The sequence below is a fragment of the Tachypleus tridentatus genome, chromosome 4 (assembly GCF_004210375.1).
Source record: "Tachypleus tridentatus isolate NWPU-2018 chromosome 4, ASM421037v1, whole genome shotgun sequence".
NCBI classification, from domain to species: Eukaryota; Metazoa; Arthropoda; class Merostomata; order Xiphosura; family Limulidae; genus Tachypleus; species Tachypleus tridentatus.
This window is the reverse complement of record NC_134828.1, coordinates 70,713,806-70,785,894: the sequence shown is the minus strand read 5'-3', so window position 1 is coordinate 70,785,894 and position 72,089 is coordinate 70,713,806. Positions and strand designations below refer to the sequence as shown.

The window sequence follows — 72,089 nt, the reverse complement described above, 5'->3', positions numbered from 1 at the left end:
TTTCTAAAGTAGGAACGCGTAAACATTGAACCTCTGCATTAATAATTTAAAGAAATACGAACGTTCATCTTTATATAATGCCGGAGGTGACGTATTTTAAATAAACACACATTTCTATTCACACCTTTCGCTAAGAACGTAAATACTCCTGATAGTATTTGTTTTGTGAAGTATTCATTGCGGTGAACGCCAGTGATTTTGAAACTTTTTTCACAAAGAATCAGCATACAAACTATTTGTGGAATTAAAGAAAGTAAAGTCACTTTATTAAGAAATGGATTACGATAGTGAATTTGTAATCACGTCAAACGGTATATCGCTAAAAATTAAAATAGGCTGCCCGAACATTATAATTCGCGTTATGCGACAGTAGATCTTGAGCACTGTGGACGTCTCTAACAAATTTATGACAAGTTACGTGTTAAACATTGTTCTTTTAAGTACATATTATCAGAGGATTTTTCGTTAAATCTTTATGAAACTGATAATGGAAATATGATATAAACAAATTAACGACTTTCCTGGGAAACCATATCTCGTGCTCACACTCTCTATAATATTCATCTGAAATACAAAAAGATGTCGGGGTGCAAATCTGCGGTATTTGCATCCTGTAGGTTCGAAAAATATTTAGTTGCAATTATGGAACAGGAATAACAGAGGATATTTTCGATTATATGAAATATTTTTGAAATTAATTCCAGATCTAAATAGGCATTTATCATCCTCAGCTTCCTTACGGACACTGAAAGTGTATTACTGCATGTGTTGACTGCCTTCATATATTTCTTGAAGTTTGGGTGCAAATCTGCGGTATATGCATCCTTTAGATTGCAATTAATTTTTCAAATTAATTCCAGATACAAATTGGCTTTTATCATCCTCAACTTCCTTACTTAACTAGCACGAGAAAATCTATGGATACATTCTTGTCTACCGTCATTGTTGTAGTAATACATTTCTCTCCGCAAATCGTTAGTTGTTACCCTATGGATAACCTTGAGATATGAAAGAGAATGAGGTTTATCTTCATAAATACTGGGTAATGTTTTTGGTACCTTTGTAATCCACCATTGCATTTCCTTTTAGAATGTTTGCATATGAAATAACTCTTAGGATTCAGTATGAGGCTCTATCTGCCTTCTTCTGATTCTTCTACGCGTGAATACTCTTTCTGAGAGTACGTTTTGTGAATGTTTGATTCTTGCGAATAGTTTAAGATATTTGCAATGCCAAATTGGTCTCTTCAACATTGTGTGATGTGGTTTTAATAAAAGAGAAACGTACATATTAATATATATGAACTGTGAACACCTCATTTGTTGTTAATTGATGTTGTTTTTTTTATATCGCTCTCTCTCACATATAATTTATAATATTGCCTTCTTTAAAGAAGAAGAATCGTCAGAGTACGGCTTTAAAGATTTTGTGTTAGGAGAAAACCTAAACCATTGTTTAGCATAGCCGAGCGCGGTCATACAATTGTACTCAAAGTGTCATCTTGTCATCAGTGTTGTGTCAGAAAGGGTAGGAACCGTAATTATAAAGAAATGATTTCTCATATAAAACTGTTGCTTGGAGACAGTGGAACGTACCAAGGTGTTTTTTGAATACAATAACCAAATACCACTGTAAGACCCAGTATCAATAATATACATTGAGGACATTTCAAAGTGGCAGCTATTTGATACAAACCACGTGAAGCAAGTTGTTTGTTTCTTCGGAATCCATTCGTGGTCTCTTATCTACAGAGGATGGCAGGACTTACGCTTTATTTTAGTTGTTTTACATTTAAATATATTATTCTTAATTCGTTACTTAACTTTCGTACTTTAACTGATAGATATAATATTACTGATTTTCGTAACTCTGTATATATATAAATTTGCTTTAGATATTTATAGCGTTCGTATTTGTGTTCCCTTTTATTTAATTTCCGTCTGAGAATATTCCATAACAGATTAATGCGTATGTTTTGTTAAACATGCTTAAAATGTTTTATTGTAGAAGAATTACTTTAAACATTCTTGTAAACAAGATTTCTTTTGTAAAGAACCCCTTATTCTCATTGCCTGAGTGGGAGATCCGAAGGCTTATAATGCTAATGTGGTCTTAGGCATCGGTCCTAAAATTTGTGAGTTCGAATCTACCAGTTATTTTATTGTTAAACTATTAAAATATTAGTTGGAGATCTTTATGGAATGACGATATATTTTAAAGATTGGTAAAGTACCGGGAGCTCACTGTATATTTTTTCATAAACACAAAACAACTTGATGAATTCTAACATTCTTCTTTTGTTACACATTAGTTTTGAAATTAATTTTTCTTGTAGTGTTGTTTTATGATATGAATACTTATTTTGATAGATTTACATGTTATAGACCAGCATACTTTCTCTCTGTACTCGGGTTTTTCAATTCGACGTGTTCCTTGTTACTTCTTGTTTTTCACTTTAACATTTTACATCCGAGTCACTTTTAGCTTTTCTTCTATTCAGTGTTTTTCTTTCTTCTTCCCACTTCCCTATCTCTGCGTTGTTGTTTCTGTAACAGTGTTGTTTTCTATTTCCATCATCACGGTAATCAATCATCTGAAACGTATATCTTTGATTTTCTCTTTCTTTTGGGTTGGAAACGAAACAGCAAACATGCAATTGTAATCACAGAACGTGTAGATGGCAAGAAAGCACTTAGAACGAGTTTTTTTGACCTTTCACATAAGGAATATCTCCATGAACTATACATGAACATTATTTATTCAATACAATTATTGTTTATATTGATTATTATATAGTTGTTGTGGTTTTATCTTAAACTTCTATTTACTCTGCTTCTCGTTCCCAAGTAGTTCAAAATAAAGTTTATAGGCATATTTATAGTATAGGTAGCCCTTTGTTTATCGTTACGCTTTGCAACAAACAAACAAAGCGACTCTTGGTCTTCAGAAGTTGATGTTAGTTCACGCTATGGTAATCAGATGCTATTTGATTAGACGAAATTTTATTGTTTCAGATTTCAATAACATTTAGGCAAGTGATTATTCTTAACCTCATTCAGGTGGCTGAATGGAATGCTCATTGAAATGAAAGTACCGAAGAAGGTGCTTTTAATGGTGAGAAAAATGTGTTCGATTTTTTCTTACTTTAATAATGTCCCGAATCTGTCAAATACGGATGGAAATTTATCATACGATTCAGACAATGAACGAACAGATATGTGAACAGTCGTAGTTCGTTATATAATTATTCAACAGGATAAGTATTCTTAGGGTAAAACAAGTTTGGGAGCAATTAAATACAAAACAACTAAAACAAGAATAAAACAAGTATTATTTGTTTATCACTTCAGTGAAGTTTAGTTACAAGTTTCAGTTGAAAATTCCGCGAAATTAGTTAGATAAGTAAGATGTGACGATTTTGGAAAAACTAATGAAAGTTACGTTCGCAAAATATGAATCAGGGTAATGCTTGATTCAGTGGGACATTTTTTCTTTGTATTTAATGATAACCATATTCCACACATGAATGGACAATGAATTTTTGCAGCGTCCGAACGAACTTATGGTTTGTATTCATAAAATAACATAATGTTGTGTATAACAGTTAGAGAAGTACACAGAATAATCTGTGAGAAGTCTCGATACTGGAGAAACTACTTTCGATACACTCCCATCTTCTCTTTGTTATTTTCGTATTCGGTATTCAGTCGTGATTTATGAGAACTTTTATATTCCTATAGTTACAAACCCAGATGAAACACGTAACGTAGTGGTATCGTCATATATACTATTTTTATCATGTCTTCCCAGTTAAGAAATATCTGATATTCAGAATTTAAGAACTCACATGGGAGTCCAAATATTGGGTAATGTAAGATATTTAAGAAAATATTTTGGAAAGCATACAAGACAACCCCAACGTCCACGGAAACATAAAACTAGTAGCAAAAATTGATTGTTGCTAATAAACATCACAAAGAGATAGAATACTAATGGTCATATCTATCAGTACTCTTTAGATAACTCTTCAATAATATTTGGTATATTTGATTCCATAACTACATGATCTGTATTATCTGAAGTATAAATTATTTGAATTTATAAACTTTGGGGAAGTTGTACATATTTATCAATATTGTTTGTATGGTACTTTACATATAAATTAAATGTTGTATATTAAAGGTAAAAACCTATGGTTTTGTAACTCAATTTTCCGATTTTCTTAAAGCGTATTTCCGAGTGTTTGTGTGTTTCTGTTATAGCAAAGCCACATCGGACTATCTGCTGTGTCTCCGAAGAGAATCGAATCCCTGATTTTAGTGTTGAAAATCTGAGAACAAGAGCACACATAGCCCATTGTGTATCTTTGTGCTTAACTTAAAACAAAAGAACAATCCACACACTACTACGTAATTTAGAATCAGGTGGTTAGGGGGCTCGACCTATAATATGAGGGTCGCGGGAGCGGATTCCCGTCACTCTAAGCATACTCGTCATTTCAGTTGTGGGGACGTTAAAAGTAATGGTCAATTCAACTATTCGTTAGTAAAAGAGTAGTCTAAGAGTTGGTGGTGAGTGGTGACGACCAGCAACTTTCCCTCTAGTCTTACACTGCTAAATTAGGCTTAGATAGCCTTCGTGCAGCTTTGCGCGAAATACAAAACAAGAAACTTCTTGGACTACTCTTTGCCAATGAATAGTAGGAATGATCGTGATATTTTTATGCTCCTAAGTTTGTAACGATAAGGTCAGAATTTGAACCTGCGATCTGCAGGACGCAAGATGAATGTTATGACTTCTAACATATTCCAAGCCTCTAAAAAGCTAATATTTCATATCCAATTCAACTATAGAGCATGCATTTTGAGTTGTAAAGGTGTCTTTTAGTCTATTGTGAAAATGTAAAAAGAAAATTTGAAAATTTTCCATGTTACGTATTTTTCAGAAGAGCAACTTCATTAATGATTCATGGAATGAAAAATTTCCCTATTCTTCCATAAAAACAAATTGAAAAAAAATTGTGATCCACTCTTTTTAAACATTGACGTTATTTTTAATAACATTTTTTTCTTTACACTATTTCACTCTGCCGTATTGTGTTAAAGAGGCACATGTACTTTTGTGTTTCATTAAACGTATACCGAAATCGACCCGCACGTCATTAAAACTAAATAATATTTCTAGTAACACGAGATTGTGATCGTTTAGACTTATTAATCATTATAGACCATAACTCTTCAAATTGTCGTGATTGAATTTCTACTTCTTTGCGCACAAACTACTTATAGTAAACTATGTATCATTGTAGTAAAGATTATGTAACGAGATAATGTGACAAAACACGTTACGGCTCAAATTATCGTTGAGTTCAACATTATGACATATGTATTTTCACTTTGTTCAGTAAGTCACCTGGGTGATGAAAGTATTTTTATAAATTACATAGAATAGGCTTCATTACCATAGTAACTCATGTTGTGTTTCTTCCTAGAATTTCTAACATATATTACTGTAATTTTTTACATGTTATTCATCGGTATAAGCACACAGAAAGTAAACAATCTAACACAATTATTTTCTGTTATAAATGTCTAATAAGACTGTGATAGTTTTATTAAAATTGAAATAAGTTGTCTTGTACACTCTAAGAGCTCAGGATTAAATCTTTATGATTATGACGTTAGTAATCAAGTTTCGATACCCTTGGTGGGAATAGCATGAACACCCCATTCCGTAGCTTTGTGTTTAGCAATAAATAAAATGTCATATAGTGTTATATAAAGTTTTAACCCTTGTAAACAAAAGTTATCTGATCGGAAAAATGTAAAAGTTACAAAATATTTACACAGGCTTCTATTATATTGTTAGATTAGTAGACAAGACCACAGTGTATCAAAGCATATGCCAATGTACTGAGATTATTGCCCGTCAGAAAAGGTAAACAACACTTAAAGCTTATATGCTTTTAATTCCCGATATGACATTGCATATTTAATCCGACCGATTTTATGATATGAAGAAAAGAACAGCTTCAATCGTAGAGTTCTTATCAGTTACTATAATCTCAAAATTATATTTTAAAACAAGACTGAAATAAAGTAGTTTTAACGTAAAACCTGGTGAATTTATAAATACATCAACTTAACACTCGTTTGTTTCTAACAAAGAACAAAGCTACAAGAAGAGTATTTGTGCAATGCTTACCGCGTGTATAAAAACCTGCTTTCCTGTATTATCCGTCCGCAAACTTACCGTTGTGTCACAAGTGTGCACAATACATAGTGATATTTTTTCTCCACTTCTAACCGTGAAAACAAACTGCCAACAGTCAAGCGAGCTACAGTTAAAGAGAAAATTAGTCAAAATATATTTCGGTTTGAATTTCGCACAAAGATACTCGAGGGTTATTTGTGCTAGCCGTCCCTAATTTAGCAGTGTTAGACTAGAGGAAAGGCAGCTAGTCATCACCACCCACCGCCAACTCGTGGGTATCGTTTTACCAACGAATAGTGGGATTCACCGTCACATTATAACGCCATCACGGCTGAAATGGCGAACATGTTTGGCGCGACGGGGATGCGAACCCGCGACCCTCAGATTACGAGTCGCATGCCTTAACACGCTTGGCCATGCCATATTTAGGATATTCTGCAATATTCATGAAGTAAATAATTCTTATTTTGTAAACATCTACGTTTTATCAAAATCAACTATAATTTACATTTTAAGAAGTTGTGAGGTTTCTTTCAAACTCTAAAGTAAAGTAAATCGAGCACATTGGAGATGTAGTCTTTATTTGATATTTAATAATGGAAGTAATTTTCAGTCAGTAATTGTCTTACATGTTATCGATTTATGATACATTTTAAATTAGTAAGCGATTAAAAACTATCACAACTAATACTGTAGTGATCGAAACTTTAAATGTTGGATAAGAATTTTGAAAGACATAGTGAATACAGGTTGGTCTTGAGAAATATTAAATAACGAACCTGTACTTGCTTATAAGTATACAGAATAGGTGTTGTTGTGAAAATGGAAAACTGAATGATGTCAAATAAGAAAAAAATTTCGCTGAGATAAATGCTCCCATTGTCCATAATACTCTTTCCCAGCGACACAGCGGTATGTCTGCTGACTTATACTGCTAGAAACCGGGTTTAGATACTCGTGGTGGGAACTTGCTCATAATGAAAAAGTCAAGTACAGGTTTAGATATAAAATAAGTTATCAGTCTCCATACCTGTCTGTCTTTTTGTTCTTCCTTTCAATTTTACAAAATGTCATTCTTTTCACACACATATATGTATTTGTTTGTTTGTTTTGTTTTAAATTAAGCACAAAGCTATACAATGGGTTCTCTGTGCTTTGCCCACCATGAATGTCGAAATCCCGTTAGTGTTGTAAGTTTGCAGATATACCGCTGTGCTACTGGAGGGTTAAGTTAATTTGAATTTCACGCAAAGCTACTCGAGGGCTATGTGCGATAGCCGTCCCTAATTTAGCAGTGTAAGACTAGAGGAAGGGCATCTACTCATCACCACCCACCGCCAACTCTTGGGCTACTCTTCTACCAACGAATAGTGGGATTGATCGTAACGTTATAATGCCCCCACACCTGAAGGGGCGAGAATGTTTGGTGCGACCGGGATTCGAAACCGTGACCCTCGGATTACGAGTCGAACGCCTTAACACGCTGGGCCATGCCGTGCCAGGAGTGGAGTGACGCACATGTATATATATCCAGCAAAATAGTAAAATCGAGAAGACACAGAGGGTTGGTCAAGTTGTTTCAGAAACCGAATGATTAAGAGAACAAGAGACATCCGCAGAAGTAAAGAATGTTAAAGCAAGATTGTAAAGTGATTATACGTTGAATGCAGCAATTAATTATATGAAAATGTTTTTTTTTATATATGAACAAAGTACATAGCTACATTATTACGTCTTTATTTTCATTATTATTATTTTTGCGCAAAGCTGTACAACGGAAGTAGTAAAAGTATCAAACGTGTGCCCAAAGAAATCCCCGCCAGATATCTCTGAAGATAGGAGATCAAAGGAAGTCGGAAGTGAGCGGTAATTGGAAAGAGTACTTTCAGAAAACGGATAGTTAATACGAGTAATATCAGAGTCGTATATAGCGAGAGAGTGTCGCCAGAGGGCTTGATAGACTAATGAAGCCCGGGAAACTGTAATTGACAAGCATGGGTGTTTCCCACCATGCAAATATTTCAATCACGAACTTTGTTATATTAGCTCTGCAATATTGTTATTACGATCAACTTTCTCAATTATAATTTCATTTCAGGATCCATTCCGTGTATAATAAAAATACATTTGAATAATACATTAAAGTAATATTTTATTGTTGCATTGAGTTTGAATATTTGTACAATGTACTTCATGGTGTACTCATATGATAAACCATATTGTTTGTTTGTTTAGAATTTCGCAGAAAGCTGCATGAGTGCTATCTATGCTAGCCGTCCATAATTTATCAATCCAACTCTCTTGCTACTCTTACTAATAGTGTGATTGAGTATTACATTATAACGCCCGACGGCTGAAAGTGGAGCATATTTAGTGTGACAGGGATATGAACTCGCGACCCTCAAATTACGAGTCGAGCGCCCTAACAGCCTAGCTATTACACTGTATTAGTTTAACATATAAATGTATTAATAAAATATTAAAACTATGTATAAGTACATCAGATGCACTACAATAACTAAAAGTGATACTGCATATCTAAATATAGTGTATCAAAACAAAAGTGTATTTACACAGGTAGCATGCTTGTGCGGGTGTTATAATGTGACGGTCAATCTCACTATTCGTTGGTAAAAGAGAATCTAAATAGTTGGCGGTGGTGGCGATACTAGGTGCGTTCCCACTAGTTTTACAGTGCCAAATTAGGGGTGACTAGCGAAGATAGCCCTCGCGTAGCTTTGCGCGAAATTAATAAAAAAAGCAACAAAACAAAACTAAAGAATAAAGAACTTCATGTCGTGATAAGTTACTAAAAATGAGCCCCACTGGACACAACACGTCTCTATGTGGTAGTTAATTCTATTCTTCGTTTCATATAAGGTCATTTATGTGCATATCCCACTGGCTCTTATGGCATATCTCTTGCAGCTATTTTACGTGCAAATTTTGTCCACTCCTTTGAACTGAAATATTTATGTTCGTGTAGTAACCAGCCATGATTTGTTACCAAGAGGAACAACTTTACCACTGACAACCAGCTGTTTCCGATCATTCAAAGAACATTTCTTACCTCTCTTTTTTATCGTTTTAACCAAAATAACAATTTTTACTGACATTTTCAGATATTTTGTCGGGCCCGAAATGTTCAAGCGTGTTAAAGCGTGCGACACGTAATTTGATGGTAGCAGGTTTGCATCCGCGTCGCGCCAAACATGCTTGCCCTTTCAACAGTGGCGGTGTTATAATGTGACGGTCAATCCCCCAATTTGTTGGTAAAAGAGTAGCCGAACAGCTAGCGGTTGGTGGAGATGACTAGCTTCCTTCCCTCTAGTCTTGTATGTAATGCTCAGTGTGACCTATTCAATATTTTATGTAAAGCTCTTTCTTAATATTTTGATGGATAAACAAGCTGTTAATATTTTTACGAGTGTGAAACGTAGTTGTTTATGTGTTCTACGATATTTTCAATATTTTTAATCTGCACATCCCACTAACACATCAAATAAACATGAGTTAAGGGTAATGGTAAAAGTACCCTTTTTTCTGAATGAATAAGTTTCAATTTTGATTACTTCATGTTTTCTCGGTGGTGAACTCTTTCAATAATGACTTATGTAGTTTTCAGTTTTGTTTTCGTTCATTTGTTAAGAGTATACTACCTTTGAATTTATTTAAAACACTTTCAGAGAAACATAAAATAAATTCATTTTTTTTTTGCTTCTGCGATAATGTTTTGAAACTGTTTGCGCTCATTAAGGTACAGCACGTAGCAGCTCCTACTTAAATACAACATTTATTTTTTTCTCACTAATATTGACTGGTGTAACCTAAACATGTTTGAACTGGTTCTAAAGCTTAGTAACAGAAGACATCAACTCAATTCAAACTGTTGCAGATACGTTTACTAAGAATGTAGGTTTAATCTTTACTTTTCATACAGATTGCCGTGATGTCACATGATGTTTCTGATAACACTACAGAAATACAGCAGAGATGATGAAGGAAAAGAGTTATCTATTTTCACTGCTTAACGGCGATTCTTGTTCAAAAAATAACTATTCAAATGATTTCAACAACAACAACTTCCATCTTCTGTTGAGGCTTGAGTCAAGTTAATCAATGAATCAGTAAAACATCAGCTACACAAGGGCGATCTGCGCTAGCCGTTTCTAATTAGCAGTGTAAGACTAGAGGGAAGGCAGCTGGTCATCACCACTCACCGCCAACTCTTGGACTAATCGTTTACCAATCAATAGTGGGATTATAGTCACATTGTAACACCCCCACAGCTGAATGAGCGAGCACGTTTGGTGTGACGAAGAGATTTTCTTTGTCACATCTTAATCAGCTTCTTTAAAATACTTGACAGAAATCGAAACCGTTTGTCATGTTAAACTGTGATTTTCTTGACATTTTTAAAGCACTAACATAGCGAAAACTAAGAGTTAAATATATTGTGTAAAAGATCAATTGAAATTGCGACTCACGTGTAAATAGTTGTGACACACGTCAGATCGTCGATGTTAAAACGTTTATAAGAGTGTAAACATTTATAAAAATGTTCAGGAAGTTTTTCCACAATTTGAATGTTAGAACTAGTTTGCATTTAATATGGTATGCAGTAACTGAATTCACCTTAAAAGTTACACAGTATTTTTCAAGAATAGAGCTTATATCATCGCGATGATGGGTTAAAACGTTACTTACAAACTTAGTTTCACCGCTTCCTTGTTGGGTTGGTCATTAAACGTGCAGAACGATGACGTAGTGACTACTGATCTCCTTACTGTTTTGGTGAAACACAAAATTATAAAGAAAAACTAATATTTTAACTCAAATATCTAAGGTGTAAAATGATTGATGTCAATAAAAATGACCTTTAGTGATTGAAAGTATTCAAAATAGCAACCAAGTTAGTGTGTTTCATTCTTAAGGTTTTTTTAAAAAAAAATTTTGACCGAGTTTCAATATTCTAGGACTGTGTTGTTAGGTTGATACGTTTGTTGCACGTGTTGGGTAATTGGAAGGCACAACAACTAGATGTTACGTTCAAAAAGCGATCTGAGACGAATATATATGAGAACAAGTAGTGTCTCAAGTGGCCAAAACAACCTGTGGGATAAAATGTGCTACTAACAGGAGTGACAGTTTAGCGATTTGACAATTTCTGTTCTTCGGACTGTAGTAGTTCAAATTACCATATATTCTCATTGGTTGTGCTTTACTTCACATATCTTGTATCAAGATATTCTATTAACGAATACATGAGTTATAAAGTCAACAATTATGATTGGATCGTTTCCTCTTTTTTTTTTATTCCCACCGAAATTACGGAAATTGGCCGAGCGGTCTAAGGCGCTGGTTTTAGGCACCAGTCCGAAAGGGCGTGGGTTCGAATCCCACCGCTGCCATTTTTACTTTATTATGCCACTTGTTAGATGAACAAGAAATGTGGGTAATATATTTCGAAGGAGGATATTTTTGGTGGGCCTATTACAACAAGCGAAGAGCGTTTCTCGCCAATTAAACAGGAAACAATTACTACATTCATGATGGTTTAGGTAAATATCAGCTAATCGCAGAAAGTTGCGACACATATAATTCACAACTAATCTTTGCGTCAACACAGTTTGACAAAATATTCGTTATTTACAACACCCTACGTTTTGTTCAATTATTATTGATTAACGTGTCATTATTTATACACTGAGTATTGAGCAATGATGTTTCATTGGAAACAGGAAAACGCGGATTGAAAAGCCGCTAGAACTGACAATGGCAAACGCCCAGATACCGAGGGAAAAAGGTACATCAAAGAAAGGAGTTGAAAGGTAAACATTGACTGTAAGAGAATTAATAGGGTGAAAAAATGCTAAATAATTAGGTAAAAGACAGGATTGACAGAAATGCAAATGGCAGGAAATCCAGAAGAAAAATCTGCTTGATGGTAAGATAAGACGAGAAAACAAATAAAGCTTGCATAAGGCGAGGCTAGCAAGATCAAAGGCCCAAAAGAGAGACAAAAGGATGAAACAATGTCATGTGAAGGGGAATATAGTGAAATGTGTCTAAAACAACTGGAATAAGCCAAGCAGCTTCTGTATTAGAGGCATGGAAAACAATCCATGATATAAGGTGGAGGAAAATTGACAAAATTAGGTTCATCTGAAAAATGATATAGCCTAAAATAGCAGTAGTTCGTAAGGGTAAAGATTGAATTCAAATTATCAACTGTGAGTGTATTATACAAAGAACAGTCGATTGCACTGTTTTATTAAAAGCAGTAGTTTAGATGGCGCTTGCTGAATTTACTTTCTCTGGTCAGCATTTCTAAAGTAGGAACGCCTAAACGTCGGTGTCTTATATAAAATAACCCCTACTCGTATGTAACATTGATAGAAAAGAATTGAATCTCTAAAGAAAGTGAGCATATAAAGTTTTATGGTATTTTCTATTTTACTTTTAAAACTTGTATCTCTTGGAAAATATGCTCGTCTACTAAAACAAACCCTTCTTTGACGATTTGTGGGTTCAACTTGCGGTCTAAAAAATAAGTGAAATACGAAAAATTTAAAATTCTTTTAACATTGAACCTCGGCATTAATAATTTAAAGAAATAGGAACGTTCATCTTTATATAATGCCAGAGGTGACGTATTTTAAATAAACACACATTTCTATTCACACCTTACACTAAGAACGTAAATACTCTTGATAGTATTTATTTTGTGAAGTATGCATTGCGGTTAACGCCAGTGATTTTGAAACTTTATCACAAAGAATCAGCAAACAAACTATTTGTGGAATTAAAGAAAGCAAAGTCACTTTATTAAGAAATGGATTACGATAGTGAATTTGCAATTTACGTCAAACGGTATATCGCTAAAAATTAAAATAGGCTGCCCGAACATTATAATTCGCGATATCCGACAGAAGATCTTGAGCACTGTGGACGTCTCTAACGAATTTATGACAAGTTACGTGTTAAACATTGTTCTTTTAAGTACATACTATCAGAGGATTTTCGTTAAATCTTTATGAAACTGAGAATGGAAATATGATATAAACAAATTAACGACTTTCCTGGGAAACCATATCTCGTGCTCACACTCTTTATAATATTCATCTGAAATACAAAGAGATGTCGGGGTGCAAATCTGCGGTATTTGCATCCTGTAGGTTTGAAAAATATTTAGTTGCAATTATGGAACAGAAGTAATAGAGGATATTTTCGAATATATGAAATATTTTTCAAATTAATTCCAGATCCAAATAGGCATTTATCATCCTCAGCCTCCTTACGGACACTGAAAGTCTATCACTGCATGTGTTGACTGCCTTCATATATTTCTTTAGTCAAGATGAAGTGTTACCGTATTGTTTCTGTTTTTTTTTTTAATATTTAAGGGTTTTTTTATCTCCCGCTTAACTGCCAATCAAGACGTGTTCTTTTTATTCTGCTTTCGGATAACTAGCACGATAAAATCTAAAGATATATACATCTGTTCCATCAATTAAAAAAACAAACCTTATCGACTGCTATATTGATGTAAGTAGATTAAATGTTTTAGTTAAATACACTTTTCTCCGTAAATCTTTAGTTGAGATTCTATAGAAAACCTTGAGAGTATGAAAAAGAACGTGGTTTCCCTGCAGTAAATCTGGTAAACACTGGATAATGTTTATCACTGATCGTTATACTTCCATTTAGAATCTGGACACAAAAAATAAACTTTTGGTGTGCAGAATGTGGCTCTAACTGCCTTCTCGTATTTCTTCTACACCTGGAACACACTTTCTGAAGCTATGTTTCGTGAAAGGTCGATTCTACGGATAGATTAAGAAGTTTGCAATGCCAACTTGTTCTCTTAAAGACGTACGGTCATCAGATAGTCTGATGTGGCTTTGCTATAAGAAAAACACACATGTGAAGACGTACGAACTGTCAGCTCCAGTGTTGTGATGAATTGATCTTTTTTGTTTTCATGTCGCAATCTCCACGATGTAACACTGTTTTGTGTAAAGAAGGATGACGTGTAAAATACGGCTTGAAACATTTTGTTGTGGGAGACAACCTGAATGATTTTGTAGGGTGTCCGAACATAGTGGTACGAAAAACAGTGATCGTGTCAGCAGCGTTACGACAGAAAGGGTAAGAAACATAATCATAAAGAAATGATTCGAGACATCAGTATCCATAAGTTAAGAAAAGGATTAATCCCTTTCAATACGTCTTTGTCATTTAACACATAAAATCAGTGCTTTCTTTTATACGTTATTACTAGTGAGTTTTGCCACAGAATACAGTATCTTGAATGTGGAAATTAAGTGAACATTGAGATATAAATATATATACATATAAAGGTTTTTAAATGTATACAACTCTCAATAGAAGATTCTTTTAGATCAAACATAAATGAAACCATTTTTTGTAATATACACTTTAACAACCGGCTAACCATTCCAATTCTAGCCATATATTGTTCACCCACTAAAGATATCGACATTAACTTCCTACAGAAATGTGTTAACCGTAAACCTAAACTAATCATCATTGGGGATTTCAATTCTCCACACACAGAACTATGGGGAAATAGAAACACAAGGAGAGGGTTGTGTATAAAAAAATTCTTTCTATTAAGAAAAAGCACCTGATAAACGACCGCACACCTACACACTTTTCAGCCGCCAACGGCTCATATGACGTACTTGATTACATCATAGCCTCCAAGGACACAGTAAATAGAATCTCTAACTTCAGAGTGCATGACGAAATCACGAGTGACCACTTCTCCATTTCCTGTATGATTCACCCGCGCCACCCTGCCGTGGCGTACGTGACTTCCTCAGCATACACTGACACCAAAACAGATTGGCTCACATTCAACGCTTCACTAGATTCATATCTACCCCACCCAATTAAACATGCTAACAACAAAACAGAACTAGACAACTATGTAAATCAAGTTACAGAAGCCATACATAAAGCCATAAAAAACACAATCCCTAAAACAAGGAGAAAGCATTCACATAATCAATGGACTTTAACACCGGAAATTCACGCACTTATAATCAAACGCAGGCAATTAAGACGAATACACTTTATAACACGTGATCCATCTATCAAAACACAGATTAACATAACAAATGCAAAAATTAAACAATAAATTAAAATAGCAAAAGACACTAATTGGCAAAACTTTTGTAAAACTTAGAAAAATAAAAACAATCCAAAAAAATTTTGGAAAAAATTCAACAGTATTTCTTTAGACAAAAACACAAACAACCTGCTACAACATATCACACACAACAATATAATCGCAAGGACGGACGTAGAGAAATCCTACCTATTAGACGACTACTTCGAATCCTCCTTTTGCAACCTAAATTCAGTCGACTTTGACACACAACACCAACATCATGTCAACAACTTCATAAATAGAAATTAAGCTTCATTCTCACCACAATTACCTGGCGAGACATTTGAGACATACTCAAGTTCAATCAACAGGACAATTACCATCACTGAACTAAAAATTAATATTAAAAACTTGAAAAACACTTCCCCCGGACACGACCAAATACCAAACATTATTCTGAAAAAAAGCTATACTCTCATATTTCAACACCTCACAAACATCATGAATATTTCACTAACAACAGGATATTACCCCGACACTTGGAAAATAGCCATCATAACCACGATTCCAAAGAAACAAACCAACAGGACAAATTCAGATAATTTCCGTCTCATCAGTCTGTTAAGCTGCCTTGACAAACTGATGGAGAGGGTTATCTCCAACCGTCTTCTTCACTTTTGTGAAAGAAATAATATCCTTCCAGAATCCCAGAATGCCTCCAGAGAAAACAGGCAAACAACAGATCACCTCACACGACTCAACGAATCAGTCTACAAAACTTTTAACAACAACCAAGTAACCGTTGGTGTATTCCTAGACGTCAAAAAAGCATTTGACAGCGTATGACACAATGCCATCAAATGCAAACTAACTCATCTAAATATAAACCCCAGTATAGTTAAATGGATATCAAACTTCCTGAGAGATAGAACAGCGCAAGTAAAAGTCAATAAAACTATATCTAAATCATTGAACATAACTGCAGGAGTGCCCCAAGGAACAGTCCTTTCTCCACTACTATATATTATTTTCGTCAACGACATACATTTCCCCAATTTAACATACACGCATAATTCACAATACGCAGACGACATCGCTATCTGGAGCACCTCCAGAAACCCAGTAATGGCCATGTCTCGCGTTCAAGAATCACTGAACAACGTCTCGACCTGGAGTAACAAGTGGAGAGTTGTTTTAAATCCAACCAAAACACAAGCAATCACCTTCTACAGGAAACTGAAAAACAAAGAAAAAATCTAGAAAAAGTAAAATTATCACTCGGAAATACGCCCATTAACATGAGCAAAAACATCACATTCCTTGGCATCACTTTTGACACAAACTAACATGGAAAAACATGTTAACAACATACACTCATCAATTAGAAAACGCATTTCACACTTAATGACTCTAACCAGCAAACACTGAAAATGCTCACCAAAAACCATTATCCAAATATACAAGGCTTACATCCGTCCACTAATAGAGTATGGATGTCAAGTCACATATAATATGTCAAATAACACACTTCAGAAAATCCAAGCTCAACCAAACAAAATACTGTACTAAGATCTGCATTCACTCTAACATCATACACTCCAGTAAATTATATACATCAAATCAGCAACTTACCAACACTAAAAAAGAGACAAATAGAAATAGCACACAAATACTATTTAAAAGCAGAACACAGAAACAAACTAACTCTATAAATTAACTAGTGCACCAACCAAATTTATTTCACCATACAACATATTTCGGGAGTCACAAACAACACAACAAAGTACTTAAAGGGCAAAACTCACGAAAACATTATAAATTTTCGTTTTCAGGTCTCGGGCACAGGATATGTAAAACTTTCGGCGCCTGTCCTGTGAAAGAGGGTTTTATCGGGGCACTCCGTTTCCCCACAGGAAAAACTCAGGCATTGGATCTTCAGATCCCAGCCTAGGCAACTTTATTGCCATGCCCTGAATTGGGTCGTTTATGTTCAAATTTACTATGACATCTAACTTTCGGAACGGGATCTGGCTGTTTTCTCCGGTGCTACCTTTGCCTCGTTCATGAATAATATTAATTATGAACAACTTCACTCCTTCATCCAAAATAGAGTTAAAAAAACCCCAGCTAAATTCAATAAACTTCCAGGAAAAAGGATGAAGAGGAAGCACAATTCTTCTGATTTCTCTCTCTAAACTAAACCCCTGTCACGTTAGTTTGAGTTTGAGAAGAATTCTTTTTCAAATGTGGAAAAACAAAACACACGGTAGCGTGGCCGAGCGGTCTAAGGCGCTGGTTTTAGGCACCAGTCCGAAAGGGCGTGGGTTCGAATCCCACCGCTGCCATTTTTACTTTATTATGCCACTTGTTAGATGAACAAGAAATGTGGGTAATATATTTCGAAGGAGGATATTTTGGTGGGCCTATTACAACAAGCGAAGAGCGTTTCTCGCCAATTAAACAGGAAACAATTACTACATTCATGATGGTTTAGGTAAATATCAGCTAATCGCAGAAAGTTGCGACACATATAATTCACAACTAATCTTTGCGTCAACACAGTTTGACAAAATATTCGTTATTTACAACACCCTACGTTTTGTTCAATTATTATTGATTAACGTGTCATTATTTATACACTGAGTATTGAGCAATGATGTTTCATTGAAACAGGAAAACGCGGATTGAAAAGCCGCTAGAACTGACAATGGCAAACGCCCAGATACCGAGGGAAAAAGGTACATCAAAGAAAGGAGTTGAAAGGTAAACATTGACTGTAAGAGAATTAATAGGGTGAAAAATGCTAAATAATTAGGTAAAAGACAGGATTGACAGAAATGCAAATGGCAGGAAATCCAGAAGAAAAATCTGCTTGATGGTAAGATAAGACGAGAAAACAAATAAAGCTTGCATAAGGCGAGGCTAGCAAGATCAAAGGCCCAAAAGAGAGACAAAAGGATGAAACAATGTCATGTGAAGGGGAATATAGTGAAATGTGTCTAAAACAACTGGAATAAGCCAAGCAGCTTCTGTATTAGAGGCATGGAAAACAATCCATGATATAAGGTGGAGGAAAATTGACAAAATTAGGTTCATCTGAAAAATGATATAGCCTAAAATAGCAGTAGTTCGTAAGGGTAAAGATTGAATTCAAATTATCAACTGTGAGTGTATTATACAAAGAACAGTCGATTGCACTGTTTTATTAAAAGCAGTAGTTTAGATGGCGCTTGCTGAATTTACTTTCTCTGGTCAGCATTTCTAAAGTAGGAACGCCTAAACGTCGGTGTCTTATATAAAATAACCCCTACTCGTATGTAACATTGATAGAAAAGAATTGAATCTCTAAAGAAAGTGAGCATATAAAGTTTTATGGTATTTTCTATTTTACTTTTAAAACTTGTATCTCTTGGAAAATATGCTCGTCTACTAAAACAAACCCTTCTTTGACGATTTGTGGGTTCAACTTGCGGTCTAAAAAATAAGTGAAATACGAAAAATTTAAAATTCTTTTAACATTGAACCTCGGCATTAATAATTTAAAGAAATAGGAACGTTCATCTTTATATAATGCCAGAGGTGACGTATTTTAAATAAACACACATTTCTATTCACACCTTACACTAAGAACGTAAATACTCTTGATAGTATTTATTTTGTGAAGTATGCATTGCGGTTAACGCCAGTGATTTTGAAACTTTATCACAAAGAATCAGCAAACAAACTATTTGTGGAATTAAAGAAAGCAAAGTCACTTTATTAAGAAATGGATTACGATAGTGAATTTGCAATTTACGTCAAACGGTATATCGCTAAAAATTAAAATAGGCTGCCCGAACATTATAATTCGCGATATCCGACAGAAGATCTTGAGCACTGTGGACGTCTCTAACGAATTTATGACAAGTTACGTGTTAAACATTGTTCTTTTAAGTACATACTATCAGAGGATTTTTCGTTAAATCTTTATGAAACTGAGAATGGAAATATGATATAAACAAATTAACGACTTTCCTGGGAAACCATATCTCGTGCTCACACTCTTTATAATATTCATCTGAAATACAAAGAGATGTCGGGGTGCAAATCTGCGGTATTTGCATCCTGTAGGTTTGAAAAATATTTAGTTGCAATTATGGAACAGAAGTAATAGAGGATATTTTCGAATATATGAAATATTTTTCAAATTAATTCCAGATCCAAATAGGCATTTATCATCCTCAGCCTCCTTACGGACACTGAAAGTCTATCACTGCATGTGTTGACTGCCTTCATATATTTCTTTAGTCAAGATGAAGTGTTACCGTATTGTTTCTGTTTTTTTTTTGAATAATATTTAAGGGTTTTTTATCTCCCGCTTAACTGCCAATCAAGACGTGTTCTTTTTATTCTGCTTTCGGATAACTAGCACGATAAAATCTAAAGATATATACATCTGTTCCATCAATTAAAAAAACAAACCTTATCGACTGCTATATTGATGTAAGTAGATTAAATGTTTTAGTTAAATACACTTTTCTCCGTAAATCTTTAGTTGAGATTCTATAGAAAACCTTGAGAGTATGAAAAAGAACGTGGTTTCCCTGCAGTAAATCTGGTAAACACTGGATAATGTTTATCACTGATCGTTATACTTCCATTTAGAATCTGGACACAAAAAATAAACTTGTGGTGTGCAGAATGTGGCTCTAACTGCCTTCTCGTATTTCTTCTACACCTGGAACACACTTTCTGAAGCTATGTTTCGTGAAAGGTCGATTCTACGGATAGATTAAGAAGTTTGCAATGCCAACTTGTTCTCTTAAAGACGTACGGTCATCAGATAGTCTGATGTGGCTTTGCTATAAGAAAAACACACATGTGAAGACGTACGAACTGTCAGCTCCAGTGTTGTGATGAATTGATCTTTTTTGTTTTCATGTCGCAATCTCCACGATGTAACACTGTTTTGTGTAAAGAAGGATGACGTGTAAAATACGGCTTGAAACATTTTGTTGTGGGAGACAACCTGAATGATTTTGTAGGGTGTCCGAACATAGTGGTACGAAAAACTGTGATCGTGTCAGCAGCGTTACGACAGAAAGGGTAAGAACCATAATCATAAAGAAATGATTCGAGACATCAGTATCCATAAGTTAAGAAAAGGATTAATCCCTTTCAATACGTCTTTGTCATTTAACACATAAAATCAGTGCTTTCTTTTATACGTTATTACTAGTGAGTTTTGCCACAGAATACAGTATCTTGAATGTGGAAATTAAGTGAACATTGAGATATAAATATATATACATATAAAGGTTTTTAAATGTATACAACTCTCAATAGAAGATTCTTTTAGATCAAACATAAATGAAACCATTTTTTGTAATATACACTTTAACAACCGGCTAACCATTCCAATTCTAGCCATATATTGTTCACCCACTAAAGATATCGACATTAACTTCCTACAGAAATGTGTTAACCGTAAACCTAAACTAATCATCATTGGGGATTTCAATTCTCCACACACAGAACTATGGGGAAATAGAAACACACGGAGAGGGTTGTGTATAAAAAAATTCTTTCTATTAAGAAAAGCACCTGATAAACGACCGCACACCTACACACTTTTCAGCCGCCAACGGCTCATATGACGTACTTGATTACATCATAGCCTCCAAGGACACAGTAAATAGAATCTCTAACTTCAGAGTGCATGACGAAATCACGAGTGACCACTTCTCCATTTCCTGTATGATTCACCCGCGCCACCCTGCCGTGGCGTACGTGACTTCCTCAGCATACACTGACACCAAAACAGATTGGCTCACTTTCAACGCTTCACTAGATTCATATCTACCCCACCCAATTAAACATGCTAACAACAAAACAGAACTAGACAACTATGTAAATCAAGTTACAGAAGCCATACATAAAGCCATAAAAAACACAATCCCTAAAACAAGGAGAAAGCATTCACATAATCAATGGACTTTAACACCGGAAATTCACGCACTTATAATCAAACGCAGGCAATTAAGACGAATACACTTTATAACACGTGATCCATCTATCAAAACACAGATTAACATAACAAATGCAAAAATTAAACAATAAATTAAAATAGCAAAAGACACTAATTGGCAAAACTTTTGTAAAACTTAGAAAAATAAAAACAATCCAAAAAAATTTTGGAAAAAATTCAACAGTATTTCTTTAGACAAAAACACAAACAACCTGCTACAACATATCACACACAACAATATAATCGCAAGGACGGACGTAGAGAAAGCCTACCTATTAGACGACTACTTCGAATCCTCCTTTTGCAACCTAAATTCAGTCGACTTTGACACACAACACCAACATCATGTCAACAACTTCATAAATAGAAATTAAGCTTCATTCTCACCACAATTACCTGGCGAGACATTTGAGACATACTCAAGTTCAATCAACAGGAAAATTACCATCACTGAACTAAAATTAATATTAAAAACTTGAAAAACACTTCCCCCGGACACGACCAAATACCAAACATTATTCTGAAAAAAAGCTATACTCTCATATTTCAACACCTCACAAACATCATGAATATTTCACTAACAACAGGATATTACCCCGACACTTGGAAAATAGCCATCATAACCACGATTCCAAAGAAACAAACCAACAGGACAAATTCAGATAATTTCCGTCTCATCAGTCTGTTAAGCTGCCTTGACAAACTGATGGAGAGGGTTATCTCCAACCGTCTTCTTCACTTTTGTGAAAGAAATAATATCCTTCCAGAATCCCAGAATGCCTCCAGAGAAAACAGGCAAACAACAGATCACCTCACACGACTCAACGAATCAGTCTACAAAACTTTTAACAACAACCAAGTAACCGTTGGTGTATTCCTAGACGTCAAAAAAGCATTTGACAGCGTATGACACAATGCCATCAAATGCAAACTAACTCATCTAAATATAAACCCCAGTATAGTTAAATGGATATCAAACTTCCTGAGAGATAGAACAGCGCAAGTAAAAGTCAATAAAACTATATCTAAATCATTGAACATAACTGCAGGAGTGCCCCAAGGAACAGTCCTTTCTCCACTACTATATATTATTTTCGTCAACGACATACATTTCCCCAATTTAACATACACGCATAATTCACAATACGCAGACGACATCGCTATCTGGAGCACCTCCAGAAACCCAGTAATGGCCATGTCTCGCGTTCAAGAATCACTGAACAACGTCTCGACCTGGAGTAACAAGTGGAGAGTTGTTTTAAATCCAACCAAAACACAAGCAATCACCTTCTACAGGAAACTGAAAAAACAAAGAAAAAAATCTAGAAAAAGTAAAATTATCACTCGGAAATACGCCCATTAACATGAGCAAAAACTCACATTCCTTGGCATCACTTTTGACACAAACTAACATGGAAGAAACATGTTAACAACATACACTCATCAATTAGAAAACGCATTTCACACTTAATGACTCTAACCAGCAAACACAGAAAATGCTCACCAAAAAACCATTATCCAAATATACAAGGCTTACGTCCGTCCACTAATAGAGTATGGATGTCAAGTCACATATAATATGTCAAATAACACACTTCAGAAAATCCAAGCTCAACCAAACAAAATACTGTACTAAGATCTGCATTCACTCTAACATCATACACTCCAGTAAATTATATACATCAAATCAGCAACTTACCAACACTAAAAAAGAGACAAATAGAAATAGCACACAAAAACTATTTAAAAGCAGAACACAGAAACAAACTAACTCTATCAATTAACTAGTGCACCAACCAAATTTATTTCACCATACAACATATTTCTGGAGTCACAAACAACACAACAAAGTACTTAAAGGGCAAAACTCACGAAAACATTATGTATTTTCTTTTTCAGGTCTCGGGTACAGGATATGTAAAACTTTCGGCGCCTGTCCTGTGAAAGAGGGTTTTTATCGGGGCACTCCCGTTTCCCCCCACAGGAAAAACTCAGGCATTGGATCTTCAGATCCCAGCCTAGGCAACTTTATTGCCATGCCCTGAATTGGGTCGTTTATGTTCAAATTTACTATGACATCTAACTTTCGGAACGGGATCTGGCTGTTTTCTCCGGTGCTACCTTTGCCTCGTTCATGAATAATATTAATTATGAACAACTTCACTCCTTCATCCAAAATAGAGTTAAAAAAACCCCAGCTAAATTCAATAAACTTCCAGGAAAAAGGATGAAGAGGAAGCACAATTCTTCGATTTCTCTCTCTAAACTAAACCCCTGTCACGTTAGTTTGAGTTTGAGAAGAATTATTTTTTCAAATGTGGAAAATACAAAACACACGGTAGCGTGGCCGAGCGGTCTAAGGCGCTGGTTTTAGGCACCAGTCCGAAAGGGCGTGGGTTCGAATCCCACCGCTGCCATTTTTACTTTATTATGCCACTTGTTAGATGAACAAGAAATGTGGGTAATATATTTCGAAGGAGGATATTTTTGGTGGGCCTATTACAACAAGCGAAGAGCGTTTCTCGCCAATTAAACAGGAAACAATTACTACATTCATGATGGTTTAGGTAAATATCAGCTAATCGCAGAAAGTTGCGACACATATAATTCACAACTAATCTTTGCGTCAACACAGTTTGACAAAATATTCGTTATTTACAACACCCTACGTTTTGTTCAATTATTATTGATTAACGTGTCATTATTTATACACTGAGTATTGAGCAATGATGTTTCATTGGAAACAGGAAAACGCGGATTGAAAAGCCGCTAGAACTGACAATGGCAAACGCCCAGATACCGAGGGAAAAAGGTACATCAAAGAAAGGAGTTGAAAGGTAAACATTGACTGTAAGAGAATTAATAGGGTGAAAAAATGCTAAATAATTAGGTAAAAGACAGGATTGACAGAAATGCAAATGGCAGGAAATCCAGAAGAAAAATCTGCTTGATGGTAAGATAAGACGAGAAAACAAATAAAGCTTGCATAAGGCGAGGCTAGCAAGATCAAAGGCCCAAAAGAGAGACAAAAGGATGAAACAATGTCATGTGAAGGGGAATATAGTGAAATGTGTCTAAAACAACTGGAATAAGCCAAGCAGCTTCTGTATTAGAGGCATGGAAAACAATCCATGATATAAGGTGGAGGAAAATTGACAAAATTAGGTTCATCTGAAAAATGATATAGCCTAAAATAGCAGTAGTTCGTAAGGGTAAAGATTGAATTCAAATTATCAACTGTGAGTGTATTATACAAAGAACAGTCGATTGCACTGTTTTATTAAAAGCAGTAGTTTAGATGGCGCTTGCTGAATTTACTTTCTCTGGTCAGCATTTCTAAAGTAGGAACGCCTAAACGTCGGTGTCTTATATAAAATAACCCCTACTCGTATGTAACATTGATAGAAAAGAATTGAATCTCTAAAGAAAGTGAGCATATAAAGTTTTATGGTATTTTCTATTTTACTTTTAAAACTTGTATCTCTTGGAAAATATGCTCGTCTACTAAAACAAACCCTTCTTTGACGATTTGTGGGTTCAACTTGCGGTCTAAAAAATAAGTGAAATACGAAAAATTTAAAATTCTTTTAACATTGAACCTCGGCATTAATAATTTAAAGAAATAGGAACGTTCATCTTTATATAATGCCAGAGGTGACGTATTTTAAATAAACACACATTTCTATTCACACCTTACACTAAGAACGTAAATACTCTTGATAGTATTTATTTTGTGAAGTATGCATTGCGGTTAACGCCAGTGATTTTGAAACTTTATCACAAAGAATCAGCAAACAAACTATTTGTGGAATTAAAGAAAGCAAAGTCACTTTATTAAGAAATGGATTACGATAGTGAATTTGCAATTTACGTCAAACGGTATATCGCTAAAAATTAAAATAGGCTGCCCGAACATTATAATTCGCGATATCCGACAGAAGATCTTGAGCACTGTGGACGTCTCTAACGAATTTATGACAAGTTACGTGTTAAACATTGTTCTTTTAAGTACATACTATCAGAGGATTTTTCGTTAAATCTTTATGAAACTGAGAATGGAAATATGATATAAACAAATTAACGACTTTCCTGGGAAACCATATCTCGTGCTCACACTCTTTATAATATTCATCTGAAATACAAAGAGATGTCGGGGTGCAAATCTGCGGTATTTGCATCCTGTAGGTTTGAAAAATATTTAGTTGCAATTATGGAACAGAAGTAATAGAGGATATTTTCGAATATATGAAATATTTTTCAAATTAATTCCAGATCCAAATAGGCATTTATCATCCTCAGCCTCCTTACGGACACTGAAAGTCTATCACTGCATGTGTTGACTGCCTTCATATATTTCTTTAGTCAAGATGAAGTGTTACCGTATTGTTTCTGTTTTTTTTTTGAATAATATTTAAGGGTTTTTTATCTCCCGCTTAACTGCCAATCAAGACGTGTTCTTTTTATTCTGCTTTCGGATAACTAGCACGATAAAATCTAAAGATATATACATCTGTTCCATCAATTAAAAAAACAAACCTTATCGACTGCTATATTGATGTAAGTAGATTAAATGTTTTAGTTAAATACACTTTTCTCCGTAAATCTTTAGTTGAGATTCTATAGAAAACCTTGAGAGTATGAAAAGAACGTGGTTTCCTGCAGTAAATCTGGTAAACACTGGATAATGTTTATCACTGATCGTTATACTTCCATTTAGAATCTGGACACAAAAAATAAACTTGTGGTGTGCAGAATGTGGCTCTAACTGCCTTCTCGTATTTCTTCTACACCTGGAACACACTTTCTGAAGCTATGTTTCGTGAAAGGTCGATTCTACGGATAGATTAAGAAGTTTGCAATGCCAACTTGTTCTCTTAAAGACGTACGGTCATCAGATAGTCTGATGTGGCTTTGCTATAAGAAAAACACACATGTGAAGACGTACGAACTGTCAGCTCCAGTGTTGTGATGAATTGATCTTTTGTTTTCATGTCGCAATCTCCACGATGTAACACTGTTTTGTGTAAAGAAGGATGACGTGTAAAATACGGCTTGAAACATTTTGTTGTGGGAGACAACCTGAATGATTTTGTAGGGTGTCCGAACATAGTGGTACGAAAAACTGTGATCGTGTCAGCAGCGTTACGACAGAAAGGGTAAGAACCATAATCATAAAGAAATGATTCGAGACATCAGTATCCATAAGTTAAGAAAAGGATTAATCCCTTTCAATACGTCTTTGTCATTTAACACATAAAATCAGTGCTTTCTTTTATACGTTATTACTAGTGAGTTTTGCCACAGAATACAGTATCTTGAATGTGGAAATTAAGTGAACATTGAGATATAAATATATATACATATAAAGGTTTTTAAATGTATACAACTCTCAATAGAAGATTCTTTTAGATCAAACATAAATGAAACCATTTTTTGTAATATACACTTTAACAACCGGCTAACCATTCCAATTCTAGCCATATATTGTTCACCCACTAAAGATATCGACATTAACTTCCTACAGAAATGTGTTAACCGTAAACCTAAACTAATCATCATTGGGGATTTCAATTCTCCACACACAGAACTATGGGGAAATAGAAACACACGGAGAGGGTTGTGTATAAAAAAATTCTTTCTATTAAGAAAAGCACCTGATAAACGACCGCACACCTACACACTTTTCAGCCGCCAACGGCTCATATGACGTACTTGATTACATCATAGCCTCCAAGGACACAGTAAATAGAATCTCTAACTTCAGAGTGCATGACGAAATCACGAGTGACCACTTCTCCATTTCCTGTATGATTCACCCGCGCCACCCTGCCGTGGCGTACGTGACTTCCTCAGCATACACTGACACCAAAACAGATTGGCTCACTTTCAACGCTTCACTAGATTCATATCTACCCCACCCAATTAAACATGCTAACAACAAAACAGAACTAGACAACTATGTAAATCAAGTTACAGAAGCCATACATAAAAACACAATCCCTAAAACAAGGAGAAAGCATTCACATAATCAATGGACTTTAACACCGGAAATTCACGCACTTATAATCAAACGCAGGCAATTAAGACGAATACACTTTATAACACGTGATCCATCTATCAAAACACAGATTAACATAACAAATGCAAAAATTAAACAATAAATTAAAATAGCAAAAGACACTAATTGGCAAAACTTTTGTAAAACTTAGAAAAATAAAAAACAATCCAAAAAATTTTGGAAAAAATTCAACAGTATTTCTTTAGACAAAACACAAACAACCTGCTACAACATATCACACACAACAATATAATCGCAAGGACGGACGTAGAGAAAGCCTACCTATTAGACGACTACTTCGAATCCTCCTTTTGCAACCTAAATTCAGTCGACTTTGACACACAACACCAACATCATGTCAACAACTTCATAAATAGAAATTAAGCTTCATTCTCACCACAATTACCTGGCGAGACATTTGAGACATACTCAAGTTCAATCAACAGGAAAATTACCATCACTGAACTAAAATTAATATTAAAACTTGAAAACACTTCCCCGGACACGACCAAATACCAAACATTATTCTGAAAAAAGCTATACTCTCATATTTCAACACCTCACAAACATCATGAATATTTCACTAACAACAGGATATTACCCCGACACTTGGAAAATAGCCATCATAACCACGATTCCAAAGAAACAAACCAACAGGACAAATTCAGATAATTTCCGTCTCATCAGTCTGTTAAGCTGCCTTGACAAACTGATGGAGAGGGTTATCTCCAACCGTCTTCTTCACTTTTGTGAAAGAAATAATATCCTTCCAGAATCCCAGAATGCCTCCAGAGAAAACAGGCAAACAACAGATCACCTCACACGACTCAACGAATCAGTCTACAAAACTTTTAACAACAACCAAGTAACCGTTGGTGTATTCCTAGACGTCAAAAAAGCATTTGACAGCGTATGACACAATGCCATCAAATGCAAACTAACTCATCTAAATATAAACCCCAGTATAGTTAAATGGATATCAAACTTCCTGAGAGATAGAACAGCGCAAGTAAAAGTCAATAAAACTATATCTAAATCATTGAACATAACTGCAGGAGTGCCCCAAGGAACAGTCCTTTCTCCACTACTATATATTATTTTCGTCAACGACATACATTTCCCCAATTTAACATACACGCATAATTCACAATACGCAGACGACATCGCTATCTGGAGCACCTCCAGAAACCCAGTAATGGCCATGTCTCGCGTTCAAGAATCACTGAACAACGTCTCGACCTGGGTAACAAGTGGAGAGTTGTTTTAAATCCAACCAAAACACAAGCAATCACCTTCTACAGGAAACTGAAAAACAAAGAAAAAATCTAGAAAAGTAAAATTATCACTCGGAAATACGCCCATTAACATGAGCAAAAACATCACATTCCTTGGCATCACTTTTGACACAAACTAACATGGAAAAACATGTTAACAACATACACTCATCAATTAGAAAACGCATTTCACACTTAATGACTCTAACCAGCAAACACTGAAAATGCTCACCAAAAACCATTATCCAAATATACAAGGCTTACATCCGTCCACTAATAGAGTATGGATGTCAAGTCACATATAATATGTCAAATAACACACTTCAGAAAATCCAAGCTCAACCAAACAAAATACTGTACTAAGATCTGCATTCACTCTAACATCATACACTCCAGTAAATTATATACATCAAATCAGCAACTTACCAACACTAAAAAAGAGACAAATAGAAATAGCACACAAATACTATTTAAAAGCAGAACACAGAAACAAACTAACTCTATAAATTAACTAGTGCACCAACCAAATTTATTTCACCATACAACATATTTCGGGAGTCACAAACAACACAACAAAGTACTTAAAGGGCAAAACTCACGAAAACATTATAAATTTTCGTTTTCAGGTCTCGGGCACAGGATATGTAAAACTTTCGGCGCCTGTCCTGTGAAAGAGGGTTTTTATCGGGGCACTCCCGTTTCCCCCCACAGGAAAAACTCAGGCATTGGATCTTCAGATCCCAGCCTAGGCAACTTTATTGCCATGCCCTGAATTGGGTCGTTTATGTTCAAATTTACTATGACATCTAACTTTCGGAACGGGATCTGGCTGTTTTCTCCGGTGCTACCTTTGCCTCGTTCATGAATAATATTAATTATGAACAACTTCACTCCTTCATCCAAAATAGAGTTAAAAAAACCCCAGCTAAATTCAATAAACTTCCAGGAAAAGGATGAAGAGGAAGCACAATTCTTCTGATTTCTCTCTCTCTAAACTAAACCCCTGTCACGTTAGTTTGAGTTTGAGAAGAATTCTTTTTTCAAATGTGGAAAAACAAAACACACGGTAGCGTGGCCGAGCGGTCTAAGGCGCTGGTTTTAGGCACCAGTCCGAAAGGGCGTGGGTTCGAATCCCACCGCTGCCATTTTTAACTTTATTATGCCACTTGTTAGATGAACAAGAAATGTGGGTAATATATTTCGAAGGAGGATATTTTTGGTGGGCCTATTACAACAAGCGAAGAGCGTTTCTCGCCAATTAAACAGGAAACAATTACTACATTCATGATGGTTTAGGTAAATATCAGCTAATCGCAGAAAGTTGCGACACATATAATTCACAACTAATCTTTGCGTCAACACAGTTTGACAAAATATTCGTTATTTACAACACCCTACGTTTTGTTCAATTATTATTGATTAACGTGTCATTATTTATACACTGAGTATTGAGCAATGATGTTTCATTGGAAACAGGAAAACGCGGATTGAAAAGCCGCTAGAACTGACAATGGCAAACGCCCAGATACCGAGGGAAAAAGGTACATCAAAGAAAGGAGTTGAAAGGTAAACATTGACTGTAAGAGAATTAATAGGGTGAAAAAATGCTAAATAATTAGGTAAAAGACAGGATTGACAGAAATGCAAATGGCAGGAAATCCAGAAGAAAAATCTGCTTGATGGTAAGATAAGACGAGAAAACAAATAAAGCTTGAATAAGGCGAGGCTAGCAAGATCAAAGGCCCAAAAGAGAGACAAAAGGATGAAACAATGTCATGTGAAGGGGAATATAGTGAAATGTGTCTAAAACAACTGGAATAAGCCAAGCAGCTTCTGTATTAGAGGCATGGAAAACAATCCATGATATAAGGTGGAGGAAAATTGACAAAATTAGGTTCATCTGAAAAATGATATAGCCTAAAATAGCAGTAGTTCGTAAGGGTAAAGATTGAATTCAAATTATCAACTGTGAGTGTATTATACAAAGAACAGTCGATTGCACTGTTTTATTAAAAGCAGTAGTTTAGATGGCGCTTGCTGAATTTACTTTCTCTGGTCAGCATTTCTAAAGTAGGAACGCCTAAACGTCGGTGTCTTATATAAAATAACCCCTACTCGTATGTAACATTGATAGAAAAGAATTGAATCTCTAAAGAAAGTGAGCATATAAAGTTTTATGGTATTTTCTATTTTACTTTTAAAACTTGTATCTCTTGGAAAATATGCTCGTCTACTAAAACAAACCCTTCTTTGACGATTTGTGGGTTCAACTTGCGGTCTAAAAAATAAGTGAAATACGAAAAATTTAAAATTCTTTTAACATTGAACCTCGGCATTAATAATTTAAAGAAATAGGAACGTTCATCTTTATATAATGCCAGAGGTGACGTATTTTAAATAAACACACATTTCTATTCACACCTTACACTAAGAACGTAAATACTCTTGATAGTATTTATTTTGTGAAGTATGCATTGCGGTTAACGCCAGTGATTTTGAAACTTTATCACAAAGAATCAGCAAACAAACTATTTGTGGAATTAAAGAAAGCAAAGTCACTTTATTAAGAAATGGATTACGATAGTGAATTTGCAATTTACGTCAAACGGTATATCGCTAAAAATTAAAATAGGCTGCCCGAACATTATAATTCGCGATATCCGACAGAAGATCTTGAGCACTGTGGACGTCTCTAACGAATTTATGACAAGTTACGTGTTAAACATTGTTCTTTTAAGTACATACTATCAGAGGATTTTTCGTTAAATCTTTATGAAACTGAGAATGGAAATATGATATAAACAAATTAACGACTTTCCTGGGAAACCATATCTCGTGCTCACACTCTTTATAATATTCATCTGAAATACAAAGAGATGTCGGGGTGCAAATCTGCGGTATTTGCATCCTGTAGGTTTGAAAAATATTTAGTTGCAATTATGGAACAGAAGTAATAGAGGATATTTTCGAATATATGAAATATTTTTCAAATTAATTCCAGATCCAAATAGGCATTTATCATCCTCAGCCTCCTTACGGACACTGAAAGTCTATCACTGCATGTGTTGACTGCCTTCATATATTTCTTTAGTCAAGATGAAGTGTTACCGTATTGTTTCTGTTTTTTTTTTGAATAATATTTAAGGGTTTTTTATCTCCCGCTTAACTGCCAATCAAGACGTGTTCTTTTTATTCTGCTTTCGGATAACTAGCACGATAAAATCTAAAGATATATACATCTGTTCCATCAATTAAAAAAACAAACCTTATCGACTGCTATATTGATGTAAGTAGATTAAATGTTTTAGTTAAATACACTTTTCTCCGTAAATCTTTAGTTGAGATTCTATAGAAAACCTTGAGAGTATGAAAAAGAACGTGGTTTCCCTGCAGTAAATCTGGTAAACACTGGATAATGTTTATCACTGATCGTTATACTTCCATTTAGAATCTGGACACAAAAAATAAACTTGTGGTGTGCAGAATGTGGCTCTAACTGCCTTCTCGTATTTCTTCTACACCTGGAACACACTTTCTGAAGCTATGTTTCGTGAAAGGTCGATTCTACGGATAGATTAAGAAGTTTGCAATGCCAACTTGTTCTCTTAAAGACGTACGGTCATCAGATAGTCTGATGTGGCTTTGCTATAAGAAAAACACACATGTGAAGACGTACGAACTGTCAGCTCCAGTGTTGTGATGAATTGATCTTTTTTGTTTTCATGTCGCAATCTCCACGATGTAACACTGTTTTGTGTAAAGAAGGATGACGTGTAAAATACGGCTTGAAACATTTTGTTGTGGGAGACAACCTGAATGATTTTGTAGGGTGTCCGAACATAGTGGTACGAAAAACTGTGATCGTGTCAGCAGCGTTACGACAGAAAGGGTAAGAACCATAATCATAAAGAAATGATTCGAGACATCAGTATCCATAAGTTAAGAAAAGGATTAATCCCTTTCAATACGTCTTTGTCATTTAACACATAAAATCAGTGCTTTCTTTTATACGTTATTACTAGTGAGTTTTGCCACAGAATACAGTATCTTGAATGTGGAAATTAAGTGAACATTGAGATATAAATATATATACATATAAAGGTTTTTAAATGTATACAACTCTCAATAGAAGATTCTTTTAGATCAAACATAAATGAAACCATTTTTTGTAATATACACTTTAACAACCGGCTAACCATTCCAATTCTAGCCATATATTGTTCACCCACTAAAGATATCGACATTAACTTCCTACAGAAATGTGTTAACCGTAAACCTAAACTAATCATCATTGGGGATTTCAATTCTCCACACACAGAACTATGGGGAAATAGAAACACACGGAGAGGGTTGTGTATAAAAAAATTCTTTCTATTAAGAAAAGCACCTGATAAACGACCGCACACCTACACACTTTTCAGCCGCCAACGGCTCATATGACGTACTTGATTACATCATAGCCTCCAAGGACACAGTAAATAGAATCTCTAACTTCAGAGTGCATGACGAAATCACGAGTGACCACTTCTCCATTTCCTGTATGATTCACCCGCGCCACCCTGCCGTGGCGTACGTGACTTCCTCAGCATACACTGACACCAAAACAGATTGGCTCACTTTCAACGCTTCACTAGATTCATATCTACCCCACCCAATTAAACATGCTAACAACAAAACAGAACTAGACAACTATGTAAATCAAGTTACAGAAGCCATACATAAAAACACAATCCCTAAAACAAGGAGAAAGCATTCACATAATCAATGGACTTTAACACCGGAAATTCACGCACTTATAATCAAACGCAGGCAATTAAGACGAATACACTTTATAACACGTGATCCATCTATCAAAACACAGATTAACATAACAAATGCAAAAATTAAACAATAAATTAAAATAGCAAAAGACACTAATTGGCAAAACTTTTGTAAAAACTTAGAAAAAATAAAAAACAATCCAAAAAAATTTTGGAAAAAATTCAACAGTATTTCTTTAGACAAAACACAAACAACCTGCTACAACATATCACACACAACAATATAATCGCAAGGACGGACGTAGAGAAAGCCTACCTATTAGACGACTACTTCGAATCCTCCTTTTGCAACCTAAATTCAGTCGACTTTGACACACAACACCAACATCATGTCAACAACTTCATAAATAGAAATTAAGCTTCATTCTCACCACAATTACCTGGCGAGACATTGGAGACATACTCAAGTTCAATCAACAGGAAAATTACCATCACTGAACTAAAATTAATATTAAAACTTGAAAACACTTCCCCGGACACGACCAAATACCAAACATTATTCTGAAAAAAGCTATACTCTCATATTTCAACACCTCACAAACATCATGAATATTTCACTAACAACAGGATATTACCCCGACACTTGGAAAATAGCCATCATAACCACGATTCCAAAGAAACAAACCAACAGGACAAATTCAGATAATTTCCGTCTCATCAGTCTGTTAAGCTGCCTTGACAAACTGATGGAGAGGGTTATCTCCAACCGTCTTCTTCACTTTTGTGAAAGAAATAATATCCTTCCAGAATCCCAGAATGCCTCCAGAGAAAACAGGCAAACAACAGATCACCTCACACGACTCAACGAATCAGTCTACAAAACTTTTAACAACAACCAAGTAACCGTTGGTGTATTCCTAGACGTCAAAAAAGCATTTGACAGCGTATGACACAATGCCATCAAATGCAAACTAACTCATCTAAATATAAACCCCAGTATAGTTAAATGGATATCAAACTTCCTGAGAGATAGAACAGCGCAAGTAAAAGTCAATAAAACTATATCTAAATCATTGAACATAACTGCAGGAGTGCCCCAAGGAACAGTCCTTTCTCCACTACTATATATTATTTTCGTCAACGACATACATTTCCCCAATTTAACATACACGCATAATTCACAATACGCAGACGACATCGCTATCTGGAGCACCTCCAGAAACCCAGTAATGGCCATGTCTCGCGTTCAAGAATCACTGAACAACGTCTCGACCTGGGTAACAAGTGGAGAGTTGTTTTAAATCCAACCAAAACACAAGCAATCACCTTCTACAGGAAACTGAAAAACAAAGAAAAAATCTAGAAAAGTAAAATTATCACTCGGAAATACGCCCATTAACATGAGCAAAAACATCACATTCCTTGGCATCACTTTTGACACAAACTAACATGGAAAAACATGTTAACAACATACACTCATCAATTAGAAAACGCATTTCACACTTAATGACTCTAACCAGCAAACACTGAAAATGCTCACCAAAAACCATTATCCAAATATACAAGGCTTACATCCGTCCACTAATAGAGTATGGATGTCAAGTCACATATAATATGTCAAATAACACACTTCAGAAAATCCAAGCTCAACCAAACAAAATACTGTACTAAGATCTGCATTCACTCTAACATCATACACTCCAGTAAATTATATACATCAAATCAGCAACTTACCAACACTAAAAAAGAGACAAATAGAAATAGCACACAAATACTATTTAAAAGCAGAACACAGAAACAAACTAACTCTATAAATTAACTAGTGCACCAACCAAATTTATTTCACCATACAACATATTTCGGGAGTCACAAACAACACAACAAAGTACTTAAAGGGCAAAACTCACGAAAACATTATAATTTTCGTTTTCAGGTCTCGGGCACAGGATATGTAAAACTTTCGGCGCCTGTCCTGTGAAAGAGGGTTTTTATCGGGGCACTCCCGTTTCCCCCCACAGGAAAAACTCAGGCATTGGATCTTCAGATCCCAGCCTAGGCAACTTTATTGCCATGCCCTGAATTGGGTCGTTTATGTTCAAATTTACTATGACATCTAACTTTCGGAACGGGATCTGGCTGTTTTCTCCGGTGCTACCTTTGCCTCGTTCATGAATAATATTAATTATGAACAACTTCACTCCTTCATCCAAAATAGAGTTAAAAAAACCCCAGCTAAATTCAATAAACTTCCAGGAAAAGGATGAAGAGGAAGCACAATTCTTCTGATTTCTCTCTCTCTAAACTAAACCCCTGTCACGTTAGTTTGAGTTTGAGAAGAATTCTTTTTTCAAATGTGGAAAAAACAAAACACACGGTAGCGTGGCCGAGCGGTCTAAGGCGCTGGTTTTAGGCACCAGTCCGAAAGGGCGTGGGTTCGAATCCCACCGCTGCCATTTTTAACTTTATTATGCCACTTGTTAGATGAACAAGAAATGTGGGTAATATATTTCGAAGGAGGATATTTTTGGTGGGCCTATTACAACAAGCGAAGAGCGTTTCTCGCCAATTAAACAGGAAACAATTACTACATTCATGATGGTTTAGGTAAATATCAGCTAATCGCAGAAAGTTGCGACACATATAATTCACAACTAATCTTTGCGTCAACACAGTTTGACAAAATATTCGTTATTTACAACACCCTACGTTTTGTTCAATTATTATTGATTAACGTGTCATTATTTATACACTGAGTATTGAGCAATGATGTTTCATTGGAAACAGGAAAACGCGGATTGAAAAGCCGCTAGAACTGACAATGGCAAACGCCCAGATACCGAGGGAAAAAGGTACATCAAAGAAAGGAGTTGAAAGGTAAACATTGACAGTAAGAGAATTAATAGGGTGAAAAAATGCTAAATAATTAGGTAAAAGACAGGATTGACAGAAATGCAAATGGCAGGAAATCCAGAAGAAAAATCTGCTTGATGGTAAGATAAGACGAGAAAACAAATAAAGCTTGCATAAGGCGAGGCTAGCAAGATCCAAGGCCCAAAAGAGAGACAAAAGGATGAAACAATGTCATGTGAAGGGGAATATAGTGAAATGTGTCTAAAACAACTGGAATAAGCCAAGCAGCTTCTGTATTAGAGGCATGGAAAACAATCCATGATATAAGGTGGAGGAAAATTGACAAAATTAGGTTCATCTGAAAAATGATATAGCCTAAAATAGCAGTAGTTCGTAAGGGTAAAGATTGAATTCAAATTATCAACTGTGAGTGTATTATACAAAGAACAGTCGATTGCACTGTTTTATTAAAAGCAGTAGTTTAGATGGCGCTTGCTGAATTTACTTTCTCTGGTCAGCATTTCTAAAGTAGGAACGCCTAAACGTCGGTGTCTTATATAAAATAACCCCTACTCGTATGTAACATTGATAGAAAAGAATTGAATCTCTAAAGAAAGTGAGCATATAAAGTTTTATGGTATTTTCTATTTTACTTTTAAAACTTGTATCTCTTGGAAAATATGCTCGTCTACTAAAACAAACCCTTCTTTGACGATTTGTGGGTTCAACTTGCGGTCTAAAAAATAAGTGAAATACGAAAAATTTAAAATTCTTTTAACATTGAACCTCGGCATTAATAATTTAAAGAAATAGGAACGTTCATCTTTATATAATGCCAGAGGTGACGTATTTTAAATAAACACACATTTCTATTCACACCTTACACTAAGAACGTAAATACTCTTGATAGTATTTATTTTGTGAAGTATGCATTGCGGTTAACGCCAGTGATTTTGAAACTTTATCACAAAGAATCAGCAAACAAACTATTTGTGGAATTAAAGAAAGCAAAGTCACTTTATTAAGAAATGGATTACGATAGTGAATTTGCAATTTACGTCAAACGGTATATCGCTAAAATTAAAATAGGCTGCCCGAACATTATAATTCGCGATATCCGACAGAAGATCTTGAGCACTGTGGACGTCTCTAACGAATTTATGACAAGTTACGTGTTAAACATTGTTCTTTTAAGTACATACTATCAGAGGATTTTTCGTTAAATCTTTATGAAACTGAGAATGGAAATATGATATAAACAAATTAACGACTTTCCTGGGAAACCATATCTCGTGCTCACACTCTTTATAATATTCATCTGAAATACAAAGAGATGTCGGGGTGCAAATCTGCGGTATTTGCATCCTGTAGGTTTGAAAAATATTTAGTTGCAATTATGGAACAGAAGTAATAGAGGATATTTTCGAATATATGAAATATTTTTCAAATTAATTCCAGATCCAAATAGGCATTTATCATCCTCAGCCTCCTTACGGACACTGAAAGTCTATCACTGCATGTGTTGACTGCCTTCATATATTTCTTTAGTCAAGATGAAGTGTTACCGTATTGTTTCTGTTTTTTTTTTGAATAATATTTAAGGGTTTTTTATCTCCCGCTTAACTGCCAATCAAGACGTGTTCTTTTTATTCTGCTTTCGGATAACTAGCACGATAAAATCTAAAGATATATACATCTGTTCCATCAATTAAAAAAACAAACCTTATCGACTGCTATATTGATGTAAGTAGATTAAATGTTTTAGTTAAATACACTTTTCTCCGTAAATCTTTAGTTGAGATTCTATAGAAAACCTTGAGAGTATGAAAAAGAACGTGGTTTCCCTGCAGTAAATCTGGTAAACACTGGATAATGTTTATCACTGATCGTTATACTTCCATTTAGAATCTGGACACAAAAAATAAACTTGTGGTGTGCAGAATGTGGCTCTAACTGCCTTCTCGTATTTCTTCTACACCTGGAACACACTTTCTGAAGCTATGTTTCGTGAAAGGTCGATTCTACGGATAGATTAAGAAGTTTGCAATGCCAACTTGTTCTCTTAAAGACGTACGGTCATCAGATAGTCTGATGTGGCTTTGCTATAAGAAAAACACACATGTGAAGACGTACGAACTGTCAGCTCCAGTGTTGTGATGAATTGATCTTTTTGTTTTCATGTCGCAATCTCCACGATGTAACACTGTTTTGTGTAAAGAAGGATGACGTGTAAAATACGGCTTGAAACATTTTGTTGTGGGAGACAACCTGAATGATTTTGTAGGGTGTCCGAACATAGTGGTACGAAAAACTGTGATCGTGTCAGCAGCGTTACGACAGAAAGGGTAAGAACCATAATCATAAAGAAATGATTCGAGACATCAGTATCCATAAGTTAAGAAAAGGATTAATCCCTTTCAATACGTCTTTGTCATTTAACACATAAAATCAGTGCTTTCTTTTATACGTTATTACTAGTGAGTTTTGCCACAGAATACAGTATCTTGAATGTGGAAATTAAGTGAACATTGAGATATAAATATATATACATATAAAGGTTTTTAAATGTATACAACTCTCAATAGAAGATTCTTTTAGATCAAACATAAATGAAACCATTTTTTGTAATATACACTTTAACAACCGGCTAACCATTCCAATTCTAGCCATATATTGTTCACCCACTAAAGATATCGACATTAACTTCCTACAGAAATGTGTTAACCGTAAACCTAAACTAATCATCATTGGGGATTTCAATTCTCCACACACAGAACTATGGGGAAATAGAAACACACGGAGAGGGTTGTGTATAAAAAAATTCTTTCTATTAAGAAAAGCACCTGATAAACGACCGCACACCTACACACTTTTCAGCCGCCAACGGCTCATATGACGTACTTGATTACATCATAGCCTCCAAGGACACAGTAAATAGAATCTCTAACTTCAGAGTGCATGACGAAATCACGAGTGACCACTTCTCCATTTCCTGTATGATTCACCCGCGCCACCCTGCCGTGGCGTACGTGACTTCCTCAGCATACACTGACACCAAAACAGATTGGCTCACTTTCAACGCTTCACTAGATTCATATCTACCCCACCCAATTAAACATGCTAACAACAAAACAGAACTAGACAACTATGTAAATCAAGTTACAGAAGCCATACATAAAAACACAATCCCTAAAACAAGGAGAAAGCATTCACATAATCAATGGACTTTAACACCGGAAATTCACGCACTTATAATCAAACGCAGGCAATTAAGACGAATACACTTTATAACACGTGATCCATCTATCAAAACACAGATTAACATAACAAATGCAAAATTAAACAATAAATTAAAATAGCAAAAGACACTAATTGGCAAAACTTTTGTAAAACTTAGAAAAATAAAAAACAATCCAAAAAAATTTTGGAAAAATTCAACAGTATTTCTTTAGACAAAAACACAAACAACCTGCTACAACATATCACACACAACAATATAATCGCAAGGACGGACGTAGAGAAAGCCTACCTATTAGACGACTACTTCGAATCCTCCTTTTGCAACCTAAATTCAGTCGACTTTGACACACAACACCAACATCATGTCAACAACTTCATAAATAGAAATTAAGCTTCATTCTCACCACAATTACCTGGCGAGACATTGGAGACATACTCAAGTTCAATCAACAGGAAAATTACCATCACTGAACTAAAAATTAATATTAAAACTTGAAAACACTTCCCCGGACACGACCAAATACCAAACATTATTCTGAAAAAAGCTATACTCTCATATTTCAACACCTCACAAACATCATGAATATTTCACTAACAACAGGATATTACCCCGACACTTGGAAAATAGCCATCATAACCACGATTCCAAAGAAACAAACCAACAGGACAAATTCAGATAATTTCCGTCTCATCAGTCTGTTAAGCTGCCTTGACAAACTGATGGAGAGGGTTATCTCCAACCGTCTTCTTCACTTTTGTGAAAGAAATAATATCCTTCCAGAATCCCAGAATGCCTCCAGAAAAACAGGCAAACAACAGATCACCTCACACGACTCAACGAATCAGTCTACAAAACTTTTAACAACAACCAAGTAACCGTTGGTGTATTCCTAGACGTCAAAAAAGCATTTGACAGCGTATGACACAATGCCATCAAATGCAAACTAACTCATCTAAATATAAACCCCACTATAGTTAAATGGATATCAAACTTCCTGAGAGATAGAACAGCGCAAGTAAAAGTCAATAAAACTATATCTAAATCATTGAACATAACTGCAGGAGTGCCCCAAGGAACAGTCCTTTCTCCACTACTATATATTATTTTCGTCAACGACATACATTTCCCCAATTTAACATACACGCATAATTCACAATACGCAGACGACATCGCTATCTGGAGCACCTCCAGAAACCCAGTAATGGCCATGTCTCGCGTTCAAGAATCACTGAACAACGTCTCGACCTGGAGTAACAAGTGGAGAGTTGTTTTAAATCCAACCAAAACACAAGCAATCACCTTCTACAGGAAACTGAAAAAACAAAGAAAAAATCTAGAAAAAGTAAAATTATCACTCGGAAATACGCCCATTAACATGAGCAAAAACATCACATTCCTTGGCATCACTTTTGACACAAACTAACATGGAAAAAACATGTTAACAACATACACTCATCAATTAGAAAACGCATTTCACACTTAATGACTCTAACCAGCAAACACTGAAAATGCTCACCAAAAACCATTATCCAAATATACAAGGCTTACATCCGTCCACTAATAGAGTATGGATGTCAAGTCACATATAATATGTCAAATAACACACTTCAGAAAATCCAAGCTCAACCAAACAAAATACTGTACTAAGATCTGCATTCACTCTAACATCATACACTCCAGTAAATTATATACATCAAATCAGCAACTTACCAACACTAAAAAAGAGACAAATAGAAATAGCACACAAATACTATTTAAAAGCAGAACACAGAAACAAACTAACTCTATAAATTAACTAGTGCACCAACCAAATTTATTTCACCATACAACATATTTCGGGAGTCACAAACAACACAACAAAGTACTTAAAGGGCAAAACTCACGAAAACATTATAAATTTTCGTTTTCAGGTCTCGGGCACAGGATATGTAAAACTTTCGGCGCCTGTCCTGTGAAAGAGGGTTTTTATCGGGGCACTCCCGTTTCCCCCCACAGGAAAAACTCAGGCATTGGATCTTCAGATCCCAGCCTAGGCAACTTTATTGCCATGCCCTGAATTGGGTCGTTTATGTTCAAATTTACTATGACATCTAACTTTCGGAACGGGATCTGGCTGTTTTCTCCGGTGCTACCTTTGCCTCGTTCATGAATAATATTAATTATGAACAACTTCACTCCTTCATCCAAAATAGAGTTAAAAAAACCCCAGCTAAATTCAATAAACTTCCAGGAAAAAGGATGAAGAGGAAGCACAATTCTTCTGATTTCTCTCTCTCTAAACTAAACCCCTGTCACGTTAGTTTGAGTTTGAGAAGAATTCTTTTTTCAAATGTGGAAAATACAAAACACACGGTAGCGTGGCCGAGCGGTCTAAGGCGCTGGTTTTAGGCACCAGTCCGAAAGGGCGTGGGTTCGAATCCCACCGCTGCCATTTTTTCTTTATTCACCATTTCTGTTTGTTCACGCGTTGATTCGGAGGTTTCCCTTCCAGGGGAGGCTGCAGCTACCCATCGGGTGGTGGACGATGTTTCTTCCCGGCGATCGACGGTTTCTGGTGGGGCCAGGGAACGGGCTAGTAGTCACCCCCCTGCTGCAGGACGCAAGTTTGATCGTCACTTCCCCCCACTTCCGGTTAGTGGTGAGTGTCCTGCCGGCGATGTGGAGGTGCCTCTTCCTCGTCGTTGGAGGTATGCTAGTGTGGTGGCGATGACTTCTGGTGACAAATCTAAGAAAGGCAGTGGACGAAAACGGGTGTCGGACGTGCCAATACTACGGATATCTCGGGCGAAGGCGGTGTCGCAGCCTTAAATGTGTTTTTTGTGACAGTTTGTTTGTTTCAGTTACTGTAAGACTGTCATTTATTGTTATTTGTACTTTGTGCATATTTGCTTAGATCTTTACATTTATTCTTGTTATTTTTGTGTTTGTGACAGTTTCCTTTCAATTCTTGTACCTTTACTTTATCTTTGGCATGGTACATTTACTCAGGGTGGGAGTTTTGAATTGTAATGGGTTGCGTAATGTTAGTAAGCTGGCTTATTATCTGGATTACTTTGTTACTAATTTTGATGTTGTTTGTCTATAGGAAACGTTTTTTCCTGATGATTTTCATGATGTCGTTCTGAAATTTTGGCGAGGTGTAGCTTTTGTTAATAATTCTCCTTCTGGCCGACAAGGGGTTGCCATCTTGTTACAGCAGTTTTTGTGTGATAATGTTACATTCGTTTCTTCTGATGGGGTGGGTCGGGTTCTGACTGTAAAATTCAGTTTCGAGTCTTTGTCTTATCTGTTATCATCTGTGTATGCTCCTCGCGATATCTCCGAGCGACGGGAATTTTTCCAAAACTTGGAGTATTGTTTGGATGGTTGCACGGGATTGCTTGTTGTGGGAGATTTTAATTGTGTGGTGGAAGTGGCACGCGATCGCTTTCCGGTCCGTTTCTACCGTGACGCCAGCCGTTCGGCTTTTGTACAGTTTCTTAATAGGTTTGATTTACTTGATGCGCATTCACTCATATCGCCGACTACACCTGGTTTCATATGGAAGCGTTTTGTTAATGGTGAGATGATGATGTCTCGTCTTGATAGGGTTTTGCTTTCATCTTCCTTGCAGGGGACTGTCCAACGTTTCCGTACGTTTTGGTTTCCTGCTACAGATCACGCTTTATTGGGCTTCGACCTTACTCTGCGGCCCGTTGTCAGAGGTCCTAATATCTGGCTCTTCAATAACCAGTTATTGAGGGATGCCGAATATGTGAAAGCCATTAAGCTGTTGATCGCCAGAAGTCGTAGTTGGTCAGTCTATAGGACTGATAAAATTAAGTGGTATGAACAATTGAAATGCGCGTTCCGTTTACTTACCGAGCGTTATTCGATTCTTCGTGCGCGGGCATCCCGTTCTCGCAAATGTCAGCTTGAGTCGTCCATCAATCGTGAGCTTCGAAAACTGTCCCGTTTCCCTGGTAGGTCTAAGGTCACATTGTATGAACTTGAAGATGCATTGGAGACATTAAATCACGATACCATAGAGGGGGCGAGGATTCGATCTCATATTCGTTGGTTTGAGGAGGGTGAGAGATCTACGTCTTACTTTCTTCGTATGGAAAAGGTCCGTCAAAGCAGAATTCAGTTTCGATCCATGCTCACTGATAGGGGTGTGGAGGTGTCCGGTGTGGAAGATATCGCTGCTGTTTTACATCAGTAATATTCCGCACTGTACTCTAAGGATATCGTTCTGCAGGCAGACATAGATTTCGTTATCTCATTTGTTGATCGAACTCTTTCCCATGAACAAGCTCATATTTGTGATGCTCCATTCACGGTTCCGGAAGTTCTCGCTGCTCTAGACAGTTTACCGCTGGGCAAATCTTCTGGTTTGGATGGTTTTACCTCCGAATTTTACAAATATTTTCTCCCTCTTTTTGTTGACGACTTTTTATCTGTCTTGTCTGAACTGTTTCACTCTCCACAGTTGCTCCGTACAATGTGTTCTGGGGTAATTGTTCCTATCCCGAAAGGCGGGAATCGACGGTTGGCGGCTAACAGCCGCCTTTGACATTGCTTTGTTCTGACTATAAGCTTTTGGCCAAAGTGCTGGCTCGTCGCCTTTCGTCTGTGATCTCCAGTTTAGTTTCAGATGACCAATCCGGGTGTATACCTGGACGGGACGTTGCTGATACTCCGTTAGCACTCGTTTTGCTATTGCAATCTTTAGCACGTACCGGCCAGGGTGGAATCTTTTTGAAGCTCGATCAGATGCAAGCCTTTGATCGGGTGGCCTATGACTATCTATTTCAACTTCTTCTGCGTATGGGTTTTGGTTCTACTTTTGTTCATTGGGTTCGTCTTTGCTATACTTCTATTTCTAGTTGTGTAAAGTTTAATGGATTTCTCACTAATGATTTTGCTGTAACTCGGGGTATTCGTCAAGGATGCCCAATGTCTGCTCTACTTTACGTTCTCAGTGTCGAACCGTTACGAAATATGTTAGTTCATAATGTACATATTACTGGTATTGGTGGTGTTGTGTTACTCACCATGCCTTCACTTACTTATCAGCATGCTGATGATACCACATTAATCTTAAGAGACGCCGAATCTTTGCCGCATGTGTTGGATGTCTGCCAAACGTTTGTCAAAGCTACTGGTGGGAAGATCAACTGGACCAAGAGTCAGGGTTTGTGGGTTGGGTGTTTGGCCTCTTCTGCAGACTTCGTCCTTGGTGAGTTGAGAATTTCCCAGTATCCTATTCGGATTTTGGGAATAGATTTCCACTCTAATTTCGATGTCATGCTGCAAGTTACGTGGCAGGGTGTATTACGCAGAGTATCTCGTGTCTTGGTGTCGTGGCGATTTCGTTCTTTGTCGCTAAAGGGTAAATCTCTTGTGGTGAACTCCTTGGTGGCATCGGTGATATGGTACCCGTTGAATATACTCCCGTTGCCAAGACAGTTTGAGGCTCGATTTCGCAAATGTATACTGGATTTTATTTGGCGGGGAGGTATACATAAAGTGGCATACGGTATTCTGATCCGGAGTTATGATTGTGGAGGTATCAACTTGGTTGATGTTAATACTCGTAAACTCGCATTCCGTTTGAAGTTGTTGCAGCGTTGTTTGGATGCTTCTTGTCCTTCCACCTTGCGACAACTTCTTTCTGGATTTTTTTCTTGTTATGGTAATCTCTCTTTGGGCTTTCGGATTCTTCAATGCCGAATTTTGCCACGTTTTGTGAAATCGTTACCTTTCTATATTCAGGAAATGTTTCATGCCTGGAAGGTTCTTCTTGGGGATAAAGGGATTGTCCAAGCTCCTCTTTCCCCACAAATTTTTGATGAACCTTTGTTTTTCAATCCGGCTATTGTTGATGTTCGGCACCGAACATTTCATTTTCCTGAATTTATTAACGCAGGTTTGGTTCAGGTCCGCCATTTATTGTACGAGGTGCTCTCTGCTTTTCTTCCGGTGGGGGCAGTGATTGAAATGTGTACGGACGCTGACCCGTTTGCCAATGTCCGCACGATTTTTTCACATTTTCATATGCTCAAGGATGCGTTGCCTGTGGACTGGTTGCCGGTTTTGTCCACCCAGCCGGCTCCTCTTCCGTCGTCCACACGTGTTGTGGATTTATATTTTCTGGACCACTCCGATAATCGAGTTCATTTTCAGGGTTTATCTGTGAGGCAACTGGTGGGACAAATACAATTTTCACTCGCTACTAATTTCCCTGCTCCATTCTACTGGGGAGATATTGTTCCTCCTGGAGACTGGATACGCATTCGACAAAACGCTTATTCTTCTTTTGTGGGTTTTTATGTTTGTGATGTGGATTATTTACTGTGGGTGCGGGCGATTACCACTAATGTCAAGCTGATACATATGGACAGACATCCAACAGGGTTGTGCACTTTCTGTTCCCAGGCGCGGGAAACCATAGACCATCTGTTTTTCCAATGTCCTTTTGTACAGCCCTTGTGGTCATATGTATATAAATTATTGGCGTTTTATTTTGGATGTCCCATATCTAACTGGGTATGGAGGAGATGCCTCTTAGTGGGATCTCATCCTTCGTTACCCTGGAGATGCTGGAACATATTCCGTTTGATTACTAGTTTAGCACGTCAGGTTATATGTTCTGCTCGTTCAGTTTCTTGGGCACGAAATCGCGTAATTCATTTAATTTCCATGTTTAAAGTGCGTGTACGGAGACATATTCATCTCCATCATCAGCGATCTTTGTTACATAACTCATTAAATGTATTTTATTCTGTGTATTCTTATGTTGGTAGCTTGGTAACCCAAGGTGCCCAAGGTTGTTTCTTGTGTACGTTGTTAAGATAAGTTGTTATTTCCTTATATTTTTGTTACCAATGAAAGATCCATTGGTTTCTTGTTTTGTTAATGTTCACTATAATGTTTGTTGGATTACCTGCTGTTCAAATTACCTTTTTTATTTCTTTTAACTTAATTTTATTAACTTTGTGGTAATTTTCAGCATGGTAATCTATAGAGTTATTGTTACGTGCTAATTCATTAACTTGTGTTTTATTTGTTGTATTTCTGTGTATACCCCCTCGCTGAGGTGGGATAAATAAAGAGAAAAAAAAAAAAAAGCTGGTTTTAGGCACCAGTCCGAAAGGGCGTGGGTTCGAATCCCACCGCTGCCATTCTTTCTTTATTATGCCACTTATTAGATGAACAAGAAATGTGGGTAATATATTTCCAAGGAGGATATTTTTGGTGGGCCTATTTAAACAAGCGAAGAGCGTTTCTCGCCAATTAAACACAAAACAATTACTACATACATGATGGTTTAGGTAAATGTCAGCTAATCGCAGAAAGTTGCGACACATATAATTCACAACTAATCTTTGCGTCAACACAGTTTGACAAAATATTCGTTATTTACAACACCCTACGTTTTGTTCAATTATTATTAATTAACGTGTCATTATTTATACACTGAGTATTGAGCAATGATGTTTCATTGAAAAAAGGAAAACGCGGATTTAAAAGCCGCTAGAACTGACAATGGCAAACGCCCAGATACGGAGGGAAAAAGGTACATCAAAGAAAGGAGTTGAAAGGTAAACATTGACTGTAAGAGAATTAATAGGGTGAAAAAATGCTAAATAATTAGGTAAGGGACAGAAATGCAAATGGCATGAAATCAAGAAGAAAAATCTGCTTGATGGTAAGATAAGACGAGAAAACAAATAAAGCTTGCATAAGACGAGGCTAGCAAGATCCAAGGCCCAGAAGAGAGACAAAAAGATGAAACAATGTCATGTGAAGGGGAATATAGTGAAATGTGTCTAAAATAACTGAAATAAGCCAAGCAGCTTCTGTATTAGAGGCATGGAAAACAATCCATGATATAAGGTGGAGGAAAATTGACAAAATTAGGGTCATCTGAAAAATGAATTAGCCTAAAATAGCAGTAGTTCGTAAGGGTAAAGGTTGAATTCAAATTATCAACTGTGAGTGTATTATACAAAGAACAGTCGATTGTATTGTTTTATTAAAGGCAGTAGTTTAGATGGCGCTTGCTGAATTTACTTTCTCTGGTCAGCATTTCTAAAGTAGGAACGCGTAAACATTGAACCTCGGCATTAATAATTTAAAGAAATAGGAACGTTCATCTTTATATAATGCCAGAGGTGACCTATTTTAAATAAACACACATTTCTATTCACACCTTACGCTAAGAACGTAAATACTCCTGATAGTATTTATTTTGTGAAGTATGCATTGCGGTTAACGCCAGTGATTTTGAAACTTTTTCACAAAGAATCAGCAAACAAACTATTTGTGGAATTAAAGAAAGCAAAGTCACTTCATTAAGAAATGGATTACGATAGTGAATTTGCAATCACGTCAAACGGTATATCGCTAAAAATTAAAATAGGCTGCCCGAACATTATAATTCGCGATATGCGACAGTAGATCTTGAGCACTTTGGACGTCTCTAACGAATTTATGACAAGTTACGTGTTAAACGTTGTTCTTTTAAGTACATACTATCAGAGGATTTTTCTTTAAGTCTTTATGAAACTGAGAATGGAAATATGATATAAACAAATTATCGACTTTCCTGGGAAACCATATCTCGTGCTCACACTCTCTTTAATATTCATCTGAAATACAAAGAGATGTCGGGGTGCAAATCTGCGGTATTTGCATCCTGTAGGTTCGAAAAATATTTAGTTGCAATTATGCAACAGGAATAATAGAGGATATTTTCGATTATATGAAATATTTTTGAAATTAATTCCAGATCTAAATAGGCATTTATCATCCTCAGCTTCCTTACGGACACTGAAAGTGTATTACTACATGTGTTGACTGCCTTCATATATTTCTTGAAGTTTGGGTGCAAATCCGCGGTATATGCATCCTTTAGATTGGAATTAATTTCTAAAATTAATTCCAGATACAAATTGGCTTTTATCATCCTCAACTTCCTTACGGAACTAGCACTAGAAAATCTATGGATACATTCTTGTCTACCGTCATTGTTGTAGTAAATACACTTCTCTCCGCAAATCGTTAGTTGTTACTCTATGGATAACCTTGAGATATGAAAGAGAATGAGGTTTCTCTTGGTAAATACTGGGTAATGTTTTTGGTACCTTTGTAATCCACCATTGCATTTCCTTTTAGAATGTTTGCATATCAAATAACTCTTAGGATTCAGTATGAGGCTCTGTCTGCCTTCTTCTGATTCTTCTACGCGTGAATACTCTTTCTGAGAGTAATTTTTGTGAATGTTTGATTCTTGCGAATAGTTTAAGATATTTGCAATGCCAAATTGGTCTCTTCAACATTGTGTGATGTGGTTTTAATAAAAGAGAAACGTATATATTAATATATATGAACTGTGAACACCTCATTTGTTGTTAATTGATGTTGTTTTTTTTATATCGCTCTCTCTCACATATAATTTATAATATTGCCTTCTTTAAAGAAGAATAATCTTCAGAGTACGGCTTTAAAGATTTTGTGTTAGGAGAAAACCTAAACCATTGTTTAGCGTAGCCGAGCGCGGTCATACAATTGTACTCAAAGTGTCATCTTGTCATCAGTGTTGTGTCAGAAAGGGTAGGAACCTTAATTATAAAGAAATGATTTCTCATATAAAACTGTTGCTTGGAGACAGTGGAACGTACCAAGGTGTTTTTTGAATACAATAACCAAATACCACTGTGAGACTCAGTATCAATAATATAGATTGAGGACATTTCAAAGTGGCAGTTATTTGATACAAACCACATGAAGCAAGTTGTTTGTTTCTTCGGAATCCATTCGTGGTCTCTTATCTACAGAGGATGGCAGGACTTACGCTTTATTTTAGTTGTTTTATATTTAAATATATTATTCTTAATTCGTTACTTAACTTTCGTACTTTAACTGATAGATATAATATTACTGATTTTCGTAACTCTGTATATATATAAATTTGCTTTAGATATTTATTGCGTTCGTATTTGTGTCCCCTTTTATTTAATTTCCGTCTGAGAATATTCCATAACAGATTAATGGGTATGTTTTGTTAAACATGCTTAAAATGTTTTATTGTAGAAGAATTACTTTAAACATTCTTGTAAACAAGATTTCTTTTGTAAAGAACCCCTTATTCTCATTGCCTGAGTGGGAGATCCGAAGGCTTATAATGCTAATGTGGTCTTAGGCATCGGTCCTAAAATTTGTGAGTTCGAATCTACCAGTTATTTTATTGTTAAACTATTAAAATATTAGTTGGAGATCTTTATGGAATGACGATTCATTTTAAAGATTGGTAAAGTACCGGGAGCTCACTGTATATTTTTTCACAAACACAAAACAACTTAATGAATTCTAACATTCTTCTTTTGTTACACATTAGTTTTGAAATTAATTTTTCTTGTAGTGTTGTTTTATGATATGAATACTTATTTTGATAGATTTACATGTTATAGACTAACATACTTTCTCTCTGTACTCGGGTTTTTCAATTCGACGTGTTCCTTGTTACTTCTTGTTTTTCACTTTAACATTTTACATCCGAGTCATTTTTAGCTTTTCTTCTATTCAGTGTTTTTCTTTCTTCTTCCAACTTCCCTATCTCTGCGTTGTTGTTTCTGTAACAGTGTTGTTTTCTATTTCCATCATCACGGTAATCAATCATCTGAAACGTATATCTTTGATTTTCTCTTTGTTTTGGATTGGAAACGAAACAGCAAACATGCAATTGTAATCACAGAACGTGTAGATGGCAAGAAAGCACTTAGAACGAGTTTTTTGACCTTTCACATAAGGAATATCTCCATGAACTATACATGAACATTATTTATTCAATACAATTATTGTTTATATTGATTATTATATAGTTGTTGTGGTTTTTATCATAAACTTCTATTTACTCTGCTTTAACATAAAGTTTATAGGCATATTTATTGTATAGGTAGCCCTTTGTTTATCGTTACGCTCAGCAACAAACAAACAAAGCGACTCTTGGTCTTCAGAAGTTGATGTTAGTTCACGCTATGGTAATCAGATGCTATTTGATTAGACGAAAAGTTATTGTTTCAGATTTCAATAACATTTAGGCAAGTGATTATTCTTAACCTCATTCAGGTGGCTGAATGGAATGCTCATTGAAATGAAAGTATCGAAGAAGGTGCTTTTAATGGTGAGAAAAATGTGTTCGATTTTTTTCTTACTTTAATAATGTCCCGAATCTGTCAAATACGGATGGAAATTTATCATACGATTCAGACAATGAACGAACAGATATGTGAACAGTCGTAGTTCTTTATATAATTATTCAACAGGATAAGTATTCTTAGGGTAAAACAAGTTTGGGAGCAATTAAATACAAAAACAACTAAAACAAGAATAAAACAAGTATTATTTGTTTATCACTTCAGTGAAGTTTAGTTACAAGTTTCAGTTGAAAATTCCGCGAAATTAGTTAGATAAGTAAGATGTGACGATTTTGGAAAAACTAATGAAAGTTACGTTCGCAAAATATGAATCAGGGTAATGCTTGATTCAGTGGGACATTTTCTTTGTATTTAATGATAACCATATTCCACACATGAATGGACAATGAATTTTGCAGCGTCCGAACGAACTTATGGTTTGTATTCATAAAATAACATAATGTTGTGTATAACAGTTAGAGAAGTACACAGAATAATCTGTGAGAAGTCTCGATACTGGAGAAACTACTTTCGATACACTCCCGTCTTCTCTTTGTTATTTTCGTATTCGGTATTCAGTCGTGATTTATGAGAACTTTTATATTCCTATAGTTACAAACCCAGATGAAACACGTAACGTAGTGGTATCGTCATATATACTATTTTTATCATGTCTTCCCAGTTAAGAAATATCTGATATTCAGAATTTAAGAACTCACATGGGAGTCCAAATATTGGGTAATGTAAGATATTTTAGAAAATATTTTGGAAAGCATACAAGACAACCCCAACGTCCACGGAAACATAAAACTAGTAGCAAAAATTGATTGTTGCTAATAAACATCACAAAGAGATAGAATACTAATGGTCATATCTATCAGTATTTTTTAGATAACTCTTCAATAATATTTGGTATATTTGATTCCATAACTACATGATCTGTATTATCTGAAGTATAAATTATTTGAATTTATAAACTTTGGGGAAGTTTTACATATTTATCAATATTGTTTGTATGGTACTTTACATATAAATTAAATGTTGTATATTAAAGGTAAAAACCTATGGTTTTGTAACTCAATTTTCCGATTTTCTTAAAGCGTATTTCCGAGTGTTTGTGTGTTTCTGTTATAGCAAAGCCACATCGGACTATCTGCTGTGTTGAAAATCTGAGAACAAGAGCTCACATAGCCCATTGTGTATCTTTGTGCTCAACTTAAAACAAAAGAACAATCCACACACTACTACGTAATTTAGAATCAGGTGGTTAGGGGGCTCGACTTATAATATGAGGGTCGCGGGATCGGATTCCCGTCACTCTAAGCATACTCGTCATTTCAGTTGTGGGGACGTTAAAAGTAATGGTCAATTCAACTATTCGTTAGTAAAAGAGTAGTCTAAGAGTTCAGCTTTGCGCGAAATACAAAACAAGAAACTTCTTGGACTACTCTTTGCCAATGAATAGTAAGAATGATCGTGATATTTTTATGCTCCTAAGTTTGTAACGATAAGGTCAGAATTTGAACCTGCGATCTGCAGGACGCAAGATGAATGTTCTGACTTCTAACATATTCCAAGCCTCTAAAAAGCTAATATTTCATATCCAATTCAACTATAGAGCATGCATTTTGCGTTGTAAAGGTGTCTTTTAGTCTATTGTGAAAATGTAAAAAGAAAATTTGAAAATTTTCCATGTTACGTATTTTTCAGAAGAGCAACTTCATTAATGATTCATGGAATGAAAAAGTTCCCTATTCTTCCATAAAAAACAAATTGAAAAAAAATTGTGATCCACTCTTTTTAAACATTGACGTTATTTTTAATAACATTTTTTTCTTTACACTATTTCACTCTGCCGTATTGTGTTAAAGAGGCACATGTACTTTTGTGTTTCATTAAACGTATACCGAAATCGACCCGCACGTCATTAAAACTAAATAATATTTCTAGTAACACGAGATTGTGATCGTTTAGACTTATTAATCATTATAGACCATAACACTTCAAATTGTCGTGATTGAATTTCTACTTCTTTGCGCACAAACTACTTATAGTAAACTATGTATCACTATAGTAAAGATTATGTAACGAGATAATGTGACAAAACACGTTACTGCTCAACTTATCGTTGAGTTCAACATTATGACATATGTATTTTCACTTTGTTCAGTAAGTCACCTGGGTGATGAAAGTATTTTTATAAATTACATAGAATAGGCTTCATTACCATAGTAACTCATGTTGTGTTTCTTCCTAGAATTTCTAACATATATTACTGTAATTTTTACATGTTATTCATCGGTATAAGCACACAGAAAGTAAACAATCTAACACAATTATTTTCTGTTATAAATGTCTAATAAGACTGTGATAGTTTTATTAAAATTGAAATAAGTTGTCTTGTACACTCTAAGAGCTCAGGATTAAATCTTTATGATTATGACGTTAGTAATCGAGTTTCGATACTCTTGGTGGGAATAGCATGAATACCCCCTTCCGTAGCTTTGTGTTTAGCAATAAATAAAATGTCATATAGTGTATTATAAAGTTTTAACCCTTGTAAACAAAAGTTATCTGACCGGAAAAATGTAAAAGTTACAAAATATTTACACAGGCTTCTATTATATTGTTAGATTAGTAGACAAGACCACAGTGTATCAAAGCATCTGCCAATGTACTGAGATTATTGCCCGTCAGAAAAGGTAAACAACACTTAAACCTTATATGCTTTTAATTCCCGATATGACATTGCATATTTAATCCGACCGATTTTATGATATGAAGAAAAGAACAGCTTCAATCGTAGAGTTCTTATCAGTTAATATAATCTCAAAATTATATTTTAAAACAAGACTGAAACAAAGTAGTTTTAACGTAAAACCTGGTGAATTTATAAATACATCACCTTAACACTCGTTTGTTTGTAACAAAGAACAAAGCTACAAGAAGAGTATTTGTGCAATGCTTACCGCGTGTATAAAAACCTGCTTTCCTGTATTATCGGTCCGCAAACTTACCGTTGTGTCACAAGTGTGCACAATACATACTTATATTTTTTCTCCACTTCTAACCGTGAAAATAAACTACCAACAGTCAAGCGAACTACAGTTAAAGAGAAAATTAGTCAAAATATATTTCGGTTTGTTTTTGAATTTCGCACAAAGATACTCGAGGGTGTTTTGTGCTAGCCGTCCGTAATTTAGCAGTGTAAGACTAAAGGGTACCCTTTTACAAACGAATAGTGGGATTCACCGTCACATTATAACGCCCCCACGGCTGAAATGGCGAACATGTTTGGCTCGACGGGGATGCGAACCCGCGACCCTCAGATTACGAGTCGCATGCCTTAACACGCTTGGCCATGCCATATTTAGGATATTCTGCAATATTCATGAAGTAAATAATTCTTATTTTGTAAACATCTACGTTTTATCAAAATCAACTATAATTTACATTTTAAGAAGTTGTGAGGTTTCTTTCAAACTCTAAAGTGAAGTAAATCGAGCACATTGGAGATTTAGTCTTTATTTGATATTTAATAATGGAAGTAATTTTCAGTCAGTAATTGTCTTACATGTTATCGATTTATGATACATTTTAAATTAGTAAGCGATTAAAAACTATCACAACTAATACTGTAGTGATCGGAACTTTAAATGTTGGATAAGAATTTTGAAAGACATAGTGAATACAGGTTGGTCTTGAGAAATATTAAATAACGAACCTGTACTTGCTTATAAGTATAGAGAGTAGGTGTTGTTGTGAAAATGGAAAACTGAATGATGTCAAATAAGAAAAAAATTTCGCTGAGATAAATGCTCCCATTGTCCATAATACCCTTTCCAAGCGACACAGCGGTATGTCTGCTGACTTATACTGCTAGAAACCGGGTTTAGATACTCGTGGTGGGAACTTGCTCATAATGAAAAAGTCAAGTACGGATTTAGATATAAAATAAGTTATCAGTCTCCATACCTGTCTGTCTTTTGTTCTTCCTTTCAATTTTACAAAAATGTCATTCTTTTCACACACGTATATGTATTTGTTTGTTTGTTTTGTTTTAAATTAAGCACAAAGCTATACAATGGGTTCTCTGTGCTTTGCCCACCATGAATGTCGAAATCCCGTTAGTGTTGTAAGTTTGCAGATATATCGCTGTGCTATTGGAGGGTTAAGTTAATTTGAATTTCACGCAAAGCTACTCGAGGGCTATGTGCGATAGCCGTCCCTAATTTAGCAGTGTAAGACTAGAGGAAGGGCATCTACTCATCACCACCCACCGCCAACTCTTGGGCTACTCTTCTACCAACGAATAGTGGGATTGATCGTAACGTTATAATGCCCCCACACCTGAAGGGGCGAGAATGTTTGGTGCGACCGGGATTCGAAACCGTGACCCTCGGATTACGAGTCGAACGCCTTAACACGCTGGGCCATGCCGTGCCCGGGAGTGGAGGGACGCACATGTATATATATCCAGCAAAAATAGTAAAATCGAGAAGACACAGAGGGTTGGTCAAGTTGTTTCAGAAACCGAATGATTAAGAGAACAAGAGACATCCGCAGAAGTAAAGAATGTTAAAGCAAGATTGTAAAGTGATTATACGTTGAATGCAGCAATTAATTATGTGAAAATGTTTTTTTTTATATATGAACAAAGTACATAGCTACATTATTACGTCTTTATTTTCATTATTATTATTTTTGCGCAAAGCTGTACAACGGAAGTAGTAAAAGTATCAAACGTGTGCCCAAAGAAATCACCGCCAGATATCTCTGAAGATAGGAGATCAAAGGAAGTCGGAAGTGAGCGGTAATTGGAAAGAGTACTTTCAGAAAACGGATAGTTAATACGAGTAATATCAGAGTCGTATATAGCGAGAGTGTCGCCAGAGGGCTTGATAGACTAATGAAGCCCGGGAAACTGTAATCGACAAGCATGGGTGTTTCCCACCATGCAAAGATTTCAATCACGAACTTTGTTATATTAGCTCTGCAATATTGTTATTACGATCAACTTTCTCAATTATAATTTCATTTCAGGATCCATTCAGTGTATAATAAAAAATACATTTGAATAATACATTAAAGTAATATTTTATTGTTGCATTGAGTTTGAATATTTGTACAATGTACTTCATGGTGTACTCATATGATAAACCATATTGTTTGTTTGTTTAGAATTTCGCAGAAAGCTGCATGAGTGCTATCTACGCTAGCCGTCCATAATTTAACAATCCAACTCTCTTGCTACTCTTACTAATAGTGTGATTGAGTATTACATTATAACGCCCGACGGCTGAAAGTGGAGCATGTTTAGTGTGACAGGGATATGAACTCGCGACCCTCAAATTACGAGTCGAGCGCCCTAACAGCCTGGCTATTACACTGTATTAGTTTAACATATAAATGTATTAATAAAATATTAAAACTATGTATAAGTACATGAGATGCACTACAATAACTAAAAGTGATACTGCATATCTAAATATAGTGTATCAAAACAAAAGTGTATTTACACAGGTAGCATGCTTGTGCGGGTGTTATAACGTGACGGTCAATCCCACTATTCGTTGGTAAAAGAGAATCCAAATAGTTGGCGGTGGTGGCGATACTAGGTGCGTTCCCACTAGTTTTACAGTGCCAAATTTGGGGTGACTAGCGAAGATAACCCTCGTGTAGCTTTGCGCGAAATTAATAGAAAAAAACAGCAAAAAAACTAAAGAATAAAGAACTTCATGTCGTGATAAGTTACTAAAAATGAGCCCCACTGGACACAACACGTCTCTATGTGGTAGTTAATTCTATTCTTCGTTTCATACAAGGTAATTTATGTGCATATCCCACTGGCTCTTATGGCATATCTCTTGCAGCTATTTTACGTGCAAATTTTGTCCACTCCTTTGAACTGAAATATTTATGTTCGTGTAGTAACCAGCCATGATTTTTTACCAAGAGGAACAACTTTACCACTGACAACCAGCTGTTTCCGATCATTCAAAGAACATTTCTTACCTCTCTTTTTTATCGTTTTATCGTTGTAACCAAAATAATAATTTTTTACTGACATTTTCAGATATTTTGTCGGGCCCGAAATGTTCAAGCGTGTTAAAGCGTGCGACACGTAATTTGATGGTAGCAGGTTTGCATCCGCGTCGCGCCAAACATGCTTGTCCTTTCAACAGTGGCGGTGTTATAATGTGACGGTCAATCCCCCAATTTGTTGGTAAAAGAGTAGCCGAACAGCTAGCGGTTGGTGGAGATGACTAGCTTCCTTCCCTCTAGTCTTGTATGTAATGCTCAGTGTGACCTATTCAATATTTTATGTAAAGCTCTTTCTTAATATTTTGATGGATAAACAAGCTGTTAATATTTTTACGAGTGTGAAACGTAGTTGTTTATGTGTTCTACGATATTTTCAATAGTTTTTGCAGCTTTTTAATTTGCACATCCCACTAACACATCAAATAAACATGAGTTAAGGGTAATGGTAAAAGTACCCTTCTTTCTGAATGAATAAGTTTCAATTTTGATTACTTCATGTTTTCTCGGTGGTGAACTCTTTCAATAATGACTTATGTAGTTTTCAGTTTCGTTTTCGTTCATTTGTTAAGAGTATACTACCTTTGAATTTATTTAAAACACTTTCAGAGAAACATAAAATAAATTCATTTTTTTTTTTGCTTCTGCGATAATGTTTTGAAACTGTTTGCGCGCTGCTTAAGGTACAGCACGTAGCAGCTCCTACTTAAATACAACATTTATTTTTTTCTCACTAATATTGACTGGTGTAACCTAAACAGGTTTGAACTGGTTCTAAAGCTTAGTAACAGAAGACATCAACTCAATTCAAACTGTTGCAGATACGTTTACTAAGAATGTAGGTTTAATCTTTACTTTTCATACAGATTGCCGTGATGTCACATGATGTTTCTGATAACACTACAGAAATACAGCAGAGATGATGAAGGAAAAGAGTTATCTATTTTCACTGCTTAACGGCGATTCTTGTTCAAAAAATAACTATTCAAATGATTTCAACAACAACAACTTCCATCTTCTGTTGAGGCTTGAGTCAAGTTAATCAATGAATCAGTAAAACATCAGCTACACAAGGGCGATCTGCGCTAGCCGTTTCTAATTAGCAGTGTAAGACTAGAGGGAAGGCAGCTGGTCATCACCACTCACCGCCAACTCTTGGACTAATCGTTTACCAACCAATAGTGGGATTATAGTCACATTGTAACACCCCCACAGCTGAATGAGCGAGCACGTTTGGTGTGACGGGGATTCGAACCGTGATCCTGAGATTACGAGTCGAACGCCTTAACCCACCTGGCCATGCCGAGGCTCTCTGCTACGTACTCTACCATTCTATCATCGGGAACTTCTCCTTTTCTGGAAGCGTGGGTTCTGGAGATTTTGTGGTTTTAAATAAATGAGTAAGTAACCGAAGAGATTTTCTTTGTCACATCTTAATCAGCTTCTTTAAAATATTTGACAGAAATCGAAACCGTTTGTCATGTTAAACTGTGATTTTCTTGACATTTTAAAAGCACTAACATAGCGAAAACTAAGAGTTAAATATATTGTGTAAAAGATCAATTGAAATTGCGACTCACACGTGTAAATAGTTGTGACACACGTCAGATCGTCGATGTTAAAACGTTTATAAGAGTGTAAACATTTATAAAAATGTTCAGGAAGTTTTTCCACAATTTGAATGTTAGAACTAGTTTGCATTTAATATGGTATGCAGTAACTGAATTCACCTTAAAAGTTACACAGTATTTTTCAAGAATAGAGCTTATATCATCGCGATGATGGGTTAAAACGTTACTTACAAACTTAGTTTCACCGCTTCCTTGTTGGGTTGGTCATTAAACGTGCAGAACGATGACGTAGTGACTACTGATCTCCTTATTGTTTTGGTGAAACACAAAATTATAAAGAAAAACTAATATTTTAACTCAAATATCTAAGGTGTAAAATGATTGATGTCAATAAAAATGACCTTTAGTGATTGAAAGTATTCAAAATAGCAACCAAGTTAGTGTGTTTCATTCTTAAGGTTTTTTTAAAAAAAATTTGACCGAGTTTCAATATTCTAGGACTGTGTTGTTAGGTTGATACGTTTGTTGTACGTGTTGGGTAATTGGAAGGTACAACAACTAGATGTTACGTTCAAAAAAGCGATCTGAGACGAATATATATGAGAACAAGTAGTGTCTCAAGTGGCCAAAACAACCTGTGGGATAAAATGTGCTACTAACAGGAGTGACAGTTTAGCGATTTGACAATTTCTATTCTTCGGACTGTAGTAGTTCAAATTCTCATATATTCTCATTGGTTGTGCTTTACTTCACATATCTTGTATCAAGATATTCTATTAACAAATACATGAGTCATAAAGTCAACAATTATGATTGGATCGTTTCCTCTTTTTTTTTTATTCCCACCGAAATTACGGAACTTGTATTTGATAGATATTATTTCTGTTTAACTTTAAGTTTTTTTTTTCTCTAAACTGGTATACAAATAAATCTTTTAAACTCACAACCAGGAATCTAATTTAGTGTAAATATAGATCACATGTTCTATGCTATTCAACACAAACCTTTCAAATGTGACACAACACAACCTTTCAAACAAAAGTTTTTGTGCAAATGTACGTGAAAGTCCACTTGAAATATCAGTCCGAATGTTTTATGTACGACTGATGTAGAGTAGTGAAACTATAGAGTAAAATAACTTGTAGATACATGTATATAAGTATTTGTTAGGCCAAGCAAACTGGATTACCAATTTCTATTTCAAGTTTCCAAAGGATTCTTATGATGGATGATTTTTTTCATTAGAATGTAGAGGGCGGTATACATTTCGACACACAGTTACACAACCCCTTTCAAACATGTGGTCAGCTTCCGGTCAGTTACCTCTTTCTTTGTGAACCTGACGATGACCGAAGAAGGTCGAAACGTTGTTCGCTCTTCTATGTAAAATATTTTCTCAACCCAAACGAGCCGTTTTTTACATATAAATTTCTCAACAAGTGGGTTTCTCGACATCACTGAACGTGTAGATTATTGATGGTCCCTGATGAAGATGTAGCAGCAAAATATTGAGCCAATAAATATTTCATGTTTCTTTGTTTTGTAGTCAAGCGCAAAGCTACACAAACGGCTGTCTGTGCTCTTCCAACCACGGTTATCAAAACCAACTTCCTAGCAGAGTAACGCTTCAGACATACCGCTGTACCTCTGTGGTATCTATTTTATGTACAATTACAACAAGCATTTAACACTGTATGGAGAACAAATAAAAAAACTACCAACCTTATTTTCAGTGTGTTTTAAACTAATTATTGTAGATAATGTTAAACACAAACGTGTTGCAGCGATGGACATATTGACTGACGAAAAAGGAGTTGATTTGATAAATACTATACTAATACGGATGTATATATATATAAGATTTGTTAAACAAAACTTTCCCTTTGTGAAACCATGCTGGGTTTTTGGTACTTTATCAAACTGCTTTAAATGACTATGCAATACATCTTTAATCACACTCCTCAAAAAATTTTCCATGGTTAGTGGGCACCAAAACATTTTTTTCTTTATTATGGATCCCTATAATCAAATTAAAAATATATAATAAAAGTGAAAAAGCAGACCATTGGTAAACAACCATGTTTTTGAAGATTCTGAACAACAATCTTCAACTTTTTCAACACCTGTACTTCATTTTCTAATATCTATTTTCTTTATCAGACAAATCTTTTAGGCAAATGTCTCCCTTTTTTATACTAAAGGGACTAGAGAGACTTGCTGGCTCTCCTAAGTTAGTCAAAAAGCTTTGTGGTGACATATTGGTGGAAACATCCACTTCCAAACGCAGTGAACTCCTCTTGCAATCAAAGGCTATTGAGGATAGATCTATTGAGGTTACTCCCCCATGCTACTTTGAATTCATCATGATGAATTATTGTTAAGAGGGATTTGAAGAACATCCTCGAGTCAGAGATCCTCTCTGGTTCCTCTACCCAAGGAATTTCTGCAGTGAGGTGTATCTCAACTCGTAAAGATGGAATTATGATGCTGACCAATGTCCTAATTTTGACGTTTACATCACCATGTCCACCTGCCACCATCAAGTTAGGTTATCTTAATTGAAAGGTATGGCCATATATTCTGAACCCTCTTCCTAGAGTGTATGCTCTCATATCATAACCTTTCTCTCTTTAGTACTGGTTCTTGTACATATTTTCATGCACCTAGACATTCTCAAACTACGTGAAAAGTCTTCTGACCACCATGATTGAGAAAGTTGATGAATCAACATCAACACCCATCTCTGTCCCTACCATTCATTCCAGTAGACCTCCAGATCTCCTTCCTTTGGTTCCAGGTATGGGAATTTCTTTGAGTCCATCTTCTTCTCTGATCCCCGAGATACAGAATGGTCATTTGTTCATGCCTTCAGTCACTGGTCTTTTCTTCCATCAACAGAGACCTGCCCAATTGACTCAGGGCAGGATCCATGGAGACTCTCTACACAATTTGCCTACACTTTAGTAAAAATGGCCACTTTGATACAGTGAAACTGGCAAGGTTTATGTTCTAATCTCGATGACATAAAAGCATTGATTGATTCTTACCATCCTGTGTGTCTTTCCCTACAGGAAACATTTCTGAAGCCTACTAATACAGTCACCTTTCAGCAGCTTTCTTCGTATAGAAATGACAGGTAGTGTGATAGACCAGTGCATGGAGTGGTGGCACTGCTGGTCAAAAAGCATATGTCCAACCTGTCCTTACCACTCGACAAACCCTTGGATGTCGTGGCCGTCTGTGTTTCCTTGGATTGTACCATCACTGTTTGTTCTTTCCATCTCTCACCCGGAAGGACCTATGACCAATTAGACCTTGATGTTTTCCTTGAACAGTTGCTGTCTCAGTTTTTAATCCTGAGGGACTTTAATGGACATAATTCTTTCTGGGGAGGTGCTAATACTGATGGGAAGGGTCACTTCGTAGAGTGTATGCTCTTCATATCATAACCTTTCTCTCTTTAGTACTGGTTCTTGTACTTATTTTCATGCACCTAGTCAGTCTTTTATTGCTATTGATATCTCAGTCTGCTCCCCTTCACCGTTCTCCCATTTTTCATGGAGGGTTGACAGTAACCCACGGAGCAGTGATAATTTTCCTATTATTTTGAGAGAGACTGGCTGTAGTCGTTGCCACCCAACCCATGTGCCTTGATGGAAACTGGATCAAGCCAACTGGTCCTCTTTTACTGCTCTCGTGGAACGTGTTCTTGTTGTCATCTGTAAGCTATCGATAGACAACTGCATGGCAGTAGTGGCTGACAGTATTTTCTAGCGGCTACTTAATGTATTCCTAAAAAACTTGACATGTTTTACACAGTATCCTTGTCCGTGGTGTAATTCTGCCTGCCAAATGGCACGAAAGGCTTAAAAATAGGCCTGGGATGCCTTTTATAGGTAACTCACACTTTTGATCCTAATTGCTTTTTAGCCTGTACACATGCTCTCCAGGTAAGATGTCAAAGCTAGAAGGAATCTTTGAATTAAACTCACAAACAGCATTTCTTCTACCACCAGTTCCAAAGTTATATGGAGCAAGATTTGGAAGGTGAGTGGACAGCATAATTTTGTACCTCTCTTGATCTCACTTTCTGATGGCCAGGAACTTGCTGATGCCCAGAGCATTGCTGATACTCTAGGCAAAAGCTTTTGTCAGGTATCTAGTACTTCTGTTTCATCTTCCACCTTCTAAGTCATCAAGACTCAGGCAGAGCGGTCGCCTTTTTCCTTTTGAACTGATAATCTCTATGACTGTTATTGCCCTTTTACACTGGTGAAACTCATGGTGACTCTTCATTGGTCTGTCAGTACAATAGTTGGACATGATGATATGCACTGTGAGATGCTGCCCCATTTCTCTCCTGCTTCGTTTGCTATTCTTCTGGTTGTTTTGAGCTGATCTGACAAGATAATGTTTTTTCCTGATGCATGGTGCCAGGATTTTGTCCCACCTTTCTCTATGTCTGAGAAGGATTCCAAGATTTCTTCAAATTACCCTCCAATTGCTTTGATGAGCTGTCTCTGTAAGACCTTAGAGAGCATGGTTGATGCTCATTTTGTCTGGTTCCTCAGATCAAATAATCTCCTCTTGCCCATCCAGTGTGGGTTTTGATGACAGTGCTCCACCACAGACCACCTAATTTCACTTTAAATGTTGATCAGAGAAACATTTTTGAATTTACAACATCTTCTGTCAGTATTCTTTGACCTTGAAAAGGTTTAAGATACTATGCGGAGGTATGGAATTTTGTGAGACTTCCACTCTTATGGGTTGCATGGTCATTTTCCCATTCTTATTAAAAAAAATTTAATGGGAGGGATTCCAAGTTTGTGTGGGTTTGATACTTTCTCTTTCTTTCTTACAGGAGCTAGAAGCCCTTCAGGGTTGTGTCTTGCGTGCCACACTTTTCATTATAAAGATTAAACCCATTACTGGACAACTCCCTCTTACTAGTGTAAAGAGGCTCTCTGTTGACAACTTCCACATCTCATGTCAGTCATCGAACATAAAATTTATTGAGCAGCAGCTACAGACTGCTCTCAATCATTTACTGAAGTGGACCACAGTTTGTGTTCACTGCCAAACTGTATGCCATTTCTCTTGCCCTGGATCACATAGAAGCGAAGCAGTACTTGAATTGTACTATTTATACCAACTCACTTAGTTCTCTACTGGCCTTGGAATTGCGTTGTGTTAGTTCTTACCCTGTTATTGCCGATATTCGAAATCAAGTGGCCTATTTCTCTTTAACATCTACTTTTATTTAGTTCTTCTGGATACCAGGCTACGTTGGTATTTGCAGAAAAGAGCTCGTTGAGACCACAGCTAAGTCTGTCTGCTCTGGTGCTGTCATTGCTGTGCCTGTTCCACACATGGAGTATGGTTCTGTATTCAAGACTTGGCTCCATGCCAGTTGGCAGTTGACTTAGAGTGAGCAACATGAAAACAAGCCTTTCCAAATAAAACCCTCTATTGAAGTAATTTTCCTGACATAATTATGCTCTCACTTTGAAACAAACAAATCGTAAAACATGGTACCTGTGTCATCACAAAAGGCCAGAGCTATTATGATACCAGATCAGGAAGCAGTTGTTACTGTAACAACTGGAATTTTGAGAGTTTATTAGGCAAAGTTTAGATATTATGACTTTGAATATAATGTATTTTTTAATTTGGCTCCCCATAAAGTGTCCTGTTTTGTTTTTTATGATAGCTTACATGATAGCATAGATGTTAGTAATTATCTTTTTTTGCCTATTAAGTGATTTTTATATTTTGCAATATTTGAAAGCCCAGCATGTGCAGGTGATTAGCGAACTTGTAATCTGAGGGTTGTGGGTTTGAATCTCCATTACATCAAACATTTTCACCATTTCAGCCATGGGGGTGTTATAAAGTAACAGTCACATCCACTATTTGTTGGTTAAAGAGTAGCCCAGTTACACTGCTAAGTTACGGAAAGATAGGTCAGATAGCCCTCTTATAACTTTTCATAAAGTTAAAATAAACAGTGTTTGAATACATATTTTAGGCGGTATGATGATTTCAATAGGCAAGTAGCCAGACTTCAACTAATTTTTTTTAACTTTAAGATATTTTATTTTTATTTTTGTTACACTGATTTATATTTCTTTTGATAGGTAATATGTTGATGAATATAAACATTGCTAATTATATAAAGCTTGTTTAGAAGATCATAATGTGTAAGAGATTAAAAGAACCAGTTAATTTATGGAATGTTAACTGTGTATTTAGCATGTGAGTTAGTAGTGCATTTTGGTACTGTAGATGATACGCCACAGCAAGTTGCAACTGGAAGTTCTTCGGCTTTATAAAGAATTTATGAAATCCGTTGAGGATAAACCAGGAGCAGTGTCACAAGTACACTATCAGTTGAAGAAGAATGCGGCCTTACCTAAAACTGATGTTTTGCTTATAGATCATTTGTTGAGAAAAGGATGTAGGCAGTTAACTTTAGTGAAAGGGCAGTTTGTTACAAGATTAGGAATGTTTCAAAGAGACAAATGACACTGTTGAGTTGAAAAAAATGAAAAATAATAGAATTGTTTCTTTCTGTGAAGACTTTATTCTGACAAAGCAATTATAGCAGTATTTTATCAAATTTCACCAATACATCTGTGCAGACTGTTAACAAAACTGCTATACATTAAACGTTTGCAGTGGAAATATGGAACTGTAAAGTTTTATTGTACAACACTATATCTATGTAACATTTACACAGAAATAGCTAACTGCCCATTGTATGTACATTAATCATCATTAATGTATCTTCTGGAAGGTAAATCTGAATAAATGTTTGTGATTGGAATTTTGACTTTTGTATTTATATGTTACTTTCAAATCTTGATAAACCCTTATATGATGAACCATGTGAAGAAACTGGTTCTCAAATAATCCTACATGGTCAAATGTCTGGCTCTGCAATTTATTAATTATGATGGCAAAGCCAATGAATTTTGTGGTGAAGGGGAAATGCAAAAAAAAAGTACAACTTTTTGTGAAATGTTTGACTAAATTTTAAAAAAATATCTAAAGTGACAAACATCAATAGCAATGAATTGTACTACCGTGTATTTGGCTGAAAAGATAGTTAAGGTTTTGACCCATACAATCACTTGTGTTCATTGTGTTATTTGTTATCTCTGATTCAATTTATAATTGTATTTGTATTGTTACTGTTATAAGTTATTATGTTGTATGTTACGTATTATTGTTTCAAATAGATGGAAATTTGAAGTTAGAAGTAAATGTAATGTTAATAAGTATTAAATTATATTATTTGTCAAAAAGACTGATACGCACAATTTTATTTCTTTACACAAATATATTTTAATATACAAGCAACAATACGGTTTATAATAATGGTTATTACTGATAATTATTACCAATGATGGTTTATATACAAGTTTTACATACATAAAAACAATACTGATTCTTATATTCAGTCTAGAACTTAATGTTATATCAACTATCCAGGTCCATAAGGTGAAAATTACTTATTTGCTGATACACAGGTATACTTCACTTGACGGAAGTGCAATCTAACTCTATTGTTGTTTGCCCTTGCATCCTTACAAGCTGATTTTTTTTCTGGTGAAAATATTTAAGTCCTTGTAGATGTAATAATGTCTGAGGTGATTCACTGAAATTGAACAGTTTGTAATGTTTGAAATCTATAAATGACTCTGGCGAAATTATGTAGTTTTTCAATTAATAAGTGTTAGGAACAATTAAAGCTTCCTAGGCCTATAACACACTGACTGTAGCTGACTAGTAGTAATCTTAATAATAAACTAAACTAAACTAAACTAACGTGGCAGGGGTTCAGTTTAGAGAGAGAGTAATCAGAAGAGTCGCTCTCTCGCAACTGGGTCGTGTTCAGGAACTTTATAGTTCCTCTCGTCCCCCGTGGATTGTTATAGGAATAAGTGGTGGTTTTTTTTACTATTATTTGGTAATAAATTAATTATCGTTATTATTCCTGACTTTTGGGTGATGAATGTCCCACTAAATGGTCTTTAGGTGGAGGCAAAGGTAGCAGTGGAAAGAAGGAAAGGTCGGGACCTGTCTCAGAAAGAAAAAGTTGGTAGATGTGAACATGAATGTAATTCATTCAAGTTCAGATCAAATCAAACGGCCCGATTCTGGGTCTGGCAAAAGGTTGCCTGTGGCTGGGATCTAGAATCCAATGCCTGAAGATTTTGATGTGGGGAAACGGGAGTACCCCGAGAAAATCCACTTTCACAGGACAGGCGCCGAAAGTTTTGCCTGTCGTGTGCCCTGTACCTGAAAAAAAAGGATTCATGTTAATAACATAGTTTTATGTATTTAGACTCTTTGTTGAGTGGATTGTGATTCTTGAAATATGTTGTATGGTGATATGTATTTTGTTGGTGCACTTGATAATTTGTGTAGTGATGCCGTTAGTTTGTTTCTGTTTTCTGCTTTTCGATAATATTTTGTAGAAAGTTCTGTTATTCTATCTCTTATAGTTGGTAAATTACTAATTTGGTGTAGATAATTTGTTGGTGTGAAAGATGGTAAACTGAATGCGGATTTTAATATTTTGTTTTGTTGCACTTGGATTTTCTGGAGTGTGTTGTTTGACATGTTGTATGTTACTTGACATCCGTACTCTATTAGTGGACGGATGTAAGCCTTGTATATTTGGATAATGGTGTTCGGTGCGCATTTTGATTGTTTACCAGTTATAGTCATTAGATATGAAATCCGTTTTCTAATTGATGAGTGTATATTGTTTATGTGTTTTTTCCATGTTAGTTTTGTGTCGAAAGTGACGCCAAGGAATGTGATGTTTTTGCTCATGTTAATGGTTGTGTTTCCAAGTGATAGATTTATTTTTTCTAGATTTTTTCTTTGCTTCTTTAGTTTTCTATAGAAGGTGATTGCTTGTGTTTTGTCGGATTTAACACGACCCTCCACTTGTTGCTCCATGTTGAGACGTTGTTTAGTGATTCTTGTACGCGAGACATGGCCATTACTGGGTTTCTGGAGGTGCTCCAGATTGCGATGTCATCTGCGTATTGTGAATTGTGTGTGTATGTTAGATTTGGAAAAGGTATGTCACTGACGAAAATTATGTAAAGAAGTGGAGAGAGGACTGATCCTTGGGGCACTCCTGCCGTTATATTAAATAATTTGGATATGGTTTTATTGACTTTTACTTGTGCTGTTCTATTGGTTAAAATTTGAAATCCATTTGACTATCGTAGGATTTATTTGTAGGTGGTTTAGTTTGTATATGATGGCATTGTGCCAAACGCTGTCGAATGCTTTTTTGACATCTAGGAATACCCCGATGGTTACTTGATTGTTGTTGTAAGCTTTGTATATTGATTCGGTGAGTCGTGTGAGGTGATCTGTTGTTTGTCTATTTTTTCTGGAGGCATTTTGAGATTCTGGAAGGATGTTGTTTGATTCGCAAAAATGGAGGAGACGGTTGAAGATAATTCTCTCCATCAGTTTGCCAAGGCAGCTTAACAGACTGATGGGGCGGAAATTATCTGGATTTGTTCTGTTGGTTTGTTTCTTGGGGATCGTTGTTATGATGGCTTTTTTCCACGTGTCAGGGTAATATCCTGTCGCTAATGAAATGTTCATGATGTTTGTGAGATGTTGTAGTAAGAGAGTGGAACTATTTTTGAGAATAATATTTGGTATTTGGTCATGTCCGGGGAAGTGTTCTTCAAGTTCTTGATATTAATCTTTAGTTCGGTTATGGTTATTTTCTATTGATTGAACATGAGTATGCTTCTAGTGTCTCGCCAGGAAATTCTGGTGAGAATGAAGCTTGGTTTGCATTTATGTACTTGTTGACATGATGTTGGTGTTGTGTGTCAAAATCTACTGAGTTTAAATCGCTAAAGGAGGATTTGTAATAGTCAGCTAATAAGTCAGCTTTCTCTACGTCCGTCCTTGCGATTTTATTGTTGTGTGTAATATGTTGTAACATGTGATTTGTGTTTTGTCTGACGCAATACTCTTGAATTTTTTCCAAAATTCTTTTGGATTTTTCTTGGTTTTTTCTACGTTTTGCAGAAGTATTGCCAATTGTTTTCTCTGACTTATTTAATTTCTTGTTTAATTTTTGTATTTGTTCTATTGATTTCTGTTTTAATGTGTGGATCACGTGTGATGTAGTGTATTCGTCTTAATTGTCTGCGTTTGATTATTAGTGCGTGAATTTCTGGTGTTAGAGTCCATTGATTAAGTGATTGCTTTCTTTTGTTTTAGAATTGTGTTTTTATGGCTTTATGTATGGCTTCTGTAACTTGATTACATAGTTGTCTAGTTCTGTTTTGTTGTTAGCATGTTTAATTGGGTGGGGTAGATATGAATCTAGTGAAGCGTTTAAAGTGAGCCAGTCTGTTTTGGTGTAAGTGTATGCTGAGGGAGACACGTACGCCACGGCAGAGTGGCGCGGGTGAATCATACAGGAAATGGAGAAGTGGTCACTAGTGATGTCATCATGTACTTTAAAGTTAGAGATTCTGTTTACCATGTCCTTGGGTACGATGATGAAATCGAGTAAATTGTATGAACCGTTGGCGGCTGAAAAGTGTGTAGGTGTATGACCATTAATTAGGTGTATTTTATTACTAGAAATAAAATTTTTTGTGCACAATCCTCTGCGTGTGTTTCTGTTTTCCCTTAGTTCTGTATTCGGAGAATTAAAATCTCCAATAATAATTGGTTTGGGTTTGCGATTTACACATTTTTGAAGGAAGTTAATGTCGATATTTTTGGTTGGTGAGCAATATATGGCTAGAATCGGAATAGTTAGCCGGTTGTTAATGTGTATATTACAAAAAAAATGGTTTGATTTATGTTAGATCTAAAGGAATCTTCTATTGAGATTAAATGCGATATTTCTGTACTGAAGTAGGCTATTATAGCTCTGTTGTTTTTTGAGTGAGGTATGCTGTGCGTGATGAATCCGGGGATTGTGGTGTTTTGTTTCTCTGTGCAAAGTGTTTCTGATACGATGATCATGTTGGCATTTATATGTTTGTTTAGGTTGTATATTTCTATCCTTTTGTCTTTGAGATTTCCTTGGCAGTTGATGTGTAAAATTTTAATGTGTTGTATCATTGTGTTGTTTTATTTCCCTTGCATGAATTTTGAGTGAAAGATGGTGTGGTTTGAGGTGGGGAAGGTGAAAGTAATAACTTGCAAGGCTACACACAGCCTTGAGTGACTCGTGCCTAGATTCGAATGTGGGGAGATCACTCAATTCTATTAGCATTGCTAATAAATTTGTGGTGAATTCTGTGGGGTTGAATGCTTGTGTTGTTTTCGAGCATGTGACGTCTGCGTAAGTACGTGTTGGTTGAGAGTTTTTGATTTGTGTGTCTGTTGGAGTTTGTAGTAATGGTTGTTTGGTGATGAGGGTGTCGTGGGTTTGATTGTAATTGTTCGTGGTTTTGAAAATAAATTTGTTTCATATCTGAGTATATTTGGGGCAGCCTTTGTAACTGGTTGCGTGATGGCCCTGACAGTTTGCGCATCTCACTTGGTTACGCTCATTAGGACACTGAGCAACCTCGTGAGGTCTCACTCATCTGTCCTTGGCCATGCAATTAGTTTTCGTGTGTCCGAACCTTTGACATTTGTAGCATTGAATAATGGGCTTTTGGTGTGTTTTTTCCAGTTCGGTCGTGTGTCTCTTGAAAAATAGGAAGCAACCGTTTTTTAATAATTTATCTTAATCGTCTTTATTGTTGACGGTTACCTTGATCAGTGGCGTTTTTTGTTTCGTTCTAAAAGAGATGATTCGGTCTGATTTTACAATGTCGTAGCCTTGTGTTTTTAATTCCTCTGTGATTTCATTATCTTCGATGTCGAAATCGACACCTCTGATAATGACAGTTAACTTTGGCGTGTTGTTTTTTGGTGTACTGATGGTGGCTTGAACCCCAAAAGCATCCTTGGGCCAAAATATGTGCAAAATCTTGTGGTTCTGTGCATTTTAACATAATTCTTCCGTTGGAAAGACGTTTAATGTCTTTAAACAGGATGCCCGGGTAATAAGCCCTCAGTTGTCTTACTATCTGAGGGATGCGTGTTGTGTTGTTTATTTTTTCAATGAACATAGTTGGGATTCTGTAATGAGGAGAATCGTGTGATTGCATGACTGTGGTTGTGTTCTTAGAGTTAGTGGCGTTAGCGGTGTTATTAGTATCATGGTTAGTTGCGTTATTTTTGCTAGAACTAGCGGCATTGTTATCATTAGAATTAGTGGCTTTGACATTACTTACATTAGTTGTGTTATTGACACTTGAATTTTTAGTATTGTTAGTACCAGGATTAGTAATGTTATTAGGGTTAAGGTTAGTAGTATTGTCCGAAACTATATTTACCTTATCCTTCTTCTTCAGTCTCCTTTTGTTCATGGTAGCTTTTGCTTCTTGTTGTTCTTATCTTGTTATATCTTCTGCTCCTGAGTAGTCACCCTCTGCCAAACTGCTCAGGGATTCTGAGGTTGGTCCTTCGATCACCTCATTTAGCATTTCTATTATTTCCTCGTTTGTTAAAGCTTTTCCATTAGATCGTGTTGCGATCTTTCTCCTCTTCATCCTATTTGTTTTACTAGTCCTGATAAGGACTAAGGGTAAACCTTTTAAAGTAAAACTTGAAAATTATGCACTTAAGCAAAATATTCCTTGTCTTTACAGTACGTCTTTCGCAGCTGAACCCTAAGAAACAGGAAGATTTACTCAACTACTTCAACTAATTTTGATACCACCACGTATAGAAAGAGCTAATTGAAACAATACATTAAATGAATGGGATAGGTAAAATTCTCGAAAATGTGGAACTTAAGTGGAATGCAGATCATCCAATAAAATGCATGGCAAGGCGCCATTGTTTTCTTTGTTTTATTAATGTTTTTCGTGTAATTTGATTTAGATACTTACCGCTAACCATTACTTCTTTTATATTTTCTAATTCATTCATACCCTTTGTTGTAATTTTTTAACAAGATGGTATCTTGCAATGTTTTCTCTGCATATGCTAATTATTTAACTAGTATTTTATTTAATTTATTTTTGTTTATACCCCTTATTTGAGGTAGGATGAATAAAGAAAGAGAAAAAAAGAGAGTTGGTTTTTGTCACCAGTTAGACAGGGCGTGGGTTTGCAATGCCAACTTGTGTTAACCGTAAACCTAAACCAATCATCATTGGGGATTTCAATTCTCCACCCACAGAACTATGGGGAACTAGAAACACACGCAGAGGGTTGTGTATAAAAAATTTTCTTTCTATTAAGAAAAGGCAAACATATAAACGCCAACATAATCATCATTTCAGAAACACTTTGCACAGAGAAACAAAACACCCCAATCCCCGGATTCATCTCACACAACATACCTCACTCAGAAAACAACAGAGGTATAATAACTTACTTTAGTACAAAAATATCGCATCTAATCTCGATAGAAGATTCATTTAAATCTGACATTAATGAGACCATTTTTTGTAATATACACTTTAACAACCGGCTAACTATTCCGATTCTAGCCATATATTGCTCACCAACCAAAAATATTGACATTAACTTCCTTCAAAAATGTGTTAATCGTAAACCCAAACCAATTATTATTGGAGACTTTAATTCACCGCACACAGAATTAAGGGGTAACAGAGACACACGCAGAGGATCCTGCATAAAAAATTTTATTTCTAGCAATAAAATGCACTTAATTA

The 72,089-nt window shown here is 35.8% G+C and overlaps 5 non-coding genes across 5 annotated transcripts; all 5 read left to right on the top strand.

The window, feature by feature from the left end:
* The first annotated feature begins 17,617 nt into the window (after positions 1-17,617).
* On the top strand, positions 17,618-17,697 carry TRNAL-UAG (transfer RNA leucine (anticodon UAG)). Its single transcript has one exon. It is a non-coding gene; the product is annotated as a tRNA-Leu (tRNA).
* A 5,999-nt stretch (positions 17,698-23,696) lies between these two features.
* Positions 23,697-23,776, top strand: TRNAL-UAG (transfer RNA leucine (anticodon UAG)). The gene has a single exon. It is a non-coding gene; the product is annotated as a tRNA-Leu (tRNA).
* Positions 23,777-29,756: 5,980 nt separating this feature from the next.
* TRNAL-UAG (transfer RNA leucine (anticodon UAG)) lies at positions 29,757-29,836 on the top strand. The gene has a single exon. It is a non-coding gene; the product is annotated as a tRNA-Leu (tRNA).
* A 5,988-nt stretch (positions 29,837-35,824) lies between these two features.
* Positions 35,825-35,904, top strand: TRNAL-UAG (transfer RNA leucine (anticodon UAG)). The gene has a single exon. It is a non-coding gene; the product is annotated as a tRNA-Leu (tRNA).
* Positions 35,905-41,893: 5,989 nt separating this feature from the next.
* TRNAL-UAG (transfer RNA leucine (anticodon UAG)) lies at positions 41,894-41,973 on the top strand. The gene has a single exon. It is a non-coding gene; the product is annotated as a tRNA-Leu (tRNA).
* The last annotated feature ends 30,116 nt before the right edge of the window (positions 41,974-72,089 follow it).